Raw genomic sequence first — 68,148 nt, 5'->3', positions numbered from 1 at the left:
TGGTGAAGTTTTGACAGTATGTACATCTAGTTATGTTGATGCTTGGGTCTTGGACACTGTAGCATCTTATCATATGACATAAAATTGTGACTAGTTCAACTCCATCAAAGAGTGGAATGGCACAATTAAAATGGGTGATGATTAGGTGAGCAATACCAAGGGTAGTGGCACTGTGCATATGCAGATGCGTAATGGTATAGTCATGAAACTGGATTGTTGGTTCGTCCCAGAACTTCCAAAGAATTTGATTTCTCTTGGCACTTTGGCAAAGGATGGATTGAAATATTTTGGAGAGTGTGACTTGTTAAGATTCTCCAACGGTGCTCTTATGGTTATAAAGGGAACGAGGAATCCTCATGAGATTTACATTCTGGATGGTTGTACGGTTGGGGGAGCGGTGACTGTATCCTAATCCTTGGATCAGTATGTTGATTAAAGGAAGTTAAGGTACCATAAGTTAGGTCATGTGAGCAAGAAAGGTTTGTTTGTTTTAGATGCAACTGAAAAAGTTGAACCTGGTGAAGCTGTTGTTCAAGAGATATAATGCATGGTGAAGTTCAATTTGGTTCAACACTCAAGCAAGGAGATTCTTAAGTGTGTTCACTCAGATATATGGGGTCCCTCTCCTATAAAGCCTCATGGTGGATGTCAATAGTTTGTGACTTTCATCGATGACTACTCAAGGAAGACCATGGTGTATTTTCTGAAGACAAAGGATGAAGATGAAATTTTTAGACAGTTCAAGGAGTGGGAGACGATGGTTGAGAAACAAACCGGGAACTATGTGATGCCACTCAGAACAGAAGATGGGTTGGAGTTCTGCAAGGCTTTGTTTGACAACTTTTGCAAAACAGAAGGTATAGTGAGGCATCGTATTGTACGGCTACCACCACGGCAAAGCGGAGTAGCGGAATAGATGAACTAAACACTGGTGGAGCATGATCAGTGCATGCGATTATCTGTTGATTTATCGGAGCAATTTTAGGAGGAAACAGTTAATACTTCTTGCTATCTGGCGAATAGATCTCCATTAATTAACTATATATTATTGTAAGACTCCTTAAGAGGTACGGTTTGGGATACCCTCTAAGAACAGTGGTTTACGAATGTTTGGATGCACTTCTTATGCTCGTGTGAGTAATGGTAAACTCAAGCGTAGGGAAATGAAGTGCATATTTCTAGGATATGTATCTGGATAGAATGGTCATTGTTTATGGTGTACAGAAGAAAAAACTCCAAAATTCGTTATTAGCATACATGTGAGCTTGAAATCTACTATGTGTAACCCGAGATGAGGTGGTACAAGTGTTGCGGGGAACGATTAGGATGCTATCCAGAAGGTGGAGTTTGAAATAGAAACCCCACACGGTTTTATGATAAATGAGGGACAGCAGGGTGGCGTGGAACAACATAGACGTGAGGAATCCCTTTTTCAACCCAAGGAAGAAGTGTTTCGCGATGCTAATGCCAGGAAAAACAAATTGAAAAAGCTTCTGGAGAACGAGGATGTGATGAACGATTTAGGATCTAAAAGGAATATAATAAGGATGGAGATACAGAGTTATAGAAGAGTAGAATGGTTATATACTTCTCATTACTTTGAGAAAGTCTTGCGGTCGTTCTCTTGTTATTAGCCCGAACATGTTAGTTCTTCGTTGGTGGTTTGAGGCAATCGGGGAAAAGCTCATTGGGAAGTGGTCAAGTGGATCTTGTGACACTTGAAGGGGATGCTCGATATTTTGCTGGTGTATGGTGCAAATGCACAACATATGGACTTGATTGGATTGATAGACTTGGACGATGAAAGTGATTTGGAGATAAGAAGATCATTGGCAGTTGGTCTAGTTCAGAGTCTTCTTTTGAAGGTGGAGAACCTATCATGTTCTATAACATGTTATGCATTCAAAATTCTAGTGCCAAGGAGAACCTGAAAGACATGGTGACACGGATGTTTCCCGGAGAGAAGTTCAAGCTTTGCTTGGACGTGGTTGATGTTCACATGAGGTAAGCCCTTCGGGGCTTGATGGCAGGATGAGAGAGGAACTTCTTTTTCAAGGTGGAGTTCATAGGATGCTCAAGTCAAGGTGGAGATTGTTATATATGACTCAAGCAACTTGGATCAGGTTCGTGGAGCACTTGGAGCTCTTAGAACTCAATGGAGCACTTGGGATTCATAGAGCATGTTACAAAGTAACAAATCATATGAGAAAGGAATGGATCGCCTGACAAAGGAATGGATTGCCTGACACAGGGGGACAGTCTGATTTAGAAGCAACAAGCAAGGTTACCAAACATGAGAAATCGTGCATGAAAAATCAACATGTGTTCATACCATTTGCATTTGATATGTTTTGTTTACTCGTGCTAGATGCGGTGGAGATTCTTAATACAGTACAACGGATCAAACATAACAATGTTATATCCCGTAGATCTATGAATATTGTCTTTAAAAGAATTGGTTTTACCATACAAAAAGGTTAGTTGTACAGCTTGTTGTCTGTTTGTCATCCCACTAGTTGTATGATGATAACTACGTTATATTATATACTGAATGATCAAAAAAAGTTGGATTAATCAAAAAGACAATAAAAATATCACCTCCTTAATCAGAATAATAATAGTTATTTACTTTAAGAAGTTATGTTCATCAACATTTCTAGTCATTCATGATTAAGGATAAAAAGAGTCATTTTCTTCTATGCTCCAACTTAATTAATGCTCCTATTTAGGGGTTTTCAAATTTTCTTAGTTTATTTTCATCCCCTCCAACCAACAACACAACACGAACTATTTATCTTTCTCAACTCAATCTCAATATACAAATAAAGAAACATATGGTACAAGTTGAGAAATGATATGTTGAGCAGCTTCAAAATGATGGTGAAACAACCCAACCCTCATCTAACATGCGAAAGAATCGTGATCTTAAAAGTATATTTGGTAACCCCTTATTAAAGGTTTTTTGAAAGATCAAATATTACTAATTGACATCAAAAATATATTTTTTACCATTTTAATTAGTTGTTTTGGGGTCTAATACTATCAACTATTTGTATTCTGCTAGATGTTTTTTTCGTGTCATGTTTTGATGTATTGTAATATATTGTTTCTATTTAATGTTATTATATAAATACTTATTAATTTTATTGGTATTATATATGTTTTGAAAACAATAAATTAGTCCGTGGTTTTATAAAATATTTCACGAAAAAATATAATTAGTAAATCTTAAAAAGGTTTTCAATAATGTTTAGAAAGTATTTAATTTAATAAAATGTTATTTGATAAAATTAATAAAAGGAAAATGATATGACAAAATAAGAATAAACAAAAAAAAATATCGATGAATCTTATTTGTTTTTATAACTATTGAGAAATTGAGACATTTTGTGTTTTTCAAGAGAAACAAACACAAATGGTTCATGTCATTTCGAGTAATCTATATGGTATTTATTGGTATTTATTTAGGGTAAATAACACAAAATATATTAAGTTTACACGAAAATTTTAATTTGACATTATATTTTTTTTTGTCTCATATTTAACATTGTGTTTTATAATTTTTTACAATTCGGACCACTTGACTAATCAATCCGGTTACCTGCTGACGTGGTATGATGACATTGCATGCTGACATTACATATTGACGTGTCAAAATTGATTTTTTTATCAGCAAAGGAAACTAATTTTTTTTTTTCCGATTTTCACACTAAGTTTAATTTTTTCTTTCAATTTTGACACTCTGTTTTATTGTTTCAAATCGCACATTATTTTTCCAATTTTGTTCAATTTTAACAATTTTCCATTTGAAATTGTATAAATATATTTTTTATTACATTTTAAACCATATAAATATATTTTTTCCATTTAAAAACCACATTTTTTTAAAAATTTACAATCTTTTTTTTTATTTTTATTTTTATTTTTTTATTTTTTTACATTCAAGGCATAATGTATAAATATGCATTAGTTATATTATGAGAACCAAACTAACCATAAGCTTCAAATAAAATGTAAGATTTCACGGGTTGTAAGCTTGACATCTGGTTCTTGATCAACTAGACGCCTCCAAATATCCAAACAGATTTTACAGTTGCGTATTTAATATAAAATATGAATTTATAAATAACTAATACATATTTATGCATAAAATTATGGTTTGAATGTAAAAAAAATTGTATGCATACAAAAATGTGGTTTTTAAATGAAAAAATGTATTTATATGGTTTAGAATGTATTAAAAAATTATACGGTTTCAAATAGAAAATTGTCAATATTAAACAAAATTAGAAAAACGATGTTCGATTTGAAACAAAAAAACAATGTGTCAAAATTAAAAGAAAAAAATTAAACTTAATGTCAAAATCAAAAAATAAAGTGAAAACTCAGTGTCTTTTGAAAAAAAGAATTCAATTTTGACACGTCATCATGTCATATCAGCATACCACGTCATTACAAACTAACACATTATCATGCCACATCAGCAAGTAACCAGGTTGACCAATCAAATGGTAAGAATTACAAAAAAAAATTGGATAACACAATGTCAAATTAGAATTTTGATGTAAACTTAGTGTCTTTTGTACTATTTACCTTTTTATTTAACTTCTTTCTTTATAACTCGGACAATTGTTGGATCGTAACCATACAATAAGCAAATAACAATAATAATAACTCAAAACATCATAAAGTTTTAGCATAAAGTTATTCTGGTTAAGAGATTTATATTTGCTATAAAGAGTATTCATTATAATAGTTCGACCACACAGAAAACACAAACCCCGGGATAACATAAATACTAGTCTATAAGATATAAAAAAAAATCCTTACAAAGTAAGGAACAAACTATATAAAATTGGTCCTAATTACTAAGAAATCGAATTTGTGCTTGCAATACATTCATGACTTTCACGTTGACACAGTAAGAACAACTTCAAAGTGTAAGCATACACTAAAGCACAAAGCACCATGAAAATACATTGGCACTCATCAAATTCTTAGGTTCGACTTAAAACCCTCCCCCAATTTGATAATGTATAAACATAGTTCAAAAATATCAATAAATCACATCATTTCCCAGCCTCAAACTTTGTAACATCCGAAATCTTGAGGTATTACTTCTATATAATTTTTTAGTTTTGCATTAGATGGAGGGCAACGATGTGGTGGAGGAACCACCATTATGTTGCATAACAAGGTTCATTGCGACCCTTATTTTTGAATCCCATGACGTGTCACTCTTTAGGCCACGATGTGATGACCTGTTATGAATAAAAAACCTAATTTTGAGGTCTTGAGCCCTATTTAAATGAACTGATGGCTAGGGTTTCGTTCACCCTCAGCCACCGTCACTTCCTAATTTCCCCTTGAAGCAAACCCTAACATCTTCAGAATTTTTGTGCTCATTTTGCAAGCTTTTTGTAGTTTTAAAGGAAACATAATATGATTTGGTGTGTTAGGTCAACAAGCAAACCTTTCCCTCACCTGTGTGCATCCTTTGGACTCTTTATATGTCTTTAAGCTTCAATCTTTTGATACTTCCGGCGTTAGATCTAGGTTTTACATTATGTTTTGGTCCCATTGATATGGTTTGTATGGTTTGAATAGAAAAAACTTGCAAATTTCTGGTTTCTCTGAGTCCCTTGTGTATCATATATTATAGATCTAGGAATTGGGGATAGTTTGGAGACCTTGCATTAGATTTAGGTCATATTTCTTCATTTATTATCATGTTTGGGGAAGCACATGCATGGGTCGTGCAAGTCCATAAAGTTTGGATTTTATGGACATCTAGGAGTCCTAGAAGTGTTATGGAAAAGTTGGGTTAAGGGATTAGTGTATTAATGACTGAGAGCTTAAAAACATTCATGCATAGTTGCCACGTCGTAGGGGTTGGACAACACGATGTAGGGACGGAAGGAGACTCACAACTATTTTGTCAGTTAGCGAACACGACATGGCTAAGGATTAGCCATTTCATGATGACCATCTGATGAGGATTTTTGATTTAGACCTTCACTTGACAGTTAACTTTTTGATCAAGTTCGAGTTTAGGTCAAATCCAAGGTTTTTGGGCTGTATTTTGAGATTTAGTCCTTGTTTGCTCCATAGGTGACCTATAGAGATTGATATTAGATCTGTCATCAGTGTTGTTATCTTCTAGACTACAAGTTGAGTTTTCTTACTATACTTTGTACTGCAGCATGTGTCCTTGTGTGTAGGATGTTGTTATATTGTAGTTATATGTTAGATTGGTAGATCTATATGATTACTTGTATTTTATGGTTATTGATTATCTGTTTGTATATGTCAACATAGTATGGTTGGGTTGAGGTGATACAAATGTGTTGTGGATCAAGGGAAATCTAGTGTTATATTGTGAGTTCGGTGTGTATGCATTGTGTGTGTGTGTGTGTGTGTGTATATATATATATATATATATATATATTAATTTGTAGGGTATTTTGGTGAACTCACTAATATTTGGATTACAGTTATTCATTTCAGTGTGTTCAAGTACGTTAGATGAACAGCGAAAGGTGAAGGCATGATCGTCCACATCCTCATGCTTATTTTGTGTTGAGAGATTATTTTGATACATCGATTTTTGTGGTTTTGGTTTGAAAAGAATGTTTGGCGGTCTTATGGTTTTATGAAAATGTCTTTTGGAAATCAAAAATTTTTGTCATTAATTTTGTGATGTTACGAGTTGGTATCAAAGAAATAGTTTGAGAGAATTGGATGAAAACATGTGTGACTCCAAACTCCAACTATGGATGTACAAAATATTTTTCATAATTAAATTCAAAATAATCAAAGAAAAAGATGCGATGTGTACAATCAGTCAGAGACCATGGAATGTTATTCCCCAAGATACTTACACTTTTTTATGTGTATTGATGATATGTTATGAATGCATGCTAGTTTATAGGCTAGGGTTCTTCAGGAATTGCATGATAGAATTGCCTGATTATACAACGCCTGATAACTTATATGGAACTGACATTATTACTGTATTTGCTTAGTGTGTGCATCATGGTTATACATAACTAAGATTGTATAGCCTGAAAATGTTTGATTTAGCCTTATTTCATGTTTTTTGTCTAGTTGTGGGCTTAGGATAGAATCAACTATTCAACTGTCTATCAAATCCAATATTATGTGTGATTAGCATACACAAGGCGGTTGTAGGGTTAGTGGAAGTTTCACGAGTAGGTAAGGTCGCTAGTAAGTCAACAAGTAAGAAATTGTTTGTTATTCTTGAGAGTGTGGATATAAGATGTATGCATATCCTAGTTTCTAGGTCTGTAATTCATAACGATCTTTCAAGACGAATATGGGTAGGCATGGAAGGTAGTATGGGTCCATACTGCTAGAAGCACATGACCCGTATGCATATCAAGGAAGTCATAAATTCCAATGAGTGATTGATCGAGTTGTGATGTGCTAAAATATAATGTGATTTCCTTATGTGTTCCGATTTATTTTTAGTATGGTGACCATGAGAGATTTGGGATCTGGAGTTGATTGCCCGGAAAGGATAGGTTTGACTAATGATGAGATTCATGAGATGATCAGCACCCATGTAACCATGACAATTAGGGAGGCGATCTCATAGATGTTTGGTTCTATAAAGACCGCTATGATTTAGCTATTCGATAAGCGTTATTCTTCTGTTTTTGAGGTTGTCACTTCCACAACCACTTCAGTTATTGTTGTTATGTGATTTAAAAGGGAGGGGGAGATGATGCAGTAAGCCCCTAGAGTTTGACGGGGTCAAGGACCCGATCGCCTCCATGAGGTGGAAATCTTATATGGAGGGTTATTTCTTCACATGTTCATTCCAGACGACCAGGAGGTCAATCCAACTTGAACCTTGTTTGTTTCGAGGCGATGGATTGGTGGAACCTGGTGACAAGTGCTTATTCTCCTGCATAGAAGTCCGCAACGACTTGGGAGCAGTTCACACAGATTTTCCGTGTTAAGTATGTTCCATTTATGGAGAAATGATGGTTAGCGCAGGAATATATGTCGCTGAAGCAAACAACAGATTCAGTGACCGAGATCACCTAGATTTTTTACTAAGAGAGCCCTTTTTTTGCCTCAGAGCATGTTCAGATGCCCATTAATTGAGCATGCTCAAGATAAAGATTCATGAGCTTGTGTCAAAATAGCAGTATTGTTTCCTTTCTGAGTTGTATTCATTCACACAGAGGAGATAGATTGAGATTGAGACCCATACAATAGAGAAGAGGCAGATCCCATTTCAGACTTTGCCAATAAAAAAAGGCTCAAGTCTGCTAATTCACGATCGGGGGTTTAGAGAGGGCACACTTATGGTAAGTGCGGGAATGCACATGAGGGAGCATGTTGATCAGGGACTAGGAGCCATAAATGTGGCAGGGAGGTTCATTATATGAAAGATTGTTATTGGTAGGATCTACCATGGAGCTCCAATATTTGTTACCACTACGATCAGGTTGGCCATGTGAAGGCCAACTCTCCATTAGGTATTTCTAGACAAATGTTGACACCGACTCTGACCACCATTTGGATCACATATGACCTTAAGCGGAGGGATGAGGCCCCGAGGGCTAGGGGTCGCACGTTTTAGCTTATCACAAAGGAGGTCAGGGCAGTGCCTAACGTAGTAAATATTACCTTCTTAATGAATTTTGTGCTTGCTCTTGTGCTTTTTGACTCGGGTACGAGTCAGTCTTTTGTATTTCTGTCATTTAATAGGGATTTCGATATGACCCTTAGGGTGTTCGAGTGTCAATTGCTAGTTTTCATCGCCAACAAACACAAGGTTTCTACTTCGAGTGTTTTTTGTAATTATACTTCAAAGATTTTTGGGGTGCCATACCCAATTAACTTGATTCCCACCCCTACGGGGGATATGTGCGTGATCGTGGGGATAGAGTGGATGAGTAGGTTTGGAGCTATGATCGATTGTGAGAGACAGTTGGTGGTGGTTCGAACCCCAAGTAGGGGGGGGGGACATAACCATTTATGGAGAGGGTACTAGGTTTGGTTCGTCTTTTTGTTTGGCTTATAAGTCTAGGCAGTATCTCCAGCATAGATGTGAGGTTATCTCTCATATGTGGTTAACACTCAAGTCTAGGGGAAACTTTCAGTTACAAATGTGCCAGATTTTAGAGAGCTTCCAGATTTCTTCCTGGAAGAATTACCCAATGTGACTCTGGTGAGGCAAGTGGAGTTTAGGATTGATATGATTCCTAGTACAACCCTGATTGCTAAGGCATCATATCACCTCCACCACCCGAGATGCAAGATTTTTCCTCTCATCTTCAGGAGCTATTGGGTAAGCAATTTATCCGACCGAGCAGTTCTCCCTGGGGAGCACAAATTTTGTTTATAAAGAAGAATGATTGATCTCACTATATGTGCATAGATTATCAGGACTTGAACATGTTGACGTTGTAGGATCATTACCCACTTCCTAGGATTGATAATCTTTTTAATTAGTTGTAGGGTTCATCTTGGTTCTCCAAGATTGATTTGAGGTCGGGTCACCATCAGATGAGGGTCGGAGAGGAGAATATGAAGCAAATGGTGTTTCAAACTCATTATGGTCATTATGAATTCGAGGTGATGTCGTTTGGGCTTACCAATTCACCTGCTTCATGTATGGATTTGATGAATCGGGTATGTAGACCAATGCTTGACCGATTGGTCATTATTTTCATTGATGATATTCTAGTCTACTCCAAGACTAGGGAGCCGCATGAGGAGCATCTTCGATAGTTACTAAGAGTGATGAGGAGGGAGAGGATTTATGCCAAGCTCTCTAAGCATGATTTCTTCTTACAAGAGGTCCAGTTCTTGGGATACCTCATCAATAAGAACAAGATTCTGGTCGATCAGGCCTAGATTGAGGCAGTTATGTAGTGGGAGGTCCCTAAGTCCCCCTTGGAGATTGGGAGTTTTCTATGGTTAACAGGTTACTATCTGAGGGTCATTTAGGATTTTTTCCGAGATTATTGTTCTTATGAATTCCTTGATAAAGAAGGGTGTGGATTTCTATTAGGGCCTGAGTAGCAGGCTGCATTTAAGACTCTCAGGCAAAAGTTATGTCAGGCCCCGATATTGACCCTTCTAGAGGGTGTTGATGATTTTGTGATGCTTTAATCATGATTTTGGGGGGTGGTAGTCAAACAATAGGGTAGAGTTACTATGTACTCTTTCGTGAAACTGAAGCCTCATGAGGTTAGGTATCTGACACAAGATTTGGAGTTGGAGGTTTGGGTGTTTACCCTCAAGATTTGGCGAGACTATCTCTATGAGGTCCATTGTACCATTTACATAGATCAAAAGAGCATGAGATATCTTATGAATCAGCCGAGTCTGAACATGAGGCGGTGCACGCTGCTTGACGTGGTCAAGGATTATGACTGTGAAATTGTATATCATCCTAGGAAAGTCAATATTGTCACCGGCTCTTTGATCCGCTAGGCGGCTAGTGCCCCCGTTTAATGACTTTGTTAGAGGATGACCATTAGCTCGTCACTCCTAGATTTGATTAGGGAGGCTCAGGCTGAGGGAATTAAGAGGGAGAATTGAAAAAAGGGAAGATTATGGGCCATATTTTCATATTCACCACTGATAGTGGTGAGCTGATGGACCAATGTAGGTGAGTTTAGGTCCTAGTTTTGGGTGGTGTCCAACAGACAATAATGGAGGAGGTGCATAATTCCAAGTTCTCGATTCACCCTAGAGCCACAAAGATGTATTGGGACTTGACACTTAGCTATTGGTGGTCATGCATGAAGCGAGAGAAAGCTTGGCATTTGGACAGATGATTGACGTGCCGGATAGTCAAGGTAGAGCACCAGAGACCAAACGACAGTTGTTGCCCTTGGAGGTTCCCATGTGGAAATGGGAGCGGATCACCATGGATTTCATCGCCCAAATTGTCGAGAATGGACAAGGGATTTAATGACATATGGGTTATTGTTGGCCGCCTTACCGATGTATATGTGTGCGACATCATTGCTCACCATGCTATATCGGTTTCCATCATATCCAACTAGGATGTACACTTCACTTCTCGGTTTTTGCAGAGGTTGCATGAAGAGTTGGGTACAAAACTGTGCTCCAACACTTCTTATCACCCACAGATTGATGGCCAGAGTGAGCATACCATTCAGAAACGCGAGGATATGTTGAGGGCTTGTATCATTTATTTCAATGGGATTTGGGACTCCTACCTCCCCCTAGCTGAGTTTTCTTACAACAATATGGGAGGAAGTGTCGTTCTCTAGTTTGCTAGGGAGAGGTCGGTCATAGGGTCATAGGGAATGACTGAGGTGGTTCTCTAGACAACTAAACTTATTCAGCGGATCATGAAGAGGGTACAAATAGCATAGAGCCTACAGAAGAGTTATGTTGATAGACGGAGGTTTGAATTGGAGTTTGATGTTAGGGATATAGTTTTGTTAAAGGTATCACCAGGGAAGGGTGTTATACGCTTTAGAATGTGGGGAAAGTGTCGCGCTCGATTTATCCGGCCTTTTCGAGTAGTGGTCGGGTTAGGCAAGGTGGACTACTAGTTGGATCATCCTGAGGATCTTAGTCATATTCATACCACCTTCCATGTCTCTTGTCTTTGGAAATGCATGCTTGATGACACGAAGATGGTTCTGTTAGATAACATACAAGTCGATCAGTGTCATAATTATATGCAGATTCTAGTGGCTATTCTAGATAGGAACACGAAGGTCTTGCGTAATAAGGTGATACCCATAGTCAAGGTCTCGTGGCAACACTCAAAGGGTTTCGAGTTGTAACGTGCGGAATCTTATGGTATTACTTCTTATATTATTTGTTTAGTTTTGCATTAGATGGAGGACCAACGACGGGTGGAGGAACCACCACGACGTAGCATGACAAGGTTGATCATTGAACTTATCTTGAATCCCATGACGTGGCATTCTTTAGGTTAGTACGTGGTGACCTGTTATGTCCAAAACCCTGATTTTGTGGGCTTGAGCCCTATTTAAATTAATTGATGGCTAGGGTTTCCTTCACCTTCAACCTCTATCACCTCCTAATCGACCTTTGAAGCAAACCCGAGACTCTTTGGAATTTTGTGCTCATTTTACAAGCTTTTGGCAATTTGGAAGGAAGAAGAAAAAGATTTGGAGATTTGCTACAAGCAAACCTTTCCCTCACTTGTGTGCATCTTATGGACTCTTTGTAAGTCCTTAAGCTTCCATCTTTTGATATTTTCCTCCTTAGATCTAGGTTTTGTGTCATGTTTTGATCCATTTGATGCAGTTTATATGGTTTGTAGAGATAAAGTTTGCAACTTTATTGTTTTCTCTGAGTCCCTAGAGCACCATGTCTTATAGATCTAGGAATTGGTAATGTCTTGTAGACCTTACATGAGATTTAGGTAATATTTCATCATTTTTACCAAGTATGGGGAAGGACATGCATGGGTTATGCATGTATAAAAAGCTTAGAATTTTATGGACCTCTAGGAGTCCTAGAAGTGTTCTAGAAAACTTGGTTTAAGGGCTTAGTGTATTAAGGGATGAATGCTAAAAAAACATTCATGCACAGTCGCCATGTTGTGGGGGTTGTATGCCACGATGTGGGGTCTGAAGGAGGGTCGCAACTATTTTGTTGGTTAGCGACCATGGCGTGCCTAAGGATTGACCACGTGGTGACGACTAGGGATGAGATTTAGAACCGGAAAACCGGACCGGAACCGGAACCGAACCGGAACCGGACCCGTTAGAACCGGAATATATAGAACCGGGTCCGGTTCCGGGTTTAAAAATTGGCTTTATCCGGGTTCCGGGTAATCCGGGTTTGGGTCCATTGGGTCCGGGTAAACCGGGTCTAAAATCCGGAACCGGTTTTTGGAACCGGAACCACTTTTAGGGCCGGAACCACTTTTTGTGAAACGTTTACAAGATGTATATCTTATTCGTTTCAACTCCAATTGACATACGGTTTTTTCCAACATGTAGTTTAGAGTTTGTACATGATTCTAGACTATAAATTTTTCATTTTTAGTTTTATATTCATTGACTTACAGTCCTCAAAAGTTGAGATACCAAAGCTGAAAGTTTTTAGTTTTTTAGTTTTTTTGTATTCGGTGAAAGTTTTAAAGCATGCATATCTAATTCGTTTGAAGTCGGATTGACATGTGGTTTTTTTTCAACTTCTAGTTTACAGTTTGTGCATGATATCAAAACTGAAAATGTTTTTGTACTTTGTATTATGTGAAAATATTAACACAGGTATATCTCATTCGTTTAAATTCGGATTGACATGCGGGTTTTTCTAGAGTGTATTTTAGACTTTGTACATGATTTGGGACTCTAATTTTGTTAATTGTGGTTTCGTATTCAATAAGTTACAGCCCCCCAAAGTGGAGATATCAATATGAAAATTTTCAAAGTTCAACCCACTAAGTTGTAAGTAATTACCAAAAATTCCGGTTTTTTCGGATTTTTCGGGTCTAAACCCACTTTATCCGGTTCCAACCTACCCACTTTGATGTTTCCGGGTTTTCCGGTTCTAGACCCACTTTACCCGGAACCATACCCGGAACCGGTTCCTATATACTGGTCCGGTTTCCGGTTCTATAAAATCCCGTTAACCGGTTCCGGGTTTTCCGGGTCCGGGTCCATCGGGTCCGAGTTTGGACCCACTTTCATCCCTAGTGACGACCATCTCATGAGGATTTTTTATTTAGACCTTGACTTGACCGTTAACTTTTTTACTAAGTTTACTTTAGGTCAAATCTATGGTTTATGGGTTGTGGTTTTGGATTTGGTCCCTGTTTATTGAATAAGTGACATGTAGTGTTAGATATTGGATATGTGATCAGTGTTGTTATTTTATAGACTACAAGGTAAGTTTTCTCACTGTACTTTGTACTAGAGTATGTGTCATTGTGTGTAGAATGTTGTTATACCATAGTGATCTATTAGATCGGTAGATATGTATGATTACATGTATTTGATGGTTATTGATTATTTGTTTGCATATGTCGATATAGTGCGATTGCATTTCGGAGGTAAGGCTTTGTGCTGTAGACCAAAAAACATATGTATTGTGGGCCAGGGGCAATCCAGTCTGAGGAGTATGGGCCTGAGGGTAATGCGGTCCGATGAGTGTGGGCCCAGGAGCAATCCAATGTTATATTGTTGACCCGGTGTGCATGCATTGTATATGTATTGTTGTGTGAGGTATTTCGGGGGAACTCACTGGTCTTTGGCTTACACTTGTTGATTTCAATGTTTTCAGATACATCAGATGATTGAGGCAAGGCGAAAGCGTGATCCTACACATCCTCCTACTGATTTTTTTTGTGGAGAGATTGTTTAATACATTGATTTTTATGGTTTTGGTTTGAAAACACTGTTTGACGATGTTATGGTTTTATGAAAATGTCTTTCGAAAAAAAATTTATCATGGATTTTCGGATGTTATAAAGTTTCTCAGCATTATCAGAAATTTCAGGCTTGATCCACTTGTAATCATCATGCTTTAACTTTTTTTTTTCTCTTGTCCATTTCAAAGGATATGAAATCATTTAGCAGCTTCTTTTACGTTGAACTCACTTGTTAGATACAATAAAATAAGAGTACTATGATTATCATCTTTCTCATGAATCACATCACCTCATTGCATTTCTATAAAACATGTCATGTACATGCTCACGTACTTTCTTATACTCTTTAGGTTCAACTCCCACATGAAGAGATTTACTAATGATACACGAACCAAATATAACATGGTTTTGGCATGTTTTTCTTTAATTCTCCGTCTTCTTTTATGAGCCTTGTTAATCATTGATTCTAACACCATTTTGAGCCCTAAACCTTTATACCCTTATTCCTTTTCGTAATGTTTTCCATTTCAACCCATTCATTGTACTCATGTTTAATAAGGTCATAAACAATAACCATCTCAGGATATTCTCTAAAACCGTATCTCCTGCTCAATTGTCAGCATTTTTTGTTCCTTGGTTTAGTTCACCTGATCTTATTCTATGGTATTAGAAATTATACATAGAAATCATTATTACCTAAAGACTCAATAAAAGTAATGATATGCTAAGTAAAAAAATATTTTTTTAACTTAAAAAAATCAAAGATTACTATTTCAATGACGTGATGGTAATTAAAAGTAAATAGTTAATATTACTTAAATTTAAATTATATAAAAAGATAAAATACTTTTTTGTATAATTAAATAAGGAAAGATGAACTTTTTGCAAAGTTTCCCTTATATTCTCTCCACTAAGCATACAAGCATTCTAATGAAATTTAATTATTGTAATAACGTATATAAATTAAAAAGTAAAATTTTATATTCTCATAAGAATGAAAAACTAAAATTGAAAATTTATGAATCTTGTTAAGAATGTAAATATTGTTGGAAGAAATAAAATATATTTCGGTAAAAAGGAAAATAAATTACAATTTAAAACATGTAATTCACATTAGAACGAGTATAAAATACAAATACAAATTATGGTTCTTTTAAAAATGATTGAAATAAAAGAGAAAATATATAGATTACAAGCATTATTTCTAACATTCTCATGAGAATGAGAAAATTCTATCGACAAAAAGGAAGACATTTTGATGAATATTAAAATTAAGAAAAAAATGACAAACATGAGATCAACCAACAGGCTAAAAAAACAAGGCAAGAATCGGTGGTTGTGTAATGGTTAGTCTTCAATCCGTAGAATTCAAGGAATTTATACCTCCCCCTTAAAAATCTGATAGTTACATATTTATGTATGTTGGTATAGATCATATCATAGTTTTCTTAATGGAAATAGTGTCCAAATTCATTAACTATAAATAATATTCTAAATAATAAGAAGGTTCTTCTGGGTGCACAATTAAGGAATTAAAAGAAATAAAAATAAGGAGAAAATAATTTTATTAATTTATTATGTTTAGTAAATTAATTAGAAACTATTTTCAAATTAATTGAGAATTAATTAATTCTAGGGTTTGGATATTAATTAGTTAAAAGATTGACTAATTTGAATATTCTAGAACCCTTAAAGGGTTTAAAGAATTCGAAATTCTCCATCAGAATAGATGGGAGAAGATTTCAATTTATATATATCCCTCCTGATGGCAGATAAAACTTAGCAAGGGCTTTAAGGCTACAAATAGGATGCTAGGGGTTTCATTTCTCCTTGCACCTTGACTTGAATTTTATCAAACTTCTGCCCTTTCTCTCTATGGGATGTATTTCTTAACCATTTCTAGGGTTTAAAGAAATTTGACCCTCTCCTAGTTTTTTTTGGTTGTCTCTTTGGAGTCATTGATTGTGATTTTATTGGAGGGATTCTACTTTGGGTCCTCTAATCTAAGCAACATGGTTGGATAACGAATGGATCAAGAAGCTTCAAGAAGGGGTCAAGAAGATCAATATCAAGTTGCGCAAGAGGTTAGTAATTATGTCTTTCTTATAAGATTTACATTTCACAAACACTAGTACAAAAATGAATTATGGTGACGGTTATCTAAAAAAACAGATGTCACGATTTTGGTTAATTGTGTCACCAAAGGTCATTAATCAAATTCCAGATAAAGTTTTAGTAACATATTAGCTAAAAACTGTGACCAATTCAAACCATGCTCATATATTTATCAATGGTTTTATATAATAAGTGTGACAAATACTACCTAATAGTCACAATCGATTATTGTGATAAATTGTCATCAATTTTCATGTTTAATTATGTATGTGTGTCTAAAAGTAAGAATATTCACAATAAAATATAAAAAACATGTGACTATAACTAAAAATTAATAATGATAAAAGGAAAAAAAAATATGTCACTATAAGTGTTTTATAATCACGACCGAATGTTGAAAAGTGAAAACATATAAAATTTGAAGGGAGTTCAATTTTTTCCCAAATTTACTAAAATTTCAACTTTTGCCTCTTTACTAAAATTTCAACATTTTTTCATCTTTCACAATAATTCAATATTTTGTTTCATACTTATCTAAAAAAATTAACCTAATCGCCCTTGTAATTCTATCTCTTTCTCTATTTGTCCGACTTCTCCCACCCCTTCAATGCAAACCCCCCCCCCCCATTTTCGACAACAACGACCAATTAAAACTGTTAATCTAAGATTTATCTCCTCCTTTTCTCCTTCTTCATCATCTCCATATTCAAGTTCCTCTTCTTTGTATCGGTATCGTGTGTTGATTCTCCAAATCAAAAATTGACAAAGGCAAACCTAGTCTAGATTTTTGAGATGTCATCTCCTCATGACCCTTAAGTTTCCACTAATTTAATTGCAAATACAACATATAACAAGTCAAATGGGGTCTTTGATAAGGGTATCTCTTCATTCTTCCCTTCCTACTTTTAATACTACTAATCAAACCCCCAAACAATACCCTTATGCTAATAATCCCTTCAAATCTTGTCAATCACACTTCCATTGACTTAATCTCTCCCTTTTTATGTCATCTTCCTTTTCTTCTCTTACTCCTTTAATCATCAAGACCTCTCCAATTAGGTCTTCTAAGGTACATTTAACTAATTTCTTGACCACATGCCCACTTCATTATATCATATCTTTGTCTCTACATGTTTGTAATTACAGGTAAACAAAGTGTATATGCACCCATCGTTGATACTTAAATATCAAGACGTAAAATTTGTGAGCATTTTGATATAATCACATATGTAAGCCTTATGTGGTCTGCCGAGGAAACCCCTAGTTGCACTAAACATGTTCAAGTCACATTTTCTTGTGTCATTATCTTTAAATAAATGATATTTTGAAGTTCACACAAGTTAATGTTGGATATTTAAACAACTATTTTGGAAAAGTGATGTTAATTCTTGGCTAGATGCATTCATGGACTCTTATGAAAAAATCAAGAAAGCGGGTGTCCATATTATTGGAATCAGTTGTGATGACAAGTAGAATCATGCAAAGTGCTAATATTGGTCTAATGGAATTGGTTTTAACTTATATCATGTGACAACCACTACTACCTTCATCAGGAGTCCAGTTTTTGTAAGAATAACCAAATTGCATGGATTCCAAAGAAACTTGCTCCAACTATTTGTATTGTTGTGGATCACACCATAAATTCTTCTGAGAGATTTGCAATCAAAATTAGAAATATACAAAAGTCCAATTCCAATTCCATTAAATTCCAATTTCTTATCCCATACTACAATTCCTTTTCAAATCCTTAACAATTCTTGTAATGTACAATAGAACGGTCTGATCCCTCTATTTGTGATATATTTTGAAAAAACAATATATGTTCAATCTATATTTTAGTCGATTAACATGTTTTTTAATTAGGTTGGTGGCTCTACACCAGGAGAGCTTACAAATGCCACTGATGTGACCATAGCGAGTCTGAAACGCCGTTTTGGAAATATCGTCCTCCTGGACTCGCAGTTGGTGGTAACCCAGCCTCAGATCGATTTTTGAGAAGTAGCATGCTCCCTGAAGTTGTGTAACATCATGTTTATTTAATAAATAAATAGATAAAATTGATGAACTAATAGTTGCACTAAATCCACATTATTTAGTGGATTGTTGGTTTTGGGGAGCCGATGTTATAAATTGGATTGTTCGGGGGTTAAAGTGTAATTTTGGGACTTGTTTTGCAAAGGATTTTAGAAGTCAGAGTGTGTTTGGTAATATTGGGAATTAATATGTAAGGATTTATGGAGGCAGAGGCTGATTGGTAACATTTTGGACTTCATTTGGAAAGGTCTTCAGAAGGCGGGGTTAAAAGGGTAAATTGTAGCCTTGTTTTTAAAGAAAAGGGAGACATAAGGGCCATTCCGACCATTATGGCAACAGGTTATAGGACACTGGTATATAAATCAAACACCACCGGTAAACCCTAACCCTAACAACACCATCTCTAGCTGCCACCTTTACCACCTTGTCTCTCTAGCCGTCATCCCTCCATAATCGCCAATGTGAGCCATCGACCATCCAACCCGTAGTTGCATCTGTCACCGGAAAGGACCATGAACCGTGCCGTGTTTTTATCACTGTTGTGGACCGCCGAAACCTAGCCGCCGCCGCTACATTCATTCTGTTGAAGACGAAGACTGCCCTTGGTCGTCGGGGCAGTGGGCATTTAGTAGAGCATGAATTGTTGTCATTGCCATTCACCAGTTCCTTTTCTTTTGCAACATCCTTTCCTTTTCCGTTCCTTTTCTGTTGCATTGCTAGTCGTTGTTGTTGCCGTCAGCGTGTCTAGGCAAGGCTTGTGGTGTTCCGCTACTAGATCTTGTTTATGTGTGATTTAACTCGTAGGTCGTAAGCATGAGGGTGGGTTGTGGTTTTTGTTCGACTGTGGAGGCTCGTTTGGCCAAAGAAACACCGTGAAGAGCCACCATTACGACCAACCATGGTGGTTGTCGCCGTCAACGTCGGTGCTGCCGTTTTCCTGTGCCGCTACCGCCGCCTTATACCACTAGGTGGGTGGCTGGACTTCCTTCATGAATAGAAGACATGTGTTGTGTGTGTTTTGTTTGACTGGAAAACCAAGAAGCCACCACCGCCATAAGGTGGTGGCTGTCGCCATGTACCACCGCCAGCCACCACTAGGGTGGTTGTGTGTTTATGTTAAGGAGTGTGTGTTATTGGGAATGGTGTTTTAAAGTTTAATCGTGACGAAATAATGAAAAGAAAACCCGTAACCACCACCGCGAAGTGGTGGCCACCGCCGTGAGCCTCCATTGACCACCACTACCCGAGGTGATAGTGGGTGGTGCCTGATTAATGTAACCCTAGTGGGCCTAACGAAACAGTGGGCCTAATGAAGCCCTAATTAATCTAAGGACTTAGTTTTAGCCTATTGGGATATTATTGGGTTGAAAACCCTAATTAGGGTTTGAAAAACTCTAATTTTGGGATTTTTGGTTTGGACTTATCGGGACCCACATTTTGGACCACTAGAGTGGCGTTATGACTCAAGCCCGAGTTCATTGTATGTTTGGACTTAATGGATTAAGTACTTAATAGATCAAGTCCTTAATGGGTTAAGTAGGAACACTTAACCCTAAATGTCATTTTATGTGAAAAACCTTAATTGGGTTTGGATGCTTGTTGGGCCATTTATTGGACTAAACTGTTGTGGGCCTTTGTGGGCCAATTAGGAACATATTTATGGACTAAGGGAAACTATTGGGCTTCAGGATAATACCCATTAGAGAGGCTTGGGCCCAATTTGGAAAATTGGGCCAGAAGTGGGCGATAAGTGGGCCTTGAGGATTATTAGCTATTGGGCCATCAGAATGCTAGTTTTTGGGGCTAGAATAATTGGTTGGGCCTTAAAATAAGTCCATGTAGAGGTTTGGGCACAATTTGGAAAATTGGGCCATATGTTGGGCCCTGGTTAACTACTAGGCTTTTGTGCCTTCATTGTGTGAGTTTGAGCCTTGGTTTTGAACCAAGCTAGGTTAGGGGTAAAATGGTCCATTTACCCCAAGTGTAGATGATGCTTGTCTATTGGAACCCAATTATTAATTGGGTGTCGTTTTGATGATCGACAGTTTGGGAACTTGTCAACCAGCAGCTAGAGTTTATCCACAGGACTTCAGCAGTGTGAGGTGAATCTTCTCACCTTACCAATGGGTCTAAGGCACCAAGCCCAACCCATTTTATGTTATGTGGTACACCAGCTATAGTAAAGATATGTGGTATGATGGTTAGCTTTGTGATAAGTGGTATGCTAGTGATTATATGATATTTGCATGGAAGTCCCGGGGGGGCTCGTGGCAGTTGAATATAAGACCATGTGGGGGAGCCCATGACATTCCTAGGTAAAGACCATATGGGGTAGCGCATTGCATGATGGTATAAGACCCTGGGGGAGCCCACGATATCCTTATATGTTTATGTATGTGTTATGTAGTATGATTGATACTTCTGTGATATATGATATGTTAGTCGATTATGTATGTTATCGCATGGAAAACCCCGGGGGCAGCCCATGGCAGTTGGATATAAGACCACATGGGGGAGCCTATGGCATTCCTAGGTAAAGATCATGTGGGGGAGCCTATGGCACAATGGTATAAGACCCTACGGGGATCCCACAACATCCTTATATGTTTATATGCATTATTTATGTGATATGTAGTATACTAGTTGTTTATGCAGTATGTGTTATACTAGTTGTTTCTGTGATGTGTGATATGCTAGTTGTCTTTGTGATACCGGCATTAAAGACCCCGGTGGGAGCCCATGGCAGTGGATATAAGACCATGTGGGGGAGCCCATGGAATTCCTAGGTAAAGACCATGTGGGGTAGCCCATGGTGTCACACCCCAAAACCGAGAACGGAGGAATACATTCTGGGGTGGAGAACTTCATGTTCAGTATCATAACAATGCATAATAGTAAAAACAAGCAACAACATTCATCACATTAATATGTAAATTTTAATACATGTGTGTTCTGTACATTTAAGTAGACACCAAAAGTATGAACAAAATAAAAGATGAGTCTTATATGTGCTCCATCTTCCCAAAAACCGCACCAGTACCTGTTTATTTTTGACCTGAGAATACAAGTTATTTTGAAAACGAGTATCAGCATAAAGCTGGTGAGTTCATAAGTATTTAGTGTCATTATTTGTGTAAAAATGTATGTAAATCGCATAGTATGTCATTTATTAACAAGGTTTGAAGATGATTTGATCCCTAGAGAGTCCCATATTTTCCAGCAAAAGTAGTCTTCTACCAAAACTTAGTGATTTGTAAATTTGTTTCTTTGAAATTAGTTTTCTTATGAACGTACCGGAAATGAAAAATACAGTTTTATACTTGTTCATTGTACAGAAATAACATAGTTTTACCCCAGCAGAATCCCTGCCGGTTAAATGTATTAGTGAATGTAAACTTCGGATAGTATTAATCGTGTACACACCTCGAGATGTGTGTTTAATTGAATGTGAGCTCGTATGTAACCATACTGAGTGATAGTAGTGTAGTGGCTGACCCTCCAGGTCACCAATAGTGTAGTAGTGTTTGTCATCCTTGGGCCTAAGAGGCTCGGATTGTAGCTAGCAGTCAGGATGGAGGAAAATATCCGTCCCGTATAGATCTATACACGTAGTGGTCGCTCTCCCTCCAAGATGTGATAGTTATCCGACGATCGCATAGCGATAGGCCATATAGAGAGATAGTGGATCACATTCTGTTGTAGTATTTTCTTTCATATGGTATATAGTGTTCTATTAGTATACTTTGTATTTTTCTCTTGATGTAGTTTATAGTATTTCTTCTTGTAATGATTAGTGTTTCCTTAGTATAGTGTATAGTGTTCTCTTCATATCGTATATTGTACCTATAGTCTTGTAATTGTGTTGGTCATAGTGTGTATCATAGTAATATCAGAAATGAGTGTTAGTCTTAACTATACCTATAATAGTTAAATTGAGTACTTGACTAAGTGACTTCGTTATGTAGAAGCATCGAACTAGAGTGAAAACTTTTATGTCTAACGCAATATACAAGATATATAACTAAGTATTAAACAATAGTCGGACAGGTAACCTAACACCCTAAGTCCACAATCAAACAAGAACAAGAAATAAGGCCAGTTATCAGTTCTAAGTCCTTCAATACTTACTTATATAAATATATTGGAGTAGACACGATTTGGAAATAATTTAAGGTTTGAAAACGATGAAAATCAGTTTCGAGACAATTGATTTTTGAAAATGAGGTTAATAAACATTTGAAATAACTTTACTGACAAGATATTGTAGAAAATCCTTTTAATAGCAAGTCTTAATCATGTATGATTGATACTACAATGTATCGAATTCAACTTGTATTCCCCCCCCCCCCCCCACCAGAAAAGTAGTTAAAAACAATTGAAAGGTTAGTTAAGGGGTATGAACTCACCGTTGAAGGTAGGGTTCGAGTATGCGATTCGTATGAGTGTCGAGTGTCAATGGATGCTCTGAACGTGAGTAGTCCCTATTAATTGTATGATGACACATATATAAGTTAGAGTTAAGGTGTTTCATGACTAAACGTGATGGGAAATATCTCCTAAGGGCTTGGAATCACTAGGGCTAAGTGTCACGTATTACATACTCAATGATCTATGTAAGTTTAAGGCCAAATATGGGTATTAGGGTGTGTGTATGGCCATAAAGGTGAGTGTGCGGCTGGGGTATGCGGCCAGACTTGTGAGTGAGGCTACACACTAGAGTGTGCGGCCGTACAGGGTGTGTGTGCGGTCGTACACTCCTTGCTTGAGTCCCAGATGTTGAGTGTGTGGTCTTACTCTCACTTTGGAGGGAATTATGAGTGTGTGCGGCCACCTGATGAAGGTGTGCGGTCTCACTCCTTCATAAGATGAAGAACATGAAGAACATTATGAGTTTAAGGCTTGGATTCAAGTGTTTTACCTCTATGACAAGCTAAATGATGGTGTTCTTCACGTTTTAGAGGCCTTCTAGGTGTTCTTGGGTGGTTTTCTAGAGAGAGAAGGTGTAGAGAGAGAAAGGATGCAGCCAAAAGTGAATGGAAGGGGGTCCTCCACTTTATATAGGGTTGATTGTGAGGCTGGAGGGGTTTGCTGCTGGGTGTGCGGCTGGCTGGGCCGCACACACCTCTCTTGGTGTTTTTGGCTGGATTTTGTGATACAACACCCTTCCTAATCCTTCCTAAGGTCCATATCTATGATATATTAAGCCTAAAACACTAGCGCTGACTCAATTTATTATTAAAAGATGCTAATTTCACGTGGATTATAGATATATGGATCAATTTCACAATGTAAAGGTGTTGGGTTGTCACATTCTTCCCCCGTTAGGGAAATTTCGTCCCAAAATTTAGAGTTCAAGTAGTTAAGTTATTACAAATAACTAAGTAAAAAGGTGGGGGTATTTACTTTTCATTTGATCTTCGCGTTCCCAAGTGAACTCCGGTCCTCGTTTGGCATTCCAACGAACCTTCACTATAGGGATGCGGCTTTGTTTCGTTCATTTGACCTCTCGATCCATAATCTCCTCCGGTTCTTCCACAAAATTGAGGCTCTCATTTATCTCGATCTCATCGAGTGGGAGTATGAGAGTCTCGTCGGATAGATACATTTCAAGTTTGAAACATGAAATGTAGGGTGTATGTTACTAAGTTTGCGGGGTAGGTTGAGTTTGTAGGCCACAGGGCCGATTCTAGCGAGAATCTCGAAAGGCCCTATGTATCTTGGATTTAGCTTTCCACGCTTTCCAAAGCGTATTGTGCCTTTCCTGGGTGAGACTTTCAGAAGGACTCGGTCTCCCACCTAGAACTCCAAGGGCTTTCTTCGTTTGTCTGCGTAGCTTTTCTGTCGGTCTCTAGCGGCCTTTAATCTTTCACGAATCTGAACGATCTTCTCGATCGTTTCTTGAATGATCTCTGGACCTGTGAGAGTACTGTCAGGTATCCGTCCTTTAGCTTACTGAGTGTCACCCACCTCAGCCCAGCACAGAGGGGATCTGCACTTTCGGCCGTAGAGGGCTTCAAATGGGACTGCCTTAATGCTCGTGTGGTAACTGTTGTTGTAAGAAAACTCGACTAGAGGTAAGTGGGTATCCCATGCCTTACCAAAGTCGATCACACAGGCTCGCAACATATCTTCTAGAGTTTGGATGGTCCTTTCACTTTGTCCATCAGTCTGCGGATGGTAAGCTGTACTCATGTCCAACCTCGTTCCTAGGGCGTTTTGCAGCAATTGCCAAAATCTTGAAGTGAACCTACTATATCTATCGGAGATAATAGATATAGGAACACCATGTAGTCGAACAATCTCTTGGATGTAGATTCGTGTAAGCTTTTCCATCTTGAAAGTTTCTTTGATTGGCAGGAAATGGGCGGATTTCGTCAGTCGATCGTCAATTAACCAAATGGTGTCGTACCCACTCGGAGATTTGGGTAACTTGGTAATGAAATCCATAGAAATCATCTCCCATTTCCACTCAGGTATCTTGGGTTGTTGGAGCAGACCCGAGGGTTTCTGATATTCGATATTTACCTTGGCACACGTCAGACACTTACTCACGAAGGTAGCAATTTTGGCTTTCATGTTCGGCCACCAATATAACTTTTTGAGATCAAGGTACATCTTGTCCAATCCTGGGTGAATGGAGTACTTGGTCTTGTGAGCTTCGTTCATGACCACCTCTCTGTAACCACCGAACTTCGGGGTCCAGATCCGGTCCATGAAACAATAAACATCGTCTCCTCGAGTCTCAAGATTCTTATCCATTCCTCTCAAAGTTTTGTTTGTGACATTTTCTGGTTTCAGGGCTTCTATCTAGGCTTCACGGATTTTCCCGTATAAATGAGAATGGATAGTCATTGTCAGTGATTTAACCTTTCGGCCAGAATATTCCTTCCGACTCAGAGCGTTTGCTACTACATTGGCTTTACCCGAGTGATATCGAATTTCGCATTCGTAATCATTGAGTAGTTCGACCCACCGTCGTTGTCTCATATTGAGCTCTTTCTGGTTAAGTATGTGTTGGAGGCTTTTATGGTCGGTGTATATCGTGATCTTCGTACCGTACAGATAGTGTCTCCAGATCTTCAGAGCGAATACAACCGCTCCTAATTCGATATCGTGTGTGGTGTAGTTGACTTCATGCGTCTTCAGCTGTCTTGAAGCGTAGGCGATGACCTTACCTCGTTGCATTAGAACACAACCGAGCCCCAGATTGGACGCATCGCAGTAAACCACAAAATCATCGTTCCCTCAGGAAGGGATAGTACCGGCGCGGTGCATAAGGCTCGTTTCAGAGTTTGGAATGTCTTCTCATGTTTCTTTCTCCAATCAAAAGTCACACCCTTATAGGTTAATGTTGTAAGAGGTTTTGCGATTCGGGAGAAATTCTGAATGAACCTGCGATAGTATCCTGCAAGACCTAGAAATTGATGAATTTCTGTAGGCGTCTTCTGTGCTGACTAGTTCTCAGTAGCTTTAATCTTGGATGGGTCCACATGGATTCCTTCTTCACTAACCACGTGTCCTAGGAACTCTACCTTTCGGATCCAAAATTCGCACTTAGAGAATTTTGCATATACCTTCTCTGATCGGAGGGTTTCCAGGACGCATCGTAGATGATCGCTATGCTCCTCCTCACTTCAAGAGTAAACCAGTATGTCATCAATGAAGACGATGACAAATTGATCCAAATAAGGACGACACACTCTATTCATTAAGTCCATGAATATCGCGGGCGCGTTGGTCAGTCCGAAGGGCATCACTACAAACTCATAGTGCCTGTAGCGAGTTCGGAAAGCGGTTTTTCGAACATCCTCATTGAGCACTCGTAACTGATGGTATCCGGACCTTAAATCAATCTTGGAGAAGTAACTCGCCCCTTGCAGTTGGTCAAAGAGGTCATCTATACAAGGGAGAAGGTAGCGATTTTTAATCGTCAGTTTGTTAAGTTCCCTATAATCGATGCACATACGGAACGATCCGTCTTTCTTCTTTACGAATAATACTGACGTTCCCCAAGGTGAGAAACTCGGTCTTATAAAGCCCTTGCTGAGCAGCTCATTAAGTTGACCGGATAGTTCTTGCATCTCAGCAAGTTCTAGGCAATAGGGTGATTTGGCTACAGGGGTAGCTCCTGGAATTAAGTCGAACCTGAATTCGACTTGACGTTGCGGGGGTAAACCTGGTAGCTCCTCGGGAAAGATGTCAGGAAAGTCGCACACTACGGGAAAGTCTTTGAGATCTTTCATTTTCCGGCTCGTATCAACAACATGAGCAAGGAATGCGCAATATTCCTTACGCAGGTACTTTTGGGCTTGAATACTCGAGATGATGCGAAGGCTCGTACTGGGTTTGTCTCCGTAGATTAATAGAGTTACGTTATGCGGTAGGTTTAGACGAATGGCCTTATCGAAGCACAGGATATCGACGCGATGGAGACTCAACCAGTCCATGCCCACAATGACATCGAAACTCTTGATCGACACTGGGATGAGGTTGATTGGGAAAGTATGATTATCTAGTGTGAGAGTGCAACCTATGTAGATTTCTTTAGAGCTCTCTGTCTTCCCATTAGCCATTTCTATGACGAATGTTTCTTTTAGTGGTTGTGGGGGTTGTTTAAGTAAGTGCTTAAAGTTTTGGTTTACGAAACTTCTTTCTGCTCCACTATCAAAGAGGATACAAGCATAAGAGTTATCGAGAAGGAACATACCCGTGACTACTGTGGGGTTTGCCACCGCTTCATTATGACCGATAGCAAGTAGTCTTCCTGTTCCTCCCGCATTCCCAGCTCTCGGGTAGTTTCTTTTGAAGTGTCCGACCTCTCCACAACCATAGCAGGCTTGACTCACTCCGGTACTGGGAACTTGAATGATGGGTTTAGGTTGAGATTTGCAAAACCGGATGGTATGGCCCTTCCGATTGCAATTAGTGCAGTGCATTTCACGACATGGGCCGTGATGATGGAAAGAGCACTTGGTGCACTTGGGTAGATTTCCCGCATAGGTTTTGGCTGGTGTAGAGGCAGCAGGAGTGGTGGAAGCATGAATAGCCACCGTCTGTTGATTTTTGAGGGATGATTGAGTTGACTTGCCCTTCTTCCGGTCCCACCGTTTCCTCTTGTTGTCGGACGACGTAGCTGGTGCAGTGGTAACCGTTGTGGTTGTCGTGGTTGGAGTGGAAGGAGTTTCATGATCAATTAACCTGTGGGCCAGCTCTTTGGCGCTGTCAAAGGTTGCAGGATGTGAAGATAGAACATTTCCTTGATACGAGGGCACTAAATCCCAGATGTATCGTTCGATTTTCTTGCTCTCATAAGGGATCATGTTAGGGCACATAGCCACCAAGTCACAGAACCTAGCCGTATAAGCCACTATATCTGTCCCCTTCATCTTGAGGTTCCAGAGTTCCTCCTCAAGCTTCTGAATCTCACCTCTAGGGCAATATTCCTTTCTCAGTAGGTCCTTTAGTGTGTCCCAGCCCATAGCATTGGCTGTTACTAAGGAGAGTGAATTGACATGGCCATTCCACCGTGTTAGGGCCCTTTCAGTGAAGGTAGCAGCAACGAACTTGATTTTGCTCTCTTCGGGGCATGAGCACATTTCGAAAACAGCCTCTGTGCTTTCGATCCACTGGGATAATGCAAGAATTCCTCCAGTCCCATTAAAGAAGGTTGGTTTGCAGTTCATGAAATCCTTAAAGTGCATCCCTGTGCCCGTGGATGATCTTCACCATGTCTAGAATTTCCGCCCATTCCAGCACTACTTGCATAACCAGAATTTATTTGGTCCAGAGCTGCCGTCACTGCTGCAGTTACAGCCGTTTGAAACATTTTTGGATCGAATTGTGGAGGGGGTGGTAGTGGAGGAGTTTAAGCCGTAGATCTGCCTCTGTTTGGGCGCTTACGGGGAGGCATCTCTTGCTGAAAATTTTGTATAGATAATCATAATAGTGAGAAACAATGGTGAGTATGATGAGAGTGTTTTATGAATTAAACTACTATACATAAGTTGTCAGACATGGTCATATACTGAGTAGGGAGACATAAGAGTATAGACTTTTCCCAATAGGTTAGATATCTGCCAATATTAATGGTATTACTGATGTAAATAAGTTCTGGAAAAATGGCCTAACGGTAGGCCTTACATCAAACCATGAGAAGAAAAATAATTGACAATCTAGATGGCTACATAACATACTAAAAGATGAGAATATTATATAGACAAATGGTCCATTCAAAAGTAGACGTTAAAGACTATTCCTAAGTCAAAAGAAAAGATGCGCTAGTCATCTTTCATCGGCGGCAGCGGATGTTTCTCGGGCGGACTCGAAGATCAGCCAGTTGGCGCTCCATGTCGAGGAGGTGTCGCTCGTAGATCCTCTGGCGGACTCGAAGTTCTACAACTTCAGCTCGGGTCTCGGCCAATGCTTGCAGCAAGGCCTCGCGGCTTGCTGCAAACCTCTCATTGGCATGTTCTAGGCGGCTGGTGCGAAGGGAGTGCAATCCTCCATTTGTATCAACCTCCGCGATGCGTTGGAGAGCAGTTCATTGTTGAATTCATTTGTCATGTTTCCAATTTGACGGGTTTCATAACATGTTTTTGACGTGTGGTTTCACTGGTTACAGAAAATGGAAGAAAGAATTAGCATTGGAATGGAATGGAACTCCACTTGTGAAGTGTTTTTGTTTGCATGTAATTATATGCATGGTTAGATAGAATTATAGATTTGTACAAAGATTAATAATTAATTATTCATGGATTTTATGTTTAATTTGGATTGATGTTTAATTTTGATTTTATATTTTTTTCTATATAATTATTCAAAAAGTTGATTTGGTTATTTTATAGACAAAAACATCGAATTCAGCAAAAATAATACAAAATGGTAAAATGATAATTTTCATCATTTAGCACTGTAATTCAGAGGCTCTAACCAAACAACATTTCAAAATTTAGATCTGAAAGATTCAATCCATCTTAAAAATTCATACCTCTTAAATATTCAAATCCTATCAAAGAGTCTCTAAATCTTAAAAAAAATACATATCATATGGATTATTATTATGCTTTTGTAAAATTAAAAACCTACTTCTCCTCACAAAATAACAAAATAACAAAATAAATGTTATCAACTAATAATCAAATTTGCAACTTGACCGGTTCTAAACGTCAATAATCATTTTCACATCATTTTTAATGTTCAAATTGTTATACACTTATACATACTTATCAAATTTTATTTTCGTTATTATCCCTTTTATTAGTGAGTTTTGAAAATAAGTACACCAAAAGTTTGTGATGGAAATCCACGATCCTGGATGCGAGTGAGCATTAGTAAGGCTGTGGGCTTACCTACTCAATTTTTATAATTCCAACTCTATCCCTCTATAAAGCTCTTTATTTGGTAACCTAGACAAAAGTTAAAGCGTCATTCCACCACAAATTTTCAAAAGAATCCACCACAACCACCATGAGGAAGCTCTACAACCATACCAAAGGCAAAATCCACCCTTCACCACCGCCGCCGTCCGCCACCCCTGAGCACCACCTATCCTTGCTCCCTTTGGCTATCGCCACTCTCGCCGCCGCCCTTGCACCTGAAGATCAAGAAGTCTTGGCGTATCTCCTGTCAAGTTCAGCAAACACCACCATCTTCTCGACCGGCGGCAAACCCACCAACAAGTCCGGTGGTGGAGCCAGTAGCGGCGGAGACCACCTTCCACAGTTTAACTGCAACTGCTTTAGATGTTATACCAGTTTCTGGGTTCGTTGGGATGCTTCACCAAACCGGAAAGTGATTCATGAAATCATCGATGCTTACGAAGATGGTTTGATTCATAACAAGAAAAATGGAAAGAGCAAGAAAGAGAGAAAAAACAACAAGACTGCTTCTTCTTCTTCTTCTTCTCCATCTTCATCTTCCTCTTGTCGTGTTTCTCACGCGCCGCTGACTGCTTCAGAAAGCGTTATCAACGCGCCACCGCAGAGCGAGCAAAAGGGCAGCGATGAAGAAGATGAAATCGCTATTGGGTCGTCTGAAAAAGGGTCTGTGAGAAAGATTGTAAGCTTCATTGGAGAGAGGATTTGGGGTGTTTGGGGTATCTGATCTTAGATTTGATATTTGTTATAATTTTAAGAGTAATGAGGAAAATGACCAAAGAGCAAAAGCTATTTCCCAGTTTTGTAAATTTTCCAGAAATGGGCATTTAATTGGTCTGTTGGTTCTTCCCCATGTAAAATTTCAATATTATACTTTTTTTTTAGATCAATTTGTAAATTGTGTGTTAGAAAATTCAAATTTTTTAAGCACATTTGTTCCCTATTAGAAAACCCAAAGCTGAATTTAACAAAATTTGTTTTTTGTTTTTTGGGCAAAAATTTATCTGGTATATAATATTGTGGAAAAGTAATTTCAAGAATCTTTAATAGTTATAAATGTTGCAGGAAAAACCACATCATTTTAGCCCATTGACTTGGCCACTGGTTATAACGAATGTGAGACATGATATCACAAACTTTATTACTTCAAATTCTTTATGTTCTTGCTATGCAAGAAGAAAAATAACGAATCCTAAAAAAATATAATATAAGTGTAGAAGAACAAGTCTAAAGTAATATAAATATATAATGGCATAATAATTAATGAATAGTTAAAGCTATGATGGGAAATTATCAATTATTATTTTAAGAAACTTGTAAAATATCGCTTATGATATAAGACATGATAAAAACAATTTAAAATTATATAATGGGGCACTAACTGTTTACAATTTACTGTTCAGTCATTTATTATTTCATGAAAGATCAAGTTCATGTTTATATCATATTAAATGATATTAAGTTTTGATAAGCCATATCATATAAAGTTAAATAAAATAAAAAGGTGTATAAGTAAGTAAAAGAACGAAAAAGTTGTTGAAGAGCAGTGATTGAAAATTTGATAATGGTAGGTGTCATGGAGACGACTTTGTTATCAACTCGAGTTCTAAATTGGTAAATGATTGTGATGTTATTTTATAAATTTTGAAACTGTTTCAGATGGTTGGACCCATTGACATGGGAGTTGATTTGTTTAATGTATAAAATCAAGCATAAAAATCTTAAATATCATCATATAGTAGTCTTTTAACATATGATTTATGCTTAAAAATTCGAGTATTTTGATCAAAACAAAAGTTTAAAGAGGGGGACTATCTCTCATTCTACGTCAAGTGATGCATTTTTGGATTTGAAGTTGGATATCTTTAATACATCACTAGCAAGTGTTATTTTTAGTTTGGGTTAAGTTATTGTTAACCAAACAACTATTCCTTTTGATCATATTTGAACACTATCAATTTTAGTACTTTAGGTTTCTAAATTATTATGTTACCTATTAAAATGTGAAATGTCCTTATTTAATCATGGGACCAGTTACATATTCCCATGTGGCTTATTTTTAAAACAAAAATAAATAAATGAAAAATACAAAACCGGATGTAAAATGGAAAAAGTGTAAAAGAAAAAAAAAAAAAAAAAAAAAAAAAAGAATTGGAGCTTAACGTTTTATTGTCACATGATGATTTCTTCCACATAACCATGAACAAACTCATTCATCTTCACTCTCCTACCACCTCTCTCTCCCACTCCCCGCTCAACAACGTACCCAAGGGTCACATACATATCGGGAAGAGATTTTTTTTGGAATAATGAAAAACCACAATGTTGCAAAGAATATCCACTAATTGAGTTGTTAAGTTTGATTGTTCTATTAGAAAACCAAAAGGAGGAATGTGTCACTTCAAAACTGTTCCAAAAATAGTCTCGATGATACTAATAAGTATCAATCGGGAAAAAGGGGCACAAGAATTATGGAAAAAAGGACCTCCAAGGAAACAAAAAAAAAAAAAAACCACAATGTTGCAAAGAATGTCCATTAATTACATTATTTGTTCATTATTTAGAAATCATCAATAATCATACTAACGCAATGTTTTTTTTTTTTTTTTTTTTTTTCTAAGGCTAAAGGGAGTGGAGGTGTTAATGGAAGTGTCAAGGGAAATGCTAAAGATGTTATACAAGTCCCTATCTTATGCTAAAAAAAGGTGCTAAGAAAAGGGTGCTATGTATGTGGCGAGAAGAAATAGGAGAGAGAAAGTATGAAAATGTGTTGTGATTAGTTGATTTGTATTTTCTAATACATTTTAATTTTTTTTCTTCAAAATTAAACCTATTAAATTGTCACACTTCCACTCTGTATCTTTTTTATGTTAAACATGCTAAGCCTATGTGTCATAAAAAAAAAACTAAAAAAATCCTATGTGGCAACATGCCAAGAATGTTACCATTCCTTTTTGCCTAAATAGAGGATTGTTGTCTGACATCTCTTTTATTATTATTATCTCTTATAAAAGAATCATTTTATTAGTTGTGAGATCCATGTATTATATGAGTTAATTTTAAAAAAAAATTAAATATAAATGTCAAAATATATGATAACTTTGAATTTATAAGAAATTGTTAGTCCCCAAATCTACTTGTGTATCAATCACATCCAATTGATGGTGCGGAATCTCAATCAATTGGATGATTTCAGATCAAAATAGAAGAGAAAGAGAAGAAGAATAAGATGAATCTATGATGTATTCAATGTTGGAATGAAACTCCTTACACATAGATTCATACACACACATACACACACACACACACTCTTCTCTCTAACTTTCTCTCACACCTTACAATGCGCACACTTAAGCACCCTTAGATTATATCATTACCTCACCTACCTTACACCTATATATACAAAGGCCACAAACTCAAGGACGGACCGAAAACCCAATGGACCGAAAACTCATGGGTTTTCGGTCCAAGCTACAATTAATCCCAATATTAGTTTTCGGCCCAAATGATAAAACAATAAATGCTTAGAAAAACAAAGTATAAACCAATTTTAGACCAACAGAAAATAAGAAAAATAATGATTTATTATAATAAAAATATTTTTTATCTTTTAAATTTAAATAAAGAAAAGAAACTAATGAGCTTTAATTTTAAGAATTTTAAAATTAAAAGATAAGTTTATTAATGAAATTAATATCCATTTATTGTAATTATTACATTCAAATATTATATGAAATTTAATAAAATAAAAAAACTTATAAAATGACTTTTAGAAAAAAAAAAAATACAAAATAACCATAAAATTACATTTGACAAATTGAATGAGAGAGTGACAATTGGCAAAAAAAAAAAAAAAATATCATTTATTAGAGAGGATTTGGAAACTTAAATTTTTCTAACTTTCTTTTTAACTAATACATTAAATATATTACTATCTTAATTTTAGGGAAATCTCCAGAAAAGTCCCAAAATTTTAGTCCAATTTATGATAAAGTCCCAAACTAAATTTTGTTTACAGAAAAGCACAGAATACCGGTTAAAACTTCGAAAAAACCCTTTTCGACCGGTTTTGAAGATTTATCCGGTATTCCGTCTTTTTTCGTTAGTTTGCTTAAAATTTTGGGACTTTTCCGGAAACTACTTTATAACCAAAATATTGGGACTTTTTTGAAAATTACCATGGAATTAATGGATATTATTATTAACAAATCATTTATAAACATAACAAATATTTTTATTATCAAAAAGAAAATACACTTGTTGCTAATTTCTAGGAATAAATTGGTGGTCTAAGTACTCTTCTATTGCTTATTAACCACATCAAACTCTCTACGTTCCTCCTATGCATCGTTGTGCATATGATGATGAGATGTACCCAGTGAGTGTTCATCTAATGTTGGTGTTCCTCTTATGTTATTTAACCTAACTACCACCCAACATCCATACCTCACACGGTAACAACCATAGACTAACATACATCTATAAAATGTGAAAAAGTAAATCGTAAATGATAGTTTATGTGGAAAAAATTGTAGGGTGATTATCTATGTAAATTGTCATTCAGTGTTTATTTTTCACTATGTTTGTAATTTGATGGTTGTTACCGAATAATGTATGGAGGTTAGGTGGTATTTACGTTAAAGAACATAATGAAAAATCTATATATTCAAGAATTATTATTTAATGATATTTTCTAATAACATGTGATCATATAACGTCACACCTAATAGAAAGTAGACACTTATTAATTGTGTATTAATAAATATTATCAACTCTTGTATAACGATACATAGGAGGAGCATAAGGAGTTTGAAGTGGTCAACAAACAATAGACCATGTCGACCATTCTATTCCTAGAAATTAGAAACAAATATATTTCCTTTGTTTATTATAAAAAATATTTGTTATGTTTATAAATGATTTGTTAATAATAATATCCATTAATTCCATAGTAATTTTCAGAAAAGTCATAATATTTTGGTTATCAGGTAATTTTCAAAAAAGTCCTAATATTTTGAGCAAACTAACGAAAAAGGACAGAATACCGGCTAAATCTACGAAACCGGCCAAAAAGGGTTTTTTCGAAGTTTTAGCCGGTAGTTTGTGCTTTTCTATAAACAAAATTTAGTTTGAGACTTTTTCATAAATTGACCAAAAATTTTGGGACTTTTCTGAAGATTTCCCTTAATTTTAATATCAACTTTATATTTTATAATATAATATACTTAATTTGTTAGTTTAGATATGATAAATTCAAAATAAATTCAAGACAAAACTGCAAAAATTTTCTTATAGTATGAATTTTTTTTTAGGTTTAGTCCAGACTTTGATTTTTTTGGATAAACAGTCATTTTGAGCATGTTTGTACTTGATTTTGGTCACTCGGAAAACTGAAAATACTAAAATAACCTCCAGATATATTTTTTTCCTATTTAATTTTATGTTTTTTATAAATTAGGAGCCCACCTCTCTCTTTCTCTCTCTCTCATAGCTATGAAGATAATCCATTAAAACCTCATCATCATCTTCTTTAACACTTCATCTTCTTCTTCAAAAAAAATCAAAACCACGCCCCTGAAACATTTTGGGGTTTGTTTTTGATCAAGAACTCCACATACAAACACATACACACTTAAAATACTCATTGGAATCGATTTGGAAATTAGCAATAATGGATTCACCCGCCTACAATATCATCGACACCCTTTTGCTTCCATTCGTTCTTCAAGCTTCATAATAATAAATGTTCCAGAGGGTTTGTGATGTGGAGATTTGATGAGACCCTAGTATTGTTTTAAATCATCGATGTCTTCCCTCTTTTGCTCCACTGACGAAGTCATCATTTCTACCACTGCCATAGATACGCTAAACTACTGCCATTACCATCTCCAACATGGTTTCCGACCCATATCAGGAAGGTTTGTTGCCTCCGGCAACAAATGTTGAGAAAGTGGGTTCTCCAGCAACACCTTTGAAAGACATGAATATATATATATATATATATATATATATATATATATATATATATATATATATATATATATATATATATATATATATATGATTTTGTTGCGTGTGTGTTCACTTGATTTTATGTGTGTACTAGATATGATTGTGTGTGTTTATGAGATCTGATTTCATTTATGTTCATCATATATGGTTATTTTAGTAACATTTGTCAAAATTTTAAATTATTATATTTTGTGAAATATAAGAACATTTGCGTAGTTTACCATTAAACAAATGTCTTACATATATTACGAAAGAACAAATTATTCTATAACATTACATAAAATCAATAGTCCAATAGTTAGTCTAATAAGAATACAAGCAAAAATACACACTTTCTCGATCCAGAAAAGTCCAAATATTTTAGAATTTTTTATACAAAAAAGTCTCGATTTTTTAACTTTTTGCATAGAAAAGTCCAAGAAACCGGTTAATTTATACACTTTAACCTCTTTTGACATGTTCAGCAAGTAATGAGACCAAATGTTAATTTTCCAAAATAATCAGATTTTTCTGCAGATTTTGTCAAAACTTGTATATATATATACTGTATGAACGTATTTATATATATATATATATATATATATATATATATATATATATATATATATATATATAGATATTGCGTATTTATGTACTTTTTTAAATTTTTATATGTATATGTTTACATACTTTTATATATTTTAAATGTATAAACGTATTTTTTTACGTATTTATATGTATTTTTAAGTATTTTACATATTCATTTATGTAGTTTTATGTGTTATTTTTTTATGTAATACATATTTATATTTATGTTTACGTATTTATGTATTTTTTAAAGTTTTTGTGTATGTGTTTACATTTTTTTTATGTATTTTAAATTTATAAACGTTTTTTTACACACACACACACACACACACACATATATATATATATATATATATATATATATATATATATATATATATATATATATGTGTGTGTGTATGTGTATTTTAAGTATTTTACATATTATTTATTTATTTTTATGTGTTATATTTTTTATTTATTATGTATTTATGTATTTTTTAAGTTTTTTATTTAGATGTTTATGTATTTTAAATGTTTAAACATATTTGTTATATATATATATATATATATATATATATATATATATATATATATATATATATATATATATAGTTTAGGTATTTATGTGTGGGTCTTTATATATTACATATTTATATATATATTTATGTATTTTTAAAGTTTTTTATATAGATGTGTATGTATTTTTTTTATATAGATGGGTTTTTATATATTACGTATTTTCGAGTATGTATACATGCTTTTCCTAGACACTCATATATTTTAAAATTTTCCTATTAATTTATCCTAAAATTAAAAATAGAATGAGAAAAGCTAAAAATATGTGGACATGTAGGAAAACCATTTAGACATACTCAAAGAAGCTGTGCGAATTAGATAAAATTGTGAAGATGACTTAACTAAAAAAAAAAAATACATAAATACGTAAAAATAATACTGTTATACATTTAAAATACTTAAGCATCTACTTAAAAAGCTACAAAATATATAAATACATAAAAATACATATAAATACGTAAAAATACATATAAACGCGTAATACATTAAAAACACATAAACATACATAACGTATATAAAATACTAGAAAATACATACAAATACGCTAAAAAATATGTTTATACATTTTAAATACATAAAAATATATAAACGTATATATAGAAAACTTAAAAAATATATAAATACGTACATATAAGTACGTAATGCATAAAAAACATATAAAAATACATAAAAAATATGTAAAACACTTAAAAATATATAAAATACATAAACATCTATATAAAAAACTTAAAAATACGTAAAAATATAAAAATTCATATAAAATACATAATATATAAAAATATAACATATAAAAATACATAAAAAAATATGTAAAATGGTTTTAAATACATATAAATACGTAAAAAAAATATATGTTTATATATTTAAATAACATAAAAATACGTAAACATATGCATAAACAAACTTTAAAAAATACATAAAGATGTATATATATATAATGTTTATAGATTATATAATTTTTTTGATAAAGTATGCAGAAATGCCCCATTATTTTGAAAAAATTAACAATATGGTCTCATGACTTGTTGAACATGTCAAAAATGACTATACTAAATATATTAGCCGGTTTCTTAGGCTTTTCTATTCAAAAAGTTAAAAAATTCGGATTCTGTTCAAAAAATAAAATTTATAACTTTATTAAAAAAATTTCCTAAAATATTGAGACTTTTTAGGAGTTTCCCTATATATATATATATATATATATATATATATATATATATATATATATATATATATATATATATATATATATATATATATATATATATATATATATATGTCAGTCATAATTCATTCATCTCAAAAGAAAGAGCTAGTGAACCTCACCAATTACATTCTAATTATCTCTGACAGAGCAAGATAGCTGTCATCAACCCTTTAGAGCAAAGGCCCTCCGAGACCATATATATATATATATATATATATATATATATATATATATATATATATATATATACATATATATATATATATATATATATATATATATATATATATATATATATATGATCCTATAAGAGAAGGTTGTGACAATATTGTTATAGATGATCCTATAAGAGAATGTGTTTTTTTTAAGTTGTATGTTTTCTTTCTCAATATTTGTGTTGGAGGTACTGATACTATATATCTGTTGATGAGAAACTAAAGAATATAATATGAGTATATGTAAACTAATTCTTATTCATGTCTATAAATAAACACAAATGAGCTTGTGAGTCGATAGTGTGTTATGAATGAACATCATGCATAGATTTGACATAAAGCATGACCATAAAACTAAAGAATAACATAAAATCATGAGAAAAATCCAAAAAATGGAAAATAATAGAACACGGCATGTGGATATGTCCGACCAATGGACAAATGTAACCAAGTCATGACAAGTGATAGTGAATAGGTGGAAAAAGTCATAACACGATGAGTAGGCTGATTCACAATGCAAAAACATGGTTAAGTGGCAGGACACGTGTCACATTTGCAAGATATGTAGTAGCTTCTAGGGTGATATGCGGGTCACAACATGACCCCTTAGGTAACGCGACCCATCTTCCTAAGGGAAAAATATGTTACGGTTCCTACGGGAAGAATGTAATGGTTCCTATGAGAATGGTTTTATTAGATTCCTACGAGAATATTAATATGTAATTCCTACTAGAATATTGTTATATCATTCTTACATGAATATTGTTAAAAGGTTTCTTTGTGAACATAGATAAAGATTACTACGAGAATACTAATATGTGGTTCCTATGAGAATACTGATATGTAGTTCCTTTGGAAATATTGTAAAAAGGATTCCTTTGGGAATTTCTACAAGATTCCCTGAGGGTATAGCATGGAATATGTTGGGATGGAATCCTCGTGTATTCTTTTTATCTGTAAAGCTTGTGTTATAGGTAACTAGATTCCCTATGTTTTATCCTTTATGACTTGTTGAAGTCATGAAGATTTAAAGTGTCCATGATGGTGAAATCATGAAGGTTGGGTTATATCACAGTAACAACAATGAATTTGTAAGCTTTGATAAAAATTTTGAAGGTTTGTTTTCATAAAAACTAGATTTTAGAATAATTGTAGGTCATGATATTTATACAACCATGATGATGAAATGGTTGTTTAAAAAGTATGGGTGTTACAAAGTGGTATCAAAGCCAATGTTTACTCAGACTAGGTTTAACATCCCATAAATCAAGGTATAATTTTTCATTTTTGAAACTAATCCAAAACCATAATCGTTTACAAAACATAGTTTCCAAAAGTCATAAACATGAATCAGAGTATTCCAAAATCATATTCTCATAAAAATCCATGATGATGTGCACAATCAAGCCTTCGCTTTTCCTCTAACCTCTAAAGTACCTAAAACCATAACAATCAAACTATAAGCCAAATCTTAGTGAGCTCCCTCAAAATACCACCACACAATAAAACATATACAATCATGCATGATGGGTCCAATTAGTCATCGGACTGGAATACCCTTGGGTCCACAACCATCAAGTTGGATTACCCCGACCCAATCAGCAATCGAACTGGAATTCCAATATGCAACGGGTCCGATCAGTCATCGAACTGGAATACCCTCGGGTCCATATCCATCGAGCTAGATTACCCCTAAGCCCATAACATGAATTTGGATTGCCTTTCTAGCCTACGACTCGGGTTTGGATTACTCTACGGATTGTTGGCCTCCGCATAGAGCAATATTGCCTCAACCCAACTACATTATGTCGTCATATGCAAAAGATAAAGAGATAACCAACAACTAGATAATCATATAGATTTAACAAATCACCAGAACATAACAATATCCTATATACCAGGATACAGAATCATATGGGATGACATTGGTGTCTTTGACCAATGAGTATAGTGAAGAAACACACCTCACACCCGAAACAGATAGCAAAAAAGAACGTTACTCGAACTGCTGATTGAGTACACCAACATACTAAGTCTCTACGTTGAGTGTAGTCAAGACTTAGCCAAAAACACAAGACTATAACCCTGTACGTGACACATACCCTTTGGTATGCCCAACGTGCTTCATCTGAATTGTATTCTCCTCATCAAGTGCTTAATTCTCAAGGACTTTCCATCCAAAATCTGATATAGCCCCAAAACATTGTCTTATGTCATAAAGTTTCCACCTTTATGACTTTCCATGGATAGAAAAGGTCCAAAAGCTAACACCTTAACTTAATATTTCACTAAAATATCATAACTCTTGCATGGAGGGAAAAAAGGGACCAAGATCACATTTTTATGACTCAAAACACCCAAAAACGTTTGAAAGGACAAGTCATTTAGATTAGAATGAACCATACTCATGGATATCAAGATTATGGGACCAAAAAGCTCATAAACCCAAAACTATCTAGATCTAACAAATGCATCATCAAGATTAAAGCTTTATACCTTCTGTAGTTGAGAAAAGCAATATAGGCTTTGGATCCATAAGCTTGAGCTTCAACAATCAACAAACATGAACTTCTCTTCTATCCAAAAAGCACCCAAAAATATAAAAGGCTCAATATATTCTCTAGGGGGGCCATGGTTTCGAGTTGGAGGCTCAAGAGGGTGGAGTCTGATGTTAGGAAGGACCCCATGGGGTTAGAGTCCTTAAATAGGGCTTAAAACCATGAAAATAGAGTTTTTACTCAGCAGTGATATGCCCGGTATACCTAAAGTTACACCCAGCGTAACACCCTAAAAACACGACTTCCTCAGACAATATTCCCATCGTACTCCTAGTGTACTCCCAACGTACTGCCAGACTCTCTTCTTCTAGCTTAACTTCAAACAACCATAACTTCTTCTTTCTAACTCCGTTTTTGACGATCTTTATATCCACAAAAAGGTGTCGATGAGCAATAATTTATAGAAGAAGCCCAAAACATAACCCTTCCCATTTTACCCCTCAACTTCCATCCAACAATCGAAGGTTTAAATAACTTATCCAACATCATACACCTCCAATAGAGTCTAGGCTCCATTCCATTGAAGCCCAAGGTCTCCATTTGATCCATTATTTTTCCAAAATCCTGAAATAATAACTTATGAAAATAGGATGTTGCATTAGGTTTGGAATGTCCATACCTGGGTTTAAAATGTGAAATATGTAAAAAGATGATTTCGACGATAGAATCCTTTTAAGGGGAAGTGAATTGTAAATATCGAAAATTTGATTATTTCGCCATACTCTATTTAGCGTTTCGAGCCCGTTTTAGGCACGACATGTTTGAGAAAAATCAAGAAAAAAAGAAAATATAATAGAACATGACGTGTCGTCTATATGATATGATAATTCGATATGCCCAGTCAATGGTTACATGTCACCTAGCAGTGAATATGTGGCAAAATTCCTAATGCAACATGTATGTTGATTTGCGACACAAAGACATGTTTGAATGGCAGGACACATGTCGCATTTATAGGACGCATTGAAGCTTCTAGGGAGATTTGTGGGTTGCGACGTAGCCCCTTAGGTGACACGATCAATCTTCCTAAACACTATATATATATATATGGGGGTTCGTTTAGTGAAACATGGGCTTTTTTTGGGAAGAAAGAGAAAGATACGGTGTAAGTGATTCCTACATGAATGTGTTATGGTTCCTACAAGAATGTTGTTATGAGATTCGTAAGGGAATATTGATATGTAATTCCTACTAGAATCAAGGTTTTAAAAATCAAAATTTTATTTAATATCGTTTTACTTTTTGCAAAATCATAATCATAAAATCGGATCGGGGTCGAAAGATCATACCAAAATGAACTCATATTGAAATTTGTTCGTAAGACATCGATAATGGAATGAATTTTAAACCATATTTTTTTGCTACAAACCATAAATATTAAGAAGAAAACATCTTAATTAGAAGAAGAAGAAAAAAGTACATTTTGATCATGTAAAACCAAATACATAATGTAACACCAAGTTTCGAGTATGTCTCTGTTAAGTAAATTCATATTTTGAATTTTGGATTTTTGGTGGCTATGACGTGGTGATGGAGTCCCATGATGTGGCCTAGGTTAATATTTACATGGAGACTAAGTTAGTGCCACGACGTGGCTGCTTTTTTATGACAAACCCAAATCTGGGGTTTGTGTCCCTATTTAAGGGATGTAATGGATGCAGTTGCTCACCCTCAATCTCAAACACTATCCCTCATCCTCAAAAAGTAACCCTATCCTCCATTGCTAACTCTTGAGTTTTTTGTGGTGTTTGGTGGTCTTTTGAAGAAGAAGGTGCCCTGGAGCTTTATTTCAGCAAGCAACTTTCCCATTCATCTTGTGCACGTTTTATGGACTTTTTCTGATTTTTATGTTACTTGTCTCTAGATCTATGGCCCTTAATCTTCATGGTACGGGAATTTGGAAGGTTGGATTCCTTAAAGTTAGAAACTTTATGGATCATTGTGGTAATCTTAATATCATATGTTCCAGATATGAGGATATTTGGAGTTTTGGTCCCATGCTCAAGCTTTGAGTTCCTAATTGCCATATTTTTGACATAAAATGGAAGGTACATGCATGTCCATAAAGCTATGATTTTTATGGCCCTTTAGGTATAGCAAACCCTTCTATAAACTTTGGAAGAGTAACTATAGTAATTAGGTGCTTAATCGGTGTTTGCATGCCTTTAGCTACCTTTAAGGATTTATGCTTTGGAATCTTGTCTTATTGAGGTGTATTAATGGATAAAGTTGGGAACTTTATCCATCAAAAACATGGGAAGGATCAAATATGAGCTTTTGAGCTCTTAGAGTTGTAAGAAAATGGTTTAATAGGTTAAGTTGTCCAAACCAGTCCCCACGAAGTGGCCTTTATTTGCTACGACATGGCGACTAGGTAAGAACACGTGTGTTTCGTCATTTCTCTGCCACGATGTGGTCAAGGATGGCCACGACATGGCGCCAGCTGAATGTTGATTTTTAACTTTTGACCATTGTGACATCCCCATTTTCACGGCCATAAAAGACCGATTTGTTTATGCTTGTTTTTAAAATCAGAGTACTCTTTTACAGAAAACACATGCGGAATTTGTTCCCAAAACAAAATATGATAAAAATTATCAAAGCATTTCTCGAAGAATGTATTTTCATTTAATAATAAAACCTCGGGTTCCGGTACAGACATATAAGCATAAACAGAACTTACATTTAATTACACAATTGATTTATATCTCCTTTAAATCTCTCTGTGAAATATATCTTCGTATTAATACTTGTGATACAAAGAAAACTGAGTGGGTCAGGCTTGGGAGCCTGGTGAGCATATAGGGTTTTCAACCCACAATAATATAATTATTATATTCAACCATCAAACAATCAACTCAATTACCCATCCCTATTATCTTCTTTATTTCTTAGGATTTTACCCTAGGAATTCAACTACCCATCATTCATTCATTCCTAAGGATTGACCTAAGGAATTAGCACAAACTTCCATTGCTACATAAGGCACATCTGCCAACATTATCCTTTAAGCGCCTCTGCCAGGATTACGTCATACACTATGAGGCACGACTGCCAGGTTTATAACATTATCTTTTAGGCGCATCTGCCGACATTATCCTATAAGCGCATCAGCCATGATTATCCTATAAGCGCATCTTCTAGGATTACGACATTCACTACTTGGTGCATCTACCGATATTATTCTTAAACGTATCTGCTAGTATTATGATATTCTCTAATTGGTGCATCTGCCAATATCATTCTTAATCATCTTTTATACCTCATCGTTTTATCACATACCAACTATCTCATCAACCCATGTTCTACCCAACATATTTGTAGATATAAAATACATATACAGTTTAACTCATTTAAAAACTATATAAAACATCCATCCCACACTCATCTCAAATAAACAACAATATATAAACACATAGCACGTATTTTATAACAAATACTTCACATTTATGTGTTAAAAGAAAGTAACTACACACTCACCCAAACATATACTTAATACAGTCAAACAATACTTGTATTATACCCGTGTTTATGAAAGGGACTATACACCCACACATATAAACAACTTTATATTATACACATAACACATATTTTATACTAAATACTTAATAATTATGCGTTAGAAGAAAGTAACCACACACTCACTTGATTAGAAGATGATCGGGCAGCACTACGGCTTACAGAAGTAGTGTTTCTTCATAGATCTGGAAGATCTTCACAAAAACCGGCTCCTCGCGGGCAGCGCTTCGGCTCCGGAATAACGCTCTTCGGGATCCTCGGGGCTTCGGATCTTGCTTTGGAGCTCAAAAATATTAACGGGACTTCGGGGTATAAACGGCACGCAAAACAAGGCAAAAACTAGAGAGAAGAAAGAGTTTGAACAAGAGAAAATGACTGATTTCGAGTTCTATTTATAGGTTGAGGGTTTGGGATTACGCGGGGCGTACTCAGTACACTGGGCGTACTCGAGTTACGCTGGGCGTACTTTGACGTAATTGCGTGCGTCGACTGGTGGCACTCGAGTATTGGTCAGACAAGTTTCATCTGACTGAGTACGCTGGGCGTACTCAAATTACGATGGGCATACTTGACTCGTCGAACTTCTAAATTGCGTAACTTTCGCATACGAGCTCCATTTTCGACGTTCTTTATAGCCACGCAAAGGTGAGACTACGCTCTACAACTTTCATTTAGACTCCGTTGGCTAATTTTGACTTCTATTTTTATTATTTAATTTTAGAAGGCCGGGACAGAAAAATTTCGTTATAAATTCATAACTTCTTCGTCCGATGTCCGTTCTCGCCTATCTTTTTATCGTTTTACTACAATTAATGAGATCTTCGATTCTCATTTAGATTGTTTCGGCTAAAAACCGCTCGGTCTCAAATCGAGTATTCGGGCTGCATACCGCTAAGTCGAAACTTAGAAAAATCATAACTTCCTCATACGAAGTCAGATTTGGACGTTCTTTGTATGCACGCTCATGGTTTAACGAAATCTACGACTTTAGTTTAGATTGCTAAGGCTAAATATCGCTTTAACGTAAATTCACTATTTACATCGCGTTGTGTCGTGCCAGTTCTGTCGCAAAACTTTGACAGGTCATAACTTCTTCGTTATAACTCGGATTTCGGCGTTCTTTATATACATGGAAACCTTGTAACATATTCTATAACTTAGTTAAGATTATTCCTTCAAAATAATCTTCCATCAAAAAGTCATTTTTGATGCTTAACGTCTCTAATTGACTAGCCCGGATCTACGGGCGTTACAAGCATTGACTTTGACCAAGTTTGACTTTAGTTCAAATGGAGTAATTTGAGTTGTAGATTGAGGCTTGGTCACTGTTTGTTGTTTAGGTGACCTATAGAGCTGGTATTTAGAGCAGTGATCAATTCAGTTATCTGCTAGACTTTGAGGTGATTTTTCCTCATTGTACCCGTGGGTCAAAGGCACCAATGTGGTCCCATTAGGTCGACTATATGTAGTGCTCTGTTAGATTGGTAGATCTGTATGATTACATGTATTTGCTAGTTATTGTTATTTTTTGCGTATTTTGACATAGTGTGGTTGGGTTGAGGTTCTAATGCTCTGTATTATAATCCAACAAACCCGAGACAATCCAATCCGATGACTATAGGCCGGGAGTAATCAAGTTCGATGATTGTGGACCCGAGGGTAATCCAGTCTGATGATCGTGGACCCAGTATGAATACTTATATATGTTTTGTTGTGTGGGGTATTTTAGGGAACTCTCTAGGCTTTGGCTTACAGTTTTATTTTGTGGTTTCAGGTACATCAGATGATCGGGCAAGGTGAATGCGTGATTGTACACATCATCCTTTGGATTTATATTCAAGGTTGTTACTAGATATTTTAATTTTATGACTATGTTTTAGAAACAACATTTTTGCATGAATTGTGATTTATGAAAATGGGTTTTGAAAATGAAAATATTTATCATGATTATTGGGGTGTTACACATAAGATCATAAAGAGTTTATTATGAGTGTGTTATGCTATGACACCCACACATTCAGGCTAGTCAATTAAGATAAAATAAGCATTAAAACTGACTTTTTAATAGATGATTATTTAGGATAAATAATCTTAAAAAAAGTTATAGTATATGTGATTAGGATTCCGTAAATAAAAAGAACATTTAAACCCGACTTCGTATGAAGAATTTATTCTTCTTCGAAGTTTTGCGATTAACCGGAAAGGCTCTACGTATCGTAAAAAGTGAATTTTTGATAAATTACTTTTTAGCCTAAGTGACCCAAAAAAAAGTTATAGCAGTCATTAAACTGAGAGTGTGCATATAGACAACGTCCAAATCTGACTTCGTGAGAGAAAGTTATGATTTTGGAAGTTTCACCGTAACAGCGCGGGCACAAAGATCGAAATTCTAACCAATTGATTGTAAGCCGAAACAATCTGAGCGATTAGTGAAGATCTCATGAATATGAACCCATCGATGTAAAGACAATCGAGAATGGAGTCCGTATGAAGGAGTTATGAATTTCACATAGACTTTAACAATCTAAACTATTTTAAATATGAATTTTTGTTAGACCAAGAATTAGATGTTCAGACCTTAATGAAAGTTGTAGATCTCATCGATAGCTACATGTGAATTTAAAGAATGTCAAAAACGGTTCTCATATGTCGTTATTATGTCAAAAACAGTTCTCATATCTCATCGATAGCTACGTGTGGATTTAATGAATGTGGATTTAAAGAATTATGTCTGTGCGTTTTTCTCGGTTTTAGCTAAAACTCTGTAAATTAAGCTACACCTTTTTTGCTTTCAGTGTAATTTATATTTATGGTCATAAGTCGTTATTATGAACCTATGAATAAGATTAACTAGTAATTTCAATTCATTATACTGATTGATTAACTTACGGAAGAGGTGTGTATAATGGTCACATTTGCTTGATTGTCGGATTTCAAAAAGACTATATGCCGAAACAATCCCGCCTCCTAACTATCCTGCCTGGTTGATCATTACTTGATAGATATTGATGTAGACATTAGGATTAGTGAGGAATATAGACTATAATTATTATAGTCACTAGGTTTACGCAAGTAGACTAAGGCTTAATACTTTATGCGTCTAGATCTTTTCAAAGTACGAAGCGAAGCGTTGCTTAGCAATCATCCACTTTATCAAGTGAGTGCACAATTAGTTTCAACTTACACATAGATACAAGTATTCAAAATGTTTCAATGTTATGTGCGATGTTTTTTCCGTGACTAATATATTTGGACAATATGATATGATTGATACTTGATCTAATTGTATATTATACTTAATAATATGGTTGGGTAGTAATAGGCTGTGTAAAATTATAAATGAGAGGAAGTGATATGACTGTGTAAGATAATGGTTGTGATAAGTTAATGAGAGTTGTAAGAAACAATAAGCCGAGACTTGTCATGTTTATCCAAAAGTACTATTCGTACTGTCATGCCTGTCCATAGTACCATTATACTGTCGTTCTTATCTAAAAGTACTATTTGTACTGCCATACCATGACTAAAAGTATTGTCATACTGTTGTGCCATATCATTTAGGATATAGAGATTACTTATGTTAAAGATCCTTTAGAAAAGATCTCTCGAAATCATCAATCTATGATTAGGAAGAGAGAATAGCGGGAATGAGGTAACTAGAATATTTAAATGTTGAAGAATATATAATTATAAGAATATAATATCATGGGGTGAAAACCCTACATGCTCACCAGGTTTCCTAACTTGGCCCACTCAACTTCAATGTACCATAGGTAACGATACGAAGGTACTGATAGATAATGTAATTATCTGCTGAAATATTAATGACTTTCGTAGTGTACTAGAATAACGAAGTAAGGTCCATTTATGCTTATGTTTTGTATCAGTTGTGGCATCCCAAGTTTTAATTATTAATGAAAAACATTTTCTTCGGATAAATAAAAAGATTTAAAATGATCGTAAATTTGGGGATGTCACATATGCCTAATTCAAGATGTATTTATGAAATGATGGTGCTTTGCAAGACTCCTTGCAACTTTTGACGCTCGATTTTAACTTGAATAGACGAATTTATGAGACTTGGCTATATAACAAAACTATTGAGGTGAGATCAGGATCATAGTGTGATCAAAATCGTTTTTGACTTATAGGATCTTAAAATCGTAAGATCTTAAGATCAAAATCGGGATTTTAGCAACCTTGACTATAATATTGTTATATGATTCCTATATGAATATTGATTAAAGGTTCATTCGGGAACATAGATAAAGATTCCTACGAGAATACTAATACGTGGTTTCTAATAGAGATTGAAATGTGATTCCTTCGGAAATATTGTAAAAATGTTTACTTTGGGAAACATTGTAAAAACACCATTTAGGGATAGTATGACAATTGTTGGGATGAAATCATTGTGTATGGAGTTTATCTATAAAGTGTGTGTTATAGGGAACTGGATTCCTTATGTTTTATCATGTATGACTTAATACTAGATTCCTTATGTTTTATCATGTATGACTTAATGAAGTCATGAAGGTTGGGTTATATCACAGTAACACTAATGAGTTTGTAAACTCTGATAAAATTTATGAATGTCTGTTTTATAAAACATAATTTTAGCATGAATGTAGGTCATGATATTTGTACCAATGTGATGATGAAATGGTTGTTTAAAAAGTATGGGTGTTACATTGTAGATGACTAAGAGCTACCTGTGATTTTCTCTTGCTTGACTTATGTTTTTTTTTTTTTTTTTTTTTTTTTTTTCTTTACGAATGTAGAAATCACTAATGCATGACATATTCATCAGTGATTTGTACATTCACAAATGGGATTAGAACACTTGCGATTTAGCCTCTGTTATATGTGATTTCCTCTAAAAAAATTCAAACACCTCCATTTTTTTTAACAAGAATCATATGTAAACTTATCATAAATGTAGAAAACCTATTAAAAGACAAATAAAACATGAAATATTTCATAAGTTATAAAGTTTTCAGAGAATATTGTTCTTGAGTCATTAGAGAGAGTAGAGATCATTTCTTCAACATGAAATTATGAAAACGATTTGGGCACATGAATTGAAAACCAATTAGCCCACTATGGTGAATATTGCACAGATAATATATATGTAACATCCTATATGACTTTAATCGCCTAAGATTTTGATGGCTAAAAATGATGTATATTACTTTTTGGCTAAAAATGGCTAAATGAAAAGATTTTAGCTATTTTTAAAACTCCTGTTATTATATCATTATCATGGATTTTATCGTTCCTGCTCTCTACAATATACAAACTACAGACCGTACGAAAAGTTCTACTTTTATTAGCCTAAAATCAAGAAGAGGACAAAGTTATTGATTACATCAACATTATCTCCTCGGGTTTTAAGGATTGCATTCACTCCACATCTTCCTTGCAAACCCCTCACACCTACTATATCCTCCCTCCTATTTCTTTCCATTTTGCATTCTAAAATATGAATATTTTCAAATGGTTGAAGAAGGTGATTTCTCAAAAGAAGAAATTGTTCAAGAAGGTGATTTCTCGAAAGAAGAGCTCTGACATTCAGCCTCAAGATTGCGATGAACAACAATCTATGCGTTCGGCTGTCGTTCACTGTGATGATCTCTTTGTTTCTGATAAGCATCCGTACACTAAATTTGATTATGTTAATTTTATGGTCACCGGATATAATTTTGCTGCTCAGAATTACTCCTACACAAGAACAAACATTTTTCTATGAAACATCGAAGAAATGAAAAGATTGAAGACGCTTGTTTTTCTACAATGTATTTTTTTTCTCTAGCTTTTGTTTTTTTGTTTATGTCTTTGACTACATTGTTCTTTTATACAAATAAACAACACCAATGACATTTGCTTAAATCATTTATCATTTAGTACAAATGGAATAAACCGTTCGGTCTAGTTTACAATCATTAATGATGGGTCTGGACTTGTGCTCTTTCGTATAATTATTGCAACTTTAGGAGACAAATTATAATCAAATAATAACCTTTAACCAAAGTTGGCATATAATGGGATAATTTATATTTAAAAAGTTCTCGTTTATTTATATTCGAACTCTTTTGCATATATTTTTCGATTCAGAACTATAACTCGCTGTTATCCTAGAAAAAAGTATATATCAAGTAAACAATTCCAACTCTAAAAATTAAAGCCACCTCGTTTCAAATTTGATTCACATGCAAATAATGGTACAAATTATGAAATTAACAACAAATGAACTCGAAATTACACACGTTTGAACAAAAAACAAAGATTCGAATCAAGAGTGGACCTTGAAGAAGGCCATAAGAGGTTCATACACAACTTGTCTAGCATTTGTACCCATAACAGGATCAGCATGAGCATAATCCTTCCTAAATTGAACCACCATCTTGTTTTTATCATGATCCTTGAGTATTGCCAACAAACGCTTCACATCTTCAACATCAGAAAGCGAATCAGCACCACCATGGCCCAGGAAAAGTGGAAGGTTCTTAGGTATGTTCGCTATGTTGTAAGCAGGAGGTGATGACTGCCCATATCGCCTCCTGTTTTGTCCCCCATCCTTATAATCATACATTCTAATTGTTCCTTCTCTTATCACTGTCAAAAACTCGATCCATAAATAAAGATCATTTGATGCATGCTGATAATATATATCACAATACAATCAACGAATATAAAAGAGAAAACTTACTTTGAGCTATATGAATCAAGTTCTTCGTGGAGCTTGACTGAGGTTCATGGTCTAGAAAAACGTCGACTATCGAAGGCTTCAAGCAACAGTTTTTGCCTAAACCCATAAAAGACTCGAGTTTTAGTTCTTTAATCTTACTGTTTTCAAATCCAAAACTTGTATTTTATTTATTTATGATACCTGTGAATGAATTCAACAAGTTGGTACAATCGATGAGTGGATTCACGCATATTTTCTTTAGAAGCTTGGTTACAGCATCCCTGATTACATAAACAAAGACCCGTGTGAAAAAACATGCAACACCCGTTAAACTTTCGCAAATCACTAAAGCTTACCCTTTTGGATTAAACTCGTGAAGTCCCAGCCATCTTAAAGTCTGTTATACAGAAAACAGTCAGAATATTACTATAAAAGGTTATTAAATTTTGATAAAATATTCAAGATTTGGAGTCTTTACTTCAGCTAGGAAGTTTTCAGCAGCAGTTCTGCCCAATGGGGACGTGATCTGACCTACATAAGCAATGGGACTTAGCAATGCAGCTGATCTTGTCATGCTTACAAGCTGTCCTTTTGAAAATGCAGCCATTCCCATCAAAGTTCCCTAAAAATTTAATAAGCAAAAATTAAATACAAAAAATGAAACCATGGTCATATGTAATTACTATGATAATTAGATAACATTAATGTTATATAAAGATTGAGCTCTCACCAACGAGTGACCAACATAATGCAGTTTCTGGCCTGTTTGACGATGAACATACTGAAATGTAGCTGGAAGATCATATGCTGCTAACTCATCCCATGTCCAGTCCCAATAAGCCTAGATTTCATTTTTAGTAACACTTTCAACAATAAAAAAAAAACTGTCGCAAAAGATATTTATATGCTTATTGGCAACTAACCTCACTATCAGGCTTGAGAGATACATGACCACGGCTATATTTGGTTCCTCGTGAACTAACAAGCCATACGTCAAATCCATTGTCGGCTAAAACCAAAGCTAATGATTGATCTGGAGGGCTCAACAGCCATGTTATAGCATCCTGATTCGTAAGAAAGATTAAGATTAAAGGAAACAAAAATTGATATATGAATGTAATTAATTAATGGAAGGAGTAATTAATTACTAACCATTAGAAGACCATGTTGCAAAAGAACGGGGATTCTGTTGCCTTTCTTTCCACCTGCGCGTCCTAATGGTATTCTTTGTAAGCTTAGTATATAACCATCTTTTGTTGTCACTTTGTGTTCTTCACAAGTGTAGCCACGTGGCTGCACCATTGACTGACAGATGCCATCGGCATTTGAAGCAGAAATAACTGCAGATGTTTCGTTCCATGAGAAGTGTGTTCGGTTTGCTAAAGCTGAAGGATAAAGGAGAATGAAGAAACATGTTGCTATGAAAACCAGATTGTTTGCCATCTTAATTAGCGGTTTTCTTGCTTGTGACTGAAAGCAGAACGATGTTACATATTTTTTTTATAGTGAAAGGAGAATAAATGAGTAATAGAAACAAAATTGAGTATATATGGATATAAAAATTAATACTCTACGACAAAAAGATTATCTTTGAAGGTCTCTATGATTGTATTTGTATGCAATCAAAGGAGTTGGATCATGGAATCTTCCCAAGTCCTGTGGCTAGAATAATTTGTAGTATTCATCGAACCTATACGAAAGCATGGATCCAAAAGTTTTGAGGATATCTAAATTCACAGAGAAAACAATTCCTTGTTCTATCTTGTTCTAGCTTTAAGATATCTACCTACTGACCTACACATGCAAGCGGCTTGATCGTCTTATGAGAATAATAGTTAGAAACTTTCTTGAAGATAACATGAAGGTACTTCAATAATGCACTGATACTGTCCCATCTATCGGGGAACTAAGATTAATTTCTCCCATCAAATAAGTTTTCATGGTGCTGTCACTAAAAAATTTTATATGGTGTACAAACATTATAAAATATATATATATATATATATATATATATATATATATATATATATATATATATATATATATATATATATATATATATATATATATATATATATATATATATATATGGGGTCCAGTAGTACCCTCAACAACCCATCTAGCTCCGCCACTGGTACTGTCTATCTTGTTAGATGGCAGTAGGCAGTCAAGAATCATACAAGGACAGTTAAGACACTATTATATTTTACTCTATCGACCATCCTAGCCTTTTCGGTTTCGGTTAACTGAATACTCGTGATTTTTAGGATCAAGCGCTTGGGGTTTTCGGGTGTAAATTTATATTTGAACGGGAAATCATTAATATATACCTTAGATTGGTTTATCATTTGCCTACTTTCTCCCATGTTAAATAACATATTGTTGAGAGATATATATCATTTAAAAATAACTGTAATTACCATTCATTTATGGAAAATGACACCATATCAAAACAAACTTTTGAGTTTGCCCCGCATTGGTCACTGAACTTATTTTTTTGTGCAATTTGTAGCATCCGGATATCCAGGTATGGGAATTTGAGTAATTTATAGTGGGGAATGACGAGACTCGGCGAGTTGACGCCTCAACTCGTCGAGTAGGATCGCGTTTTGGGGACCAGTTTAATGAAGGGACTCGACGAGTCGGGTATTTGGACTCACCGAGTCGACGCTGTCAAGGAAAACCCTAATTGTCCGGGTTTGGGACCTATTTAAAGGCCCTTATGGCCTTCAGTGGCGGCCACCTACACCTTTGAGAGACCCCTATCGAACCAGAGAGCTAAAGAGAGTGAAGTAGAGCCATTTTGGAGCATTCTTGAGGTGGTTGTGCAATGGAGTAGTCATTTCCAGCAAAGGGAGGTCAGGGGGTGTCGATTCAGAGCTTCTGGGCTTGCATCTTCACCATAGAGGTATCAAATCGTTCTCCCTTTTCTGTTTTGGGTAAGATTGGTGATTTTAGGGTTTTCTAGCTTCTGTTATGGCTTGATTTGTGGAGTATAGTGTCCCATTGAGTGTGAAGCCATATATCTGGACCCAAAGAGGTCCAGAGAGTCCCTTCCATCCTGCTTTATGCATTCTCTTTGAAGGTTTGAGCTAGGGTTGTTATGTAATGGAGGGTTTCACCCAAATGAGCTTGTAGAACCTTGCATGAGTGCCCAAGGTTCGACCTTTTCGTGGTTATTGGCTTTGAGGGAGTTAGATCTATGGTTTGGTGAAGCAGATCTGACCATAGAAGGTCAGATGAGGGTTGTCATGGGAGCAACTCGCCGAGTCCATAGGCAGACTCGACGAGTCGAGTCGGGGTTGCCCCGCGATTCGTTGCCGAGTAACTCGACGAGTGGGGAGGGAACTCGTCGTGTCTAAGAGGTTTAAAAAGGATTTAGGGAACCCACATGGACTCGCCGAGTCACTCTTGTGTACTCGCCGAGTCTGGTCAGTGTTGACCGTTGATTTGAGTTGTCTTATGTTGACTTTGAGAGTTTTGGTTAACAGAGGTAATAGAGGTCAGGGAGGGGTAAAATGATATTTTACCCATTACCTGACTAGAGAGGGAAAGAGTAATCGCCGGTTAATTAGAGTTGGGACTTCAAGTATTAATTAGAGGTATTTGCCTTATGTGTTAGGTGGTGGCGAGTCCGAGGTTTGCATGTGCAAATAATTGCTTTCGGATTGCCAGGTGAGTCTTCTCACTATACTTTACCTTGAGTAGGTAACCGGAGTTATGTGATAGAATATTTGTATGTTGTGTATGTTATGTGTTGTACTGCATTATTTCTATGTGATTTATGCTGTGCATGTTTACAGAGTTAGAACCGGAAGGTTCCCAGAGTTAGAACCTGAGGGTTCACAGAGTTTGGGTGCACGGACCCACAGAGTTATAGCCTCGAGTGGCTAATATGTGTTATATGTGGTATTTTGGGGAACTCACTAAGCTTCGTGCTTACAGTGTTTTGTGTTATGTGTTCCAGGTTTCTTTCAGAATCACGGAACGACACCGGCTTGATTGTACACACCAGCAAAAAAGTCATATTTTGAGGATCCTGGTTTATTATGCAAGTGAAAACGGAGTTATGTTTTGTAATTTGATTATGAATGAGATATTAAGAAAAGTGTTTTTAAGAATTAAACCATTATTTTTAAATGAAAAATTGTTTTGAAATTTACGGCGTTACATAATTAGTCCCTAAATTTTAAATTACTTGTCAATTATACCATTTTGAGCAAGCTAAATGAATGAGCCGGTTAGATTGCTTACATGTTAATTAGAAATACAAACAAAAAGAAAATCAAATGCCACGTAATTATCAATGTAAATAAGAGGAACTTAATCTAAGCCGCTCTTTGTCGTTTTCCTTATCAGTACTCCAAAACCTCGAGAAATATCTATGGTTTTTAACTCCTCTACAAAACAAAGTGAAGTAGCACGCAAGCAGTAACTATGTTAACCTCTGGGAAATAGTGTCCAAACTCATTAATTATTAGTAATATTTCTAATAATAACAGTATCTTTTTGGGTTACCCTCAAGTCCCAAGTTGAGTAGAATAAATAAAGGAAAAATCGGTTTATTAATTATTATGGTTAATAATTGATTAGAAACTACATGGAAATTATTTTGAGAATTAATTAACAGTTTAATTAATTAAAGGGTTGAATAATCAATTAATCAATAATTGGTTGATCAGGAATATTCTAGAACCTTTATGGAATTAGAGTTTGACGAAAATCACTCCATCCTACATGGCAAAGGGAGTGAATTTCATGGTTCTCTCCTTGTCCCACATGGGAAGTAGTACAAAACCTAAGAAGGTATCCAATACTATAAATAAGGCCTTAGGGATTTCATTCTTCATTGTATCTTGGCTTGAAGTTTCACCAAATCTTATTCCTCCTCCCATAGGGAGGATTTGTAACCCTTTTAGGGTTTGTGAAATTGACATTTCTCCTAGTTATTTTGATTCCACTCATTGGTGTCATTGGGTGTGATACCATTAGAGGGATTCTGGTTTGGGTCCTCTCATTCAAGCAACTTTATGGAGGACTATATCTCAAGCATGGAGATTAAGGGCTACATAAGATGTATGTTTTTCTTCTTTTTGTTTGCGTTTTGTAAGGTAGATATAAGTAGCATGAAACCATAGATCCATAGGTTGTATGTACACTTAAGTATATCGTAGTTTTGATTTTTTCCGCTACCTAGTTTAGAGTGTATTTGATGCGTAGAAAACCTAACAGTGGTATCAGAGCCAATGGTTCATGATTACATTCACCCTAGCTCCACATTTTTTGTAAATACTTGTTTGAAATTGAATGAAAAAAGAAAGATTAAAAAATTCGTAATTGAAAAAAACTTTAATCGTAGCTCACGACGTGAGCTTGTCGGATTGGGTTTTCTCTGTTTTTTTCATCTTTCAAATTTGAAGATTTGTTAAATATAATTTGAATATGATTATTTAAATTTGAATATTTATTTATTATTTAAATATTTAATATTGTTCATAATAGAAATTTATAAATTTAAATATTAACCCCTCGTGAATTACTAATTATTACATTGCGTCCTCACAATTAATTAGAATTAATAATAGACAACTACATTTAAAGAGTTTTAAATTTACCCCTTATATTTATATATATTAGAATTGTGTCTATTATATATAAGAAAGTTGCAACGTGCGCACTTACGTGTTTAAATATTGACATTGTTAGTCTTACCATGACTGGGCTTACCGAGTCTGATATAGGGGTTTAAGGAGGTCTCTATGATTGCTAATGAGGTCGGTTTTTAATATTCTTCGTGCTTACCACCCGCACCACCATATTGTATTTTGAGAGTTGAGTTACCGAAAAGGTTTGATAGTGATAATGGTCAATCTAAAAGTATGATAAATACAAGTATAAAACAAACTCATGTTTTATTAATAGAATGTGAGTCTTAAGTTATCCATGGAAATTGCACACTATCTTTATATTTTGTTTATGGAGCTCGAGTGGTTAACCGACATATCAATCTAGAGTATAGTTGAGAATGATATGGAACCCGTGAATCTCAAGCGTAACTTGATCCGGGGACCATGCGATTTTTCATTGTTAATATGCAATCTATTTAAAGTGAATATTATGTAATCCATGAAAGTTACACATTCACCCTAGCTCCACATTTTTTGTAAATGCTTGTTTGAAATTGAATGAAAAAGAAAGATTAAAAAATTCGTAATTGAAAAAAACTTTAATCGTAGCTCACGACATGAGCTTGTCGGATTGGGTTTTCTCTGTTTTTTTCATCTTTCAAATTTGAAGATTTGTTAAATATAATTTGAATATGATTATTTAAATTTGAATATTTATTTATTATTTAAATATTTATTATTGTTCATAATAGAAATTTATAAATTTAAATATTAACCCCTCGTGAATTACTAATTATTACATTGCGTCCTCATAATTAATTAGAATTAATAATAGACAACTACATTTAAAGAGTTTTAAATTTACCCCTTATACTTATATATATTAGAATTGTGTCTATTATATATAAGAAAGTTGCAACATGCGCACCTACGTGTTTAAATATTGACATTGTTAGTCTTACCACGACTAGGCTCACCGATTCTGATATAGGGGTTTAAGGAGGTCTCTATGATTACTAATGAGGTCGGTTTTTAATATTCTCCGTGCTTACCACCCGCACCACCATATTGTATTTTGAGAGTTGAGTTACCGAAAAGGTTTGATAGTGATAATGGTCAATCTAAAAGTATGATAAATACAAGTATAAAACAAAATTATGTTTTATTAATAGAATGTGAGTCTTAAGTTATCCGTGGAAATTGCACACTGTCTTTATATTTTGTTAATGGAGCTCGTGTGGTTAACCGACACATCAATCTAGAGTATAGTTGAGAATGATATGGAACCCGCGAATCTCAAGCGTAACTTGATCCGAGGACCATGCGATTTTTCATTGTTAATATGCAATCTATTTAAAGTGAATATTATGTTATCCATGAAAGTTACACATTCTCTTTATAACTTGTTGATGGAGCTCGCGTGGTTAACCGACATGTCAATTTGAGAGTATAAGCAGAGAATGATGTGGAACTCGCAAATCTCAAGCGTAACTTAGGCTGGGGACCATGCGATTTTGTATGGATGATTCACCATTTGTTCAGTGATCCATGGCGACCCCATCATTGAATTTGAGATGAACATAATCTGAGATTAACATGTCATTGATAGTCAATGAATCTCAAAGATTTAGGAATTTCGTAGTGATTGAAATTGACAAAGAACTTTGCATACCTAAATAACTTTATGGTGTGTTTACGGCATCCCTTTACACATCATGGATCCAAATATGGATCCTAGCCTTCTTAAATGATTTTATATAGGGTGATTATTTTCTAAGGATAAGTAAAACAAACTACAAAGGAAATTGTTATTGAATGATGTCTATAACCTTGTCCACTAAAATCTACTGCTTCAAAACCTCTAAGGATTAGCTATGAGGATGATCAATCTTGTCTAAATTCGTAGTTTGATAATAGTTCTCACAAACGAAAGGAAATATCATGCCTTTGATAAAGATTTTCCTAGGTTACTCCAAGCATTGGATTCTAATCTATTAGAAAGAGCAATTATCAATTGTACGTCGTAGACTAACATATTGAAGTAAAATGGAATTCCCTTGAGTTAGGATTTGACTAAGGTTAGTCAACTAGTTGATATGTACATATAGTCAGCTCACTCTGATTTTTATATGAACAACTTAGAATGTCCATGAAGGAGTTGTGTAGCATGTTGAGGTTTCCTTTTGAAACTAACATGGCCAATCATAGAAACTCAAACTTCAAAACACTCCCATGTTTTTACTATCATAAATAGAAGTGCCAAGAAGAAGAAAGCCAATTGCCCATGGGTTAAAAGGCGATCCATGTTGGTATACCTAATCTAGGCCTAAACACCAAGTACAAAGTTAGACTTATTCTGAGACCTGTTCTAATAGCAATTCATTTCCATAAAAAGAAAGGACTAAGAAAGTGTACATACCTAATATATATTTGAGATTAAAGGACTAAAACATGGAGAAAGTAATTTGATCATGGATTACGAGCCCATGCTACTATCCATAGGATCAAAAGATAACTAGTTCTCCTATGTTTGGTGTTCAATCAGATATATGAATTTATAATACCATTGAAAATTACTTCTAAGGATTAATTACTAACACTTTCAAGAATGTGAAGTGACTAAAATGAATTAAGAAGACTAAAGTATGGAAAAGATAATTTGATCATGAATGCCAAGCCCTTGCCACTATTCAGAGGATCAAAAGACAACTTTTTTTAAAATGTTTAGTCTATGGTCTTATAATTCAAAAATTTTATACAATGTTTCATGAGATTGTTTCGGCTTGATTAAATGTAGAGAATTCTAACATGTTAAAAGAAAGTCATGAAGTCTATGAAGCTAGTATAGTAACAATAGTTCAAAGATGATTCAAATATTTGAATAAGATGTATTAGTGTGGTGGAAATATATGTTGATATTAGTTTACCTAATGGATTGTTAAGATTGACCACAATATGTATTGGTTCAAATACATCCAAAAGGTTTGGGTGAAATGTATTTGTGGAATCATAGTCTTGGATACATAAATGAGAATCACATTACCAAGTATCCAGTTGGATTGGATTTTGGATATCATTTGACCTAGAGTCTTAATGATAAATGAAAATCTTGTTTATCAAGATAGATGGTGAATATATCATTGGTGATGTGAATATTTGTTGGAATTAGTTTGCACGAATGGACCATTCAGGTTAACCACGATACATGGTATGACCAACTTCATATGAACATGAGTTTGGAACCTTTTAGGTGTTTAGACCTCTCATAAAGCAAAGTTGTGAATCAACTGGGCAATAGGATGAGATAGGATAGTGATCATCTCATTCAAAATTTTATCAATCGTCTAAGAAATTGTGAAAGAGTCTCACGAGCTATCTCCACCAAAACACTGCCAGAAGAAGTGTTAGTTGGATAGAGAAACAAATCATTAATTGATTTTGTACTAGATGAGTCGCGCTATGTTTACTAACAATTCATGGATAGTACCATAAATAGTGTTACGATAAGTCCTTTGGTCTTGTACCAACTAAGTAGGTTCATGACACACTCTATGAGATATGAAGTGGGATTCACTCCTCACTTATATATATATATATATATATATATATATATATATATATATATATATATATATATATATATATATATATATATATATATATATATATATATATATGTAAGTTTACGATTACGAGGCTTACGTTTTTCATGAAGCACTCGACAATATAGAACTTAAAATAGAGACGTGTTATCTCGTTGGAGAACCCATCAAGCATTTCTGATAATTATCCTTCTAAGAACGAAGTGTATGTTACTCGAAGGGCAGTCTTCCAATAGAGGGAGTTGATATCGAAAAAGGATAATGGGAGACAAATTGATCTTCATAAGATTCAAGAGTCAACCAACTAAGAACCTAAAGTTGGACCTAGAATTCAATTTAGAATTGAAAGAGCTATTGAGGAAACTCACTTATTTCCACTTTTTCCTTATAGATTTGATAGAGGATGTCGTGCACCTAGTTATATAAGAGTTTATAGTACTGACGTATATGAGTCACTGGTAGATAGCAATCAGAGTTACCATGTAACGTCCAGTTCTCAGTATGTATTTTAAATATGAATTTTTACACTTTTACACTGGGACTTGATGAGTTGGAGGCCCCAACTCGTCGAGTAGAGGCAAATCTTGGACTCGGGTGGAAGAGTCTACTAGCCAAGTCGGAAGCCCCGACTCGATGAGTAGACCTGTCTGGATGAAACCCTAAATTTTAGGGTTTCCACCGTATTTAAACACATTAACCAGCCTCCCATGCAACCCCCATCGTCTCCCTTACTCCAGAAAACCCCTAACTCGTGACCCTTGAGCTTTGGTAAGTGTGTGAGTTATTTTTTAGAGTGTTTGTGTGAACTTGAAGCTAGAGGAAGAAGAAGAAGGAGCTAGAAGGTTCAAGGAAGCAGTAGATCAAGGGTTCAAGATCCATTTCCAGTCCCTTTAAGGTATAAAGTTGCTTCCTTGACTTCCTTATTGCTAGATCTCTCTATATTGAGTTTAGGGCCATCTTTTAGCAATTTTGTGAACCTTTTTGGAGTATTGAGTGTGATCTGAAGTTGTAACTTCAGATCCAGATCCCTTTCAGCCCCTTTAGCCATAAAGTTTACAAATTTATCATGCTTTAACCCTTCCTTTTGGTCTTGACTTCATTTTAGACTTGGAAATGGTGTTTTTGGCTCATAACACCTTGCTTGCAGGTAAAGTTTGTAACTTTACGTGTAATAGTCACCCTAGGAGGTCAGAACTACATTTTAGATGCATTAAGACCGATTGAAATCGGTTGTATGGATTTGGACATTGAAGGACTCAACGAGTCGCTCATATGAATCGGCGATTTGGATCGTAGTTTCCCCAATCTTTTCTGATATTGAGCAACTTGTTGTGTTTTGGAGAGGACTCAGCAAATTGGGCTCGTTTATGGACTTGAAGATCATGGAAATCAAAGAGTTGGAGGATGAACTCGACTAGTTAAGAGCAATTGTCTCAACTTAGATGAAGATGAACTCGATGAGTTCAAATGGAAAGTCTCGATTCTGTCATAAGGAGAACCTTGGCGAGTTGAAGGGAAACTCAACGAGTCAGATCGCGAAATCGAGATTCTCTGAATTATGGAACTTGACGAGTTGAAGAGCCAACTCAGTGAGTTGAGTTAACCAGATGTTGACTTTAACCAAAAGTTGACTTTAACCAGGGTGTTGACCTTGACTTTGACTTTGAACTTAGTTGACCCCTGAAAGGGTTAAGAGTATGAAATGGTAATTAAGGAAGGTTATTACATGTAGGAGTTTGAGGAGTTTGAAAGGAGGTGATCCTATCATCGAGGACAATTCAGATACTACACGACATTAAGGTGGGTTACCTTCCAGTAGAAGTGGGTCGAAGGCACCAAGGCCGACCCACTAGTAAGAGTTATAGTAGAGATAATTGTATTTGTGATAATTATCTGGTATATTGTTATCTGTTATGATTATGTGCTAGTATGCTATGATGTTATGTGATATGTGATAGAAGGGGTAGGATAGACCCCAATACTGGTCGATAGGGATGAAGGGGTATGCCATCACCCATATAAGTTTGGCAGTATATGACTTGTATGTTTATGCACTAGGATGCTATGTGGTAGAGTAGGGTGAAATAGTCCCCGGTACCGGTCGAAAGGACCGAAGGGGTAGGCTAGCACCCTGATATGCTAGGCAAGGTTACTGATCGACATGACCGAAGGGGTAGGCCAATACCCTAATATGCTAGGCAAGGTACCGGTCGACAGGACCGAAGGGGAGGCCAGCACCCGGATATGCTAGGCAAAGTACCGGTCGACAGGACCAAAGGGGTATTTAGTACCCAGTTATGTTATGCAGTATGTGTTATGTATGGTATGTGGTATGATGGGGGAACTCGCTAAGCTTTGTACTTATAGTTTTGAATTTTGTTTTCAGGTTCATCTTCATCGAAGGGGAAGGAGCCGACACGGTAGTAGCGCATCACACACACATGATATCTGCATTATGAGATTCTTGGGAATGTACTCTGATATTATTACTATTTTTATGATATGGTTTTGAAACATGTGAATGAAATAATGTGACTCGATGATGTTTTCTTATAAATGTTTTCTAAATCGTTACATCAAAAATGAAATTTTTGGTCTTGAAAATTGGGATGTTACATACCAACTACTAGAACGTATGGTATGCCCTAAAGGCTACAAAAGGGAAGGAATACATCGAAAGCGAGATTCAGCCAATGTATGTTGAAACTTGGTAGATCAAGCACTTGGCCTTAATGATTATGTGTAAGTGGATCTTTAAGAAAAGACAATCATGGATAGGAACAAACACATAATCAAACCAAGATAGGTTGTGAAGGATGTATAAGCTTAATAAGTTCATTTATGGACTAAAATAAGCATCTTGCAAGTGAGATAATTGTTCCAATGAGAAATTTCAATGAGTTTGAATTTCAAAAAATAAAGATGAGCCATATATATGTCAATGCTAGTGGGAGTAATTGGAATCTTTTTTTCAATGAGAAAGTTCAAGGAGATTGAATTTCGAGAAATATAGATGAGACATATATATATATATATATATATATATATATATATATATATATATATATATATATATATATATATATATGTCAGTACTAGCGGGAGCACCATAGTTACCCTTGTGTACGATTCATAGGAACCTAGATTCTAACTTAGCAAGTGTAAAAGCTTGGCTTCGTATGCGAATTGTTTCGTTATGATATACATTGGAGATAAAATAACACGTACATAATAAGGATATATGGATATAGATCAAAGTGATTCATTGGATTAAGTCAAAGTACATAGACTCTTGAGAAAACTCAACATGCAAAACTTAGAAAAATCTATGCTTAATATGGCATGACGTTGAGCGATGTTAATGACCTTATTCTACTATTAATCTAGAGGTTATGATTCATGTCCTACATGCTTCTATTGTGGGATTGATCATATATGCCATGACATGTACCAGATCTAATGACTAGTATGCCTTGAGTATAACAAGTTGGATTAGATCAATTTGGAAAGAATCGATGAATCAAGATCAAGAATATTCTTAAGTTTCCTAGGAGGACAAAGGAAATGATCTTGAAAATATGGAAGAGATCATTGTAAAAGTTACATTGATGCTAATTTCTACACTGATAAAGACAATTATATTCGTAGTCAGGATGCATGCTTGTACTGAATGGTGATGGATTAGCTTGGAAGAGTACTAAGTAACATACTATAGTAGATTTAACAAAATTAGAGTATGTTTCAGTTGGTTAAACTGCAAAGAAAACAACGTGACTAAAAGAGATTCATTTGTGACATCTTTGTTGAAATTCAATCATTGATGGTCCTTTTGAAGTTTCTTGTGACTATAAGGGTGAAATTACCTCGATTTTAGATCCCAAGTCACACAAATTCACAAGATACATACTTAGTAAGTACGAACACATTTTATAGTAAGTCAAATGTAAAGATGTCAAAGTCAATGAGTCATATTGAAAGATAATCTTCTTGATCCATTCCATAAGCCAATGTCACTGACTAAGTCTGACAGTCAAACAAAGTCAAGAGGCATTACATTTGAAAAGGATATAGCTTAAGCATTCTTAGTTTAGTTTATTTTAAACTTGAGAACTTAATAAGTATAAGTGTTAATTCGTTTTGGCGATTATTAATTAGAGATCTTAATATATGATGGATATCAACATTTCAATTAACTTATTATTGTGTTCTCCTTTTGTTTGTTTGGAACCCATTTCCCGAGTATTAGTTTACTCAATCGTCTACATTCAGTCATACTCTTGGAAGTAAGTAGTGATTTAAGATGGTCTTGAGTATTAGTGGATTGTCTATAGTGATGGGACATAACATAGAGATAGTGCTAATACTCATGAGTTTTTATTAGAGATTTAAGTATTGGACCAACCCGCGACTTAGAGATTACTTCATGGATCTAGTCACGAGTAATTCCAAGAAGATAATATCTTTTGTTCTTTAAACGTAGATACATGTGGGGTTTTGCTCTATGATTCTGTTATGCATTGGTCTACTCCAATGCTATCTATAACTGGTAGTTATAAAGGGTATGTCCATATGTAACATGATGAAGTAGACAAAAACTATGTAGTCAAAGTTTATTTGTTCCTTCTGCCTTAACATAAGAAGCGATATATATGGGCCCCTTGATGATTTGGTGCTAACATCTAAAGTGCTTGGTTGGGACCTAATTTGAATTGATGTGTTCAACTTAGTAGTCAGATGCAGTCGCCACAAATTTATATTGGGAAACATAATATTGAATTTTTAGATTGACCATTATCCATGTCTCTAGTTCATACAGATATGTAGAATGAACGGATAGTTGATCACTTATCTAAGGGTTGAATCTTGATTGGATCAATAGTTTGGTAGTTGCATTTGATGGCTAACTCTCTATTGATTATTTGAAAAGTATTTTTCCTTGTATAGTTGATGACTTGTCTAAGCAGGAGATTATTGGAAATATTGTCCAAGGTCATTAACTATTGGTAATATTTCTAATAATAACATAGTCCTTTTAGGTTGCTCTCAAGACCCAAATTAAGTAGAATACATAAATGAGAAATTGGTTTATTATTTATTATGTTTAATAATTAATTAGTAACTAGTTGAAAATATATTTTGTGAATTAATTAACAGATTAATTAATTAAAGGGTTGAATATTCAATTAATCAATAATTGGTTTGTTAGGAATATTACAGAACCCTTATGGAATTAGGGTTGGACAAAAATCACTCCATCCCACATAGGAAAGAGAGTGAATTTCATGGTTGCCTCCTTGTCCCACATGGGAAGGAGTACAATCTAAGAAGGCATCCAAGGCTACAAATACTGCCTTAAGGATTTCATTCTTCCTTACACCTTGGCTTTAAGTTTCACCAACTCTTCTTCCTCCTCCTATAGGGACAAATTCTGATCCTCTTAGAGTTTGTGAAATTGAATCTTCTTCTATTTATTTTTATTTCACTCTTTGGTGTCATTGGGTGTGATACCATTATAGGGATTCTGGTTTGGGTCCTTTCATCCAAGCAACTTTGTGGAGGATGAGATCTCAAACCTGGAGATCAAGGACTACATAAGAGGTATTTTTTTCTTTTTTGTATTTTCGTTTTCTAAGGTAGATGTAATTAGCATGAAACCATAGATCCATCGGTTATAGGTACACTTAGGTATGTCGTAGTTTTGATTTTTTTTGCTACCTAGTTTAGAGTGTATTCGATGTGTAAAAACCTAGCAGAACTCCCCTGCGATGTGTCCTATACTGGAGCTCAACTTAATGGGGTGTTTATTCACTGTTACTTCACTTACACTAACGGAATGAAATTCGCCTTCACGAATCATGATTTTTATGGTATGACACACTTAGAGTGTATTACTTTTCTCGAACATTTCATGCAATTATATTTTAAGAAGCTATAGTACTATGAGTCAGGTAATCCTCTTTTAAATTACAATATGCCTATTGCGAATGATGTGGAGTTTCAAGTTTAATCTTTGATGCATATGGAACTGATGGTCAAATATCCCTTTATGTGGACCATATTGATGATAAAATAGAGGATATGTTTGAGTTTAAAGGAGAAGATGATGACCATGATTCTTGTATTATTAATAGGGATGATGACATATGTACCGTTAGGGATGTGACAATGGATTTTAATAAGGAAGTAGTGACTATGAATAGAACATGTAATGATGAATTCTTGTCTAAATTGTATGTCCATGAGGAGGGGAGCAACAGGATACCAACTATTATGTAGAAATGAGGATGAAAGTGAATACATAATTCAACTTCATGCCATTTTTAATGAGTCAACACACTGGAAGAAACAAAAGCCCGTACTTGGTATGAGATATAAATATCCAGCTCAAGTAAAAACTATGTTATGCGACTATGATGTAGCCAATGGGTAGCAATTGTGCTTTATTAAAAATGATAGGAAAAGGTTTTTGTCACAATGTTACAAGGGTGAGTGTACCTTCAGGTTATGGGCCTCATGGATGAGTGATGAAGACATTCGAGATAAATCTTTGAACTTGGAACATAATTGTACTAGGAACTTTAAGTTAGGTTGATTGGCTTCATGTGAATGGATAGGAATTCATTATACCAAACAAATCTTGTATAGACACAAGATGAGTGTGAGAAAATTAGGATTAGAAGTTATTAGGAAGTTTGGTATTCATGTGAGTCTTGGGCAATGCAGGAGGGCTAAGAAATATGCTTTACAAATAATAGATGGAACTCTTGTGGAACATTATGTAGAGATGTGGTCATATGGAGAAGAGATTATGAGATCAAATCCAAGTTCTACTGTGAAACTTGATATCAACTGCATGCCAGATGGGAAGAAGTACTTCAGTAAATTCTATGTTTGCTTTGAGGGAGTGAAAAAAGGATGGATAGAGGGATACAGAAGGATAATAGGACTTGATGGTTGTTTTATGAAAGGAATTTGTAAGGGAAAATTACTATGTGTTATTGGCATAAATGCAAACAATTAGATTTATCTCGTTGCAAGGGTAGTAGTATGTGTTGATAACAAAGAGAATTGGAACTGGTTTTTGGATAATCTTATTGATGATTTGAAATTGAATTTAGGAAATGAATACGACTTAATGTCAAATCAAAACAAGGTATTTACTACTTTTTTATTAATGTATGTTATGGTAGGTTGGTATCTAATCTTATTAGTGTCTATTGTTACAAGGTTTGATTGAGGTTCTAAAAGATATGCTACCCTTTGCAGAGCACAGACAATGTGTTAGGAACATCAATCAAAACTTGTAGAAAATGTATAATGGTGTCCACTATAGTACTTTATTCTTGAGAGATGCAAGATCAACAATTAAACAAGAATTTAAAATTACAATGAAAGATCTTGAGTTGTTAAATCCAAGTGCTCATAAGTACCTGATGGATAAAGACCCAAAGACTTGATCATTGACATTTTACCAAAATAGAAGATGCGGTGCTACTATAGAGAATGGTATGTGTGAAAGCTTCAATGCCACCATATTTGATGCTAGGAAAAAGCCTATTATCACAATGTTAGAAGAGTTAATATTGTATATGATCGAAATATTGATAATTTAAAGCTGAAGGGACAAGCAAGGGGAAATCAAATATGCCAAGAAATAAGAGAGCTACTCAATCAACTAAATGTCCATTAGAGGATTT

The 68,148-nt window shown here is 35.3% G+C and overlaps 2 protein-coding genes across 2 annotated transcripts; one reads left to right on the top strand and one right to left on the bottom strand.

The window, feature by feature from the left end:
- The first annotated feature begins 29,915 nt into the window (after positions 1–29,915).
- LOC145046974 (uncharacterized) lies at positions 29,916–30,788 on the top strand. Its single transcript, XM_078995229.1, has one exon. The coding sequence runs from the start codon at positions 29,990–29,992 to the stop codon at positions 30,623–30,625; it is 636 nt and encodes a 211-aa protein (XP_078851355.1). The 5' UTR covers positions 29,916–29,989; the 3' UTR covers positions 30,626–30,788.
- A 20,017-nt stretch (positions 30,789–50,805) lies between these two features.
- LOC145046425 (triacylglycerol lipase 2-like) lies at positions 50,806–52,665 on the bottom strand. The gene is made up of 8 exons (XM_078994714.1): positions 52,375–52,665; positions 52,146–52,286; positions 51,953–52,063; positions 51,701–51,844; positions 51,579–51,619; positions 51,424–51,503; positions 51,244–51,339; positions 50,806–51,149 (listed from the first exon to the last, which is right to left on the bottom strand). The coding sequence occupies exons 1-8, from the start codon at positions 52,663–52,665 to the stop codon at positions 50,827–50,829; spliced, it is 1,227 nt and encodes a 408-aa protein (XP_078850840.1). The 3' UTR covers positions 50,806–50,826.
- Between the last annotated feature and the right edge of the window lie 15,483 nt (positions 52,666–68,148).

The sequence above is a fragment of the Lactuca saligna genome, chromosome 5 (assembly GCF_052625555.1).
Source record: "Lactuca saligna cultivar CGN05327 chromosome 5, ASM5262555v1, whole genome shotgun sequence".
Lineage (NCBI taxonomy): Eukaryota > Viridiplantae > Streptophyta > Magnoliopsida > Asterales > Asteraceae > Lactuca > Lactuca saligna.
Note: the sequence above shows the minus strand (reverse complement) of the source record. Positions and strands in the feature narration are given on the sequence as shown.

What these genes read in the sequence shown, in the direction of transcription:
- LOC145046974 (XM_078995229.1), top strand. Translation starts at nt 29,990, where the DNA reads ATGAGGAAGCTCTACAACCATACCAAAGGCAAAATCCACCCTTCACCA.
- LOC145046425 (XM_078994714.1), bottom strand. Translation starts at nt 52,665, where the DNA reads ATGGCAAACAATCTGGTTTTCATAGCAACATGTTTCTTCATTCTCCTT. An exon ending in TGCAACATGGTCTTCTAATG is followed by an intron (nt 52,287 to 52,374) that starts GTTAGTAATTAA and finishes CTTACGAATCAG; the next exon opens with GATGCTATAACATGGCTGTT. An exon ending in CTGAAAACTTCCTAGCTGAA is followed by an intron (nt 51,620 to 51,700) that starts GTAAAGACTCCA and finishes TCTGTATAACAG; the next exon opens with ACTTTAAGATGGCTGGGACT.